The sequence below is a fragment of the Chiroxiphia lanceolata genome, chromosome 1 (genome assembly GCF_009829145.1).
Source record: "Chiroxiphia lanceolata isolate bChiLan1 chromosome 1, bChiLan1.pri, whole genome shotgun sequence".
Classification (NCBI taxonomy): Eukaryota; Metazoa; Chordata; class Aves; order Passeriformes; family Pipridae; genus Chiroxiphia; species Chiroxiphia lanceolata.
The window spans coordinates 112,249,023-112,314,408 of record NC_045637.1 but is presented as its reverse complement, the minus strand read 5'-3'; the positions used below and the strand labels follow the sequence as shown (position 1 = coordinate 112,314,408).

The window sequence follows — 65,386 nt, the reverse complement described above, 5'->3', positions numbered from 1 at the left end:
CACTCAGGACTCGGGTTTATTTCAAAAACTTCAGAAGGAATGAAATCAGCATGTAAAAGTTGAAGAAATCTAATTGGAGTACTTCAGTAGGTAGGAGAAAACTATGTGATCACATTTATTTGCACTGGGAGAGATGGAATTTTAAGTTGCCACAAGAAAGTTTATATTCCTTTTCTTAGTATATACAAATGGAAGAGGGAAAATATCCCCAAATCAGAGTGTTGCAGGAAGATGCTGTATGCAACATGGTTATAGACTATAGGTGTAAAAGAGATGTTGCTTCAAAATCTTCATTCTTTTGACAGTGTGCTTAAGAAGTGTATTAATATTCGATGGTGCATTTTGTTCTTGCAGTAAAAATCTACAGAATTACTTTTTTTACCTGCCTAAAACATTGAAGCAGCTGAAGATAAAATTGGTACAGTTGATTAAAAAGAAAAACAAAATATAGTGGCAAGTAATCTTTGTAAAGCAATTAAAGAACTCAGGAATACTGTTGATCTTATTCTTCCTTTGAGATTTATATACATATTGCCGGATCTCTGGGAACAAATAAGGAAAAATGCTGGCGGTAAAATGGACTTCAAAATATGTGTGTTTTCTTAGGGCTTTCAATAACTTTCATACTGTTGTCTCCTAAATAAAATTCAAGTGGAAAGATGTCTTAGATTTTTGAGAATTACATCTTAGCACCTTACGTAGATTATACTTATATGTATTTATATAAACAACTATAGGTATGCATATTTAAGTACCTTATGCTAGAACCTTGTATATTCAGTTTTGCCTTCAAATAAGTTTTAGAATTAAGATATTACTAGTGTAATATGCAGAATTGGGAATACTCTGTAACAGTGCATGTTTGCTAAGTGAGTTTATTTAGGCTTTTGGCCCATAATATCTATGAACTGTATGACACAAATTTTCCATTAAATTACGTCTTTCGTTTTACATTAGCAAGTAATGAGAAATGCACATAGAAAGCCTAAAGTACTTCTGTTTATGCAGCTTGGTTTTTTATGCAGCTTGTAATTCATGATTGGAATTCCTATGTGAAGATAAGGCAAAATAAATAAATGGTACAAGTAGGAATATTAGTGTGCAAGCCTTTTTAAATTGCAGTGTTCCTATGTATTAAAAAGGCTGCCTGATCTCAGTTGGGGCTAATGAAAGGATAAAACAAAGGGCAAGTAAGAAATATGTTCCCATCTGCACTCACTGTTTAGGAAGAGTGAAAGAGATTTTGCTAGTGTAGGGTATATGACCCAATGAGCAGGGAACGTTCTTGAGTCATGAGGCTGGAAGAAGCTGAAGGAGGAAAATAGACTGACAGCTGTTAGGAGGTATGGAAATAGTTGCATAACTGAACAGTCACTGATTATTTTGTATACTATAATAGTAAGAGCTAGATTTTGGTATGAAATTTCAATGTTTACATAATTGAGGGAAGTCTAGCCCCTTGCTAAAGCTCCAGCTGCATTTTGCTTAACTGACTGTGGGCAGCCACACGGAAGCTTGGTCATATTGATACCATTGAGATTTTCACAAAATGAATATTCTAGAGCGAAACACTAATTAGAGGCTTTGTAAATACTCACAGCAGTTTACTTATCTGCCCTTGAATATGTACATATCTAGCTGGGTCTGTAGATCTGTGTGCAATTTATTAAAACCAAAGAGTTCAAGATGTGAATGCTCCTGTGGCACAATAACTGTGTTATCAAAATAGGTATTGTGTAATACAGTAATAGAAGTTATAAGCTGCTTTTTTTTTTTTTTTTGCATACCAAAAAATATTTAATTGTCCCTCAGTAAAAGTTTTAGCTTAATAAGGTCTAAAACAGAGGCTCCATGTAATGAGGCTAGAGGAGTGAAAATAGATAACTAGGATCAAGGAGAGCTCTTAAGAGAGTCATTAACTCTCAGTAATATATACAGAAAAATTAATTAAATCCCAGAAAAATTTAATCATGAAGAGGCATATAAGATGCTTACAAAAGGTTTTTATGTGCTGTGTTTTCATGCATGACAAACTGCAGTTTCCCTTATGTTAGAGGTGCTTATTAAAGAAAACTGTGATGCCCAGAGGGATGAGAAAGTTTCTTCAATGCACCAACCCCAACATTTGTTTTTGTTAAGGACCACATAATACTTGGAACCTCTTGTTGCATAAGGACCTCAGTTAGACCTAGCATCTCTGTGTTACTGCAGTGCTAATAACAGTAAAGATTGCCCATATCTGATAAATGTCTTGAAATATAGGAAATGTGGCTTTATTGTCCCCACAGGAAAAGGTTCCAAAGAACACTTCAAGAGCTACAATGGAGCTTGGTGTGGTGATACTTGGAAATTAAGTTTTGCTCTTGCCTGAGGGTAGAATATAGATTCAAGCAGATGATTTCTATTCATTCCTTTCCGTTATTTACAAGATGTAGGGTAATATTACACACACTGTTACCGTAAGAACCTGGAACTGAACCCTACGCTGTAATGTTAGACTAGCTGTAGCCTTTCTACTAAATTGTCTTTGCAGATCTGAGATACAGTATAAGATAATGAGTTGTTAACAGTGCCATTAAGTTTATGTGTGTCCTAGAACTGGAAGTTATTCGTAACTGGTTTGTTCTCATTTGTTTAGTGTACTTAAACGCAACATGGCTTAATTTTGTACTTTCCAGCTGAGAGATTTTGATTCCCATTTCCCACAGCACTGAGCTTTGTCACTTTTATCTGGCAAATGTCTTTATTACTGCCCAACTGGCATATTTAATTTGTAAATGAATGCTTGTTCTTGCCTATGTGTATTGTGTACAGATACCATTACCAAATTTTCCTTTCAAATTGATGTGTGGGTAGGGAATTACAAGGCTAGAAGGGAATTTTAGAGGCATAACTACCATTAATCTTACACTGTGAATATCTGCTTTTAGTTGAATTTAGATCATGTAAATATAGCTGTTTGAATCAGAACAAAGCATGTTTGTGAAAGCAGAGCAGTAAACAGTTCATTTTGGTTATATGCTGTACATCAGTGTCAAAGTCTAACAGCTTTGTGTTCAAAGCCTGCATGTTAAAAGCTAACGGGAAAAAAATATGAATTTAAAGTGCTACTTTAAATTGCATACAGTTAGAAAGCCTTCATGTTGTAAATAAAATGCACTTACCCATTCCTCCACAATTAGAAACCTTTTTTTGAGGAAATTATGCTCTGTATTTCTCACTGTCTTTGGTTTGATTTTTTTTTTCTAGGAAGGTTTTCAAAATGGATGGCTGGAAACCTCTCTTCTTCTTCTCTGTGTTTTCCACCTGCTCTATAGATGCACAGGAGACTGGTAATACATTAAAGAAACGAATCTTCAAGTTGATAACAAAATTTTTTTTTTTACATTTATGCCCAATGTCAGAGAGATGTGATGAATTGATGAAATGTATTATAACTAGGGATAATGTGCTATGGTTTTATGAAACTTATATTTGTAACTACAATAGGAGAGTTGTCATAAAATGCAAAATTAAATGGAAACAGCTCATTAAATCTGGTTTTGTTCATGAATGCTGAGATTTCACTATTTTCCAAAGCAACAAAAACCCTTTAGCAGTAGGCTGCTAAAAGCAAGATAAGTCACAGGATTTAGCAGTTCCATTTTGGTAGTCAGGTCTTCTGGAAGATGTGTTTAAGAAAGTGTTCTGTTCAGTTGCAGGACATTTTCTGCATGACTGTTGGTTGAGGAAATAACAAGTGTTTCATCCATGCTGTACTAATGTCATATGCTTCTGGAAGGTGTGGAAAACACATGAGTTTAACATTCACTACAAGGAAATGTGGTTAGTACTCTTCAAATTGATGTGACCTTGTTTTTTTGCCCCTCAGAAAACAAATATTTATAATAGTAATGTATGTGTGCACAGTGGAGTTCAAAGTGCATGAGTAAGGTTTCCTTTGCTCGCTTGACAGCAGGCAAACACATTCTTATGGTTGTGTTTCACATAAAGAAGTGTGTAATATGCATTTACTACAGACAAGTTCTGAGCAGGCTGTGAATGGAAATTGTGTTGTGGATTTCAGCACCTCTCCTTTTCCTGAGAATGGTGTTGCAGAAGGACGTGGTTTCTGACCCTCTGTATGATAAACAGAGGAAAATAAGGAAGTAGACGTTGCTGAGAATTTAGTTGAAAAGGTTTTTTTGTAAAAGGCCAATAGATCTTGGATTCTGAAAAGCAAATAGGATTCAAAATTGCTCTTCTATTAGATTATGCAACCTTTAGGAGAAGAGGAAAGTTACAACATACTTCTTCAGTCTGTAAAAAAACTTCTGTGACAGACAACATCTTCCTGGTGGATGAATTCTGGACTGCAGGGATAAAGAACTTCAAGATCATTCAAGATATCTTTTACACAATGGTCAATGGCTTTGATATTGGGCAAGACAAAATCTGTGTTGGTATAATTCAGTACAGTGATGTGACATACACTGAATTCTTGTTGAATATTTTCTGTAACAAGAATGATTCTTTACAGAAGATACAGAAATTATGTTACAAAGGAGGCACCAAAACTGGGCAGAGCCTCCATTTTATGCTAGAGAATCACTCTGTAGCAAGTGTTGATAGCCAAAAGGATGAAAGGGTTCCTCAAATTTATCTGGTGATTACAAGAAAAAGAGGCTGAAAATAATGTTCAAAACCCAGCCACAGCATTCAAAGATGCTGGCATCATGTACACCACAGGTCTGAAAGGATCTGCTTTGTCTGGGCTTCTAGAAATAGCTAGTGAGCCAGCTGATAAGCATGCCTATGAAGTGGAAGAATCTGCTTCTCTGCAAGGACTCTCTCACAGTAAATCTACAGATGCTTTGTACTGTGTTAGAGGAGATAACTGGACTAGCCACCCAGGTTGCCCATGATATGGCCTGAAAGAGCTGTTGTCTTCCCAGGTTTATTTTTCTCTATCCATAGACTAAGTACATGCTCCTGAACAAAGCCAGAGAAGGAGCTATAGTAATGAATTCTTCTATCTGCCTTTTCTTGGGCAGTTAGCAGGAAAACCATGTTGGCAGATGTTGTCTCTTTAGTGGATACCTCAAGATCAGTGTTTACAAAGCCATAGTGTTGTCTACTCTCTTGTATGGTTCCGAATCATGGGTCATCTACCGCCACCACCTGCGTCTCCTAGAACGCTTCCATCAGCGCTGCCTCCGTACAATCTTAAACATCCACTGGTCAGATTATGTGACCAATACATCTGTTCTTGAGCAAGCAGCAGTCACAAGTGTAGAGGCCATGCTGATGAGAACCCAGCTGCGTTGGGCAGGGCACGTCTCAAGGATGAAGGACCACCGCCTCCCTAAGATCTTGCTCTATGGTGAACTTGCCACTGGCTGCCGCAAGAGAGGAGCCCCGAAGAAAAGATACAAGGACTCCCTGAAACAACATCTCAGCCTTGGCCATATTGATCACCATAATTGGTCCACTCTGGCCTCAAATCGGGAGGCTTGGAGACACAGCATCTATAACGCTGCGGAAGCCTTTGAGAACACACGCAGGATCTCTCTCGAGGAGAAAAGGCAACGCAGGAAGAACCGTGTCTTGCTGAATACTTCATCTAAGGAGTCTTTCTGTTGTGCTTTTTGCAACCGGATATGTCTGTCACGTATTGGCCTCATAAGTCACCAACGTGCCTGTAACAAATGTGGATAAAGCCTTCCCAAATCTTCGTTCGCGAAGCCCAGCCATGAGTGGATACCTCAACGAGTATTGATCAGGAAAACTTTAACAAGGTGAAGAACTCCTCTCCACCTTGGTTTCAAGTTTTGATGTTGGCCTTGTTGCAAGGCCAAGTTGGACTGGCACAATACAGTGATGAGACTTAACAAGAACTCTTGCTGAATCAATATTTGAAAAGTGATGTTTTGGAGCAGATTCATAATTTACCGTAAAGGAGTGGAAAAACTTATGTAGGGAAAGCTCTGGGTTTTTTAACCCAGTGTATTTCACTCAACCTACAGAAAGCAAGGCTAAGGGCTTTGTTACACAGCTAGTGATTCTAATCACTGGTGGAGAATCCAGTCGTGAAGTTGAATTGCCTGTCAGGAAACTGAGGAACATTGGAAGCATTCTCCTCTATGTTGTTGGAACTGGTGTGCAGAATACAGCTCATCTTCAGCAAAGAGCCAGCAAACCTTTTGGTAGGTATCTGTGTAGTGCTGGTAGTTTTGATGACCTTCCAGATCTCTCCACAAGACTCTGGGGAAGCTTTTTCTTTGGTGCTGGTTTTGCTGTCATTTACATCACTGTTCTTGTCATGTAACACGACTGAAAACAATAGGGCTAATTTTGAGTTAGGTTGCAGTTCAGGCTGACCTCCCTTTTTATCACATTTCAATGCCTGCACTGAAGTCAGAGAGGTTTAACTGTTAAAAGAGGAAGGCAAGCTTGTGCTCAGTGCTCTCTGAAGCTGAGCCTTAATGTACTGTAAAGAAAATCAGGGTCAGATTCACAGATTCTGTGGTGTATATTTGGCTCCTCATTCAACATGTTTCTTTTAGAGTGATGCAGGGGAAAGGAAAAAAAAATTCCCCCTTGGTTTTTTTAGAACAAGTAAACCTATGACAATATTTGGCTTCATCTCATTTTTAGAAAATGTATGTAATTGAACAGTTGAACAGGGAATTTTTTCTTGATTAAGCTATGCTTTTGGTAACTTTTAATTCCTCCAAAAACCTAGTTCATAAATTGGACATTCTAGGAGTTACAAAAATGAAGGGAAGTACTATTTTTCTGTTCAATACATTTGCTGAACAGCAAATTTGCAGAACATGTATTTTCCCTGTTTCTTTAAGGACTGTTATTGTGGAATGGTGAAAGGGGGAGGGATATAAAAAGAGGTGAGAAATAAAAACTAAAATCAGAACACAAAAATGGTGTTCAAATAATAATGAATGTTTAAAAGGTAACGTAGTTACAATTTTAAATTTTTACCTTTTTTCTGGTTTTACAGAGTTCAGTGTGGGTACCTCCACTAGTTTTTCCTCAATGAAAAGAAAAGTTAGGGGTTAGATGCTGTACTGGTAGTTGGTCACCTTTTTGCCACTGCTTTTACCCTAAGTTTGCAGCAGTGTTGTGGCAGATCTTGTATTCCTGATGAAAGGATCAGAAAGCATATAAAAAACTTTTCTGTCACAAAGACCTTCATGATGGAAGTTGTGACAACTTTGTTATTTCTAGGGACAAAGTAGTTGTTGGAGTAGTCCAGCACAGCCCAGAGCCCCACAAAGAATTTCCTTTAATGAGTTCTACAGTGACACCACAATAAAGGAACGATCAACAGAATAAGCAATTGCAGTCTGTTGTGGTTTATGGCAAAGGCCTGAGGCTTGTCCAGAGCCTTTTTCAGTGACTACTCTGCTGAGAGGGTAGAGGATGCAGCAATGGCTTTGAGTAGCAATGAGATCCATGTCTTTGAAGTGGCATAGGGATTATAAATTCCCTTTGAGCTGCTTTTAATAGCTGATGATGCAAGGGGAATGTTCACAGTGGAAAGCCTTGACGCACTGAAACCCATCGAAAGGAATATTGTCAATCAGGTCTGTCAGTCCAAATGTCTCCCTGGCCAAGGTGAGTAAAAAACATTTTGTTGGGTGTATAATGGCTTTGTGCAGTCCCTGGTAAAAGTATCTGAGCTGGATGGACAGCAATCCAACTGTTTAACCAAAGAATACTTCCCATGTTACTCCGTTTGCAACTCACAACTTGCACCTTGCTTCATTCAAGAGCCACTACACTCTTTGCTATGGTAAATAGCTTCTGAGGTAAGACAGTACTTCACAACTAGCTTTCATATTCGTGGCTGCTCAGTGTCTGAGAGGAGCCCAAAGCAGACATCCCCAGTGGGTATCTTAATCAAAAGAGGGAAACAGACAGTTCAGTGATATTTAAAGAAGAGCCTTCCAGAAACCTAACTTTGTCATCTACAGCTGACCATACTGCTTCATTGGGACTGTCAGCAGCAACTGTTGACAAAACTGAAGTCTTGCAGAGGCACTATGGAGAGGGGGCGTGAGGAAATCCATCCTTGGATATGTGGGAGGTATTGGCAAGATGTGAACAGCAAACCCACAGTAATGCTGAGATGCTACCCAAAAGCTTTTCCTAGATAAGAAACAGAAAGTGATATCTCTTACTACACCTTCTTGATGGCAAGAATGGCTTGGCTGCCACACAGCCTGAGAGGCTGCCACCCCCAAGGAAATAAAGGTTCAGTATTGCCTTTGATTAAAATAACAACTTCTATCAGATGTCAGATGCTGGGTTTTTATCTGAGTTTATTCTGACATGGTGCTGCAGTATCAGTTGCCAGTACTGTGTATGGCCAGTCTTCGCGAACGAAGATTTGGGAAAGGTCTTTTACCCTTCGAGCCTGCGCAGTGGATTTTTTAGGTGAGACACAGTGTGCGCTGAGCTGAGCCCACCCTTTAATCCTGAGGTTCATCTGCCGGGGCCGAGCAAGCTTGGACAGTGGCAGTGAGGTCCTCAGGACATAGGTTTGTTTAGAGTGACCTTCTCTTAGATGGATGGCCTTACAGGGCTGACGAGCTCCATCTGCCCGGGGGACTCCTCTGACCGGGAACCGAACCCGGGTCACGGCAGTGAAAGCGCCGCATCCTAACCACTAGACCACCAGAGGGCCAGTTATGTAGTTAGATAACACTGTAGATGCATTTAAGTAGCAAAAAGAAAAATGGAGTGAATGACAGATCAAAAAAGCTGGTCTCTTCCTCTGCTGATGGTGAGGGGGACCTGCTGTGGTGTAAGTGCGTGGCATTGATTGGACATAGCAGGAAGAGACTTCTGGAGTGTTTTTTCTCTCTGTACTCGTGCTTACAGGGACTGTGACTGTCTTTTAAAGTTCCTTGTCTTCCCTGTGTTTTCACCGTGTAGGTGATATTTTACATGTATTGGATGTGTGCTTTTCATTCTCTTTGTTATGCCATAAAGCTGATCCAACCCCGTTCTCCAGGTTTCATTCCCCTAGTGACCAGAAACTTACTGTGAGAAAGGAGTGCTGGGATGACCACTCTGCTTGTCTAAGGCTTTTTGTAAGAACAGCTGAGCCTCTCCTGTACCCTAAGCTAGTAAGATCTTAAACATTGCAAAACTGGCTAGTGTTTGCTGGAGTGCTGGGGGGCCAAAATGAAAGGCTGAGCCTTCCTTCCTAAAGACAGAAGTGACTCTGTGTGAATTATGTCTGCTCAGGTGGTTTGCAGAGAGGAGGGCAGCCAGACCTGATTCAGTATGAGCTCTGCACCCCCACTCACCCTTTTTCCCATCAAGAGCTGAGCAGACCCCAGATGAAAAGGCATCCCTCATTTCCTGAAAGTAGAGAGAGGGAGAGAGCTACTGTGGAAATGGAGTGCACTACAATGAAAAAGCCTGACCGTGGCTGATGCAGGAGCACCTCCTGGTGTTTCACAGCCAGAGAACAGAGAGATTTAACAGGAGATACAGCAGTAAAGTTTATGTATATACAGGCACACTTGTTTAGAGAGAGAGAGAGAAGTTGAGGACAGCATATTGGCTTTGATCTCAGTGATGCGTGTATTTATTACTAAGTTCTGCATAAATTTGTCTCATAGAACAAAGATCAACTTTCTGTGAAGACTGTTTTATCTTGTACTCTCATCTGTATTCTTATGTTCACTGACCTTGCCTGAAATAAAACTATTAAGTCTCCATTCTCCAGTCACATTCCCATAAAATGACAGATTTTTCAATTTAAAAAAAAAACACATTTGAGGTACAGCATGTCAACACGGGAAAAAGATACCTTGCAGCAGTAAGACGGAGAAGTTTAACAATATGGATGTTTGTAGGAGAACAGGTGATTAGAAAAAGAGGTTGGCGACCCAGAGGTGTTTACTCCTGAAAACAAATCGAGATTATCAAGAGAGTATAGAGCACATACCAGAAGCTGTTTTACACATTCTCGTCCATGTTTGTATGTATAGATATATTTAACTGTTTGTCTTGTTTTGGACTAAACAGATAAGGGATAGCTTTTTGATGTTGCTCTGAGGCCTGAATGTCAGATATTTTAGCCATAAAGACTCATTCAGTGTGACCTTTTGCATTTAAAATTCTCATGCTGCTTTCCAGCAGATCATGCCCTCTAGGGGGCACTTTGTACCACAGGTGAAATACTGAAATGTAACGATGGTCACTTTGAGGTGAAATTATTTCTAGATGTATTTGGTTAAAGAACTGAACACATTCATCTTTTTCATGAGAGAGGGAAAACTCAGAAAACTTGGAATAATGGTCTGTAGGAACTAGCCCAGACTAGCAAACCAATACTGAAAACAACCTTGTGATTGCTAAGTGTTTCAGAGGCAATGAGTGAAGAAGGAAAAAAATTAGGTTAGAGTGCTGTTTTACAGCTAAAATTGCTCGCCTCTGACTTCCTTGCAGAAGTACAACAATGAATATTAATGCATCTAGGAGCACAGCATAAAAAACAACATGAGAAATGAATAATCAAGAAGAAAAAAGCCATGTAGTTTAGCTGTTTAGTGAGGGCAAGGTGACTCGGGAGAGGGAAGGAATAAACCACATCACAGTATTTACTGTTATTATAAGGAGCTATACAAGCAATTCCTCACCTTACAGCAGCTGTTTTTCACAGTGGTTATATAACATTGCATGTAGGCAATGCTGCCTCTTTCTCTCATGTTTTTTTTTGGTATGTTGTTCTACATTTGTATGTATCACCTGGTCTTGTGACAAAGTGACAGACCACAGTCAGCCATCAAGCTTCCTATTGCAATTGGAATATATATTGCATGTTCTCGGTAGCAAAGCTCACAGGAACATTTTCAAGATTAGGCCTTTTGATGATATTTGACAGAACAATGACATGTTTTGCAGTTTGAGTATGTGCAGATGTCCAATAATGTGGTTCTTACTATTTTCAAGTTCACATGGTCCACTGAAACCTGTGGGATGATGGTATTTTATGATTATGGAAAACCTATCTCACTGATTCTGACTTCTGGTTTTAAATCTACCATATTGAATTTTGTTCCACTGCCATGATTCTGGAAAAAAACCCCCAAGATCACAAATAGTGTATGTTTGTAGTTTCCTGTTTCTTATATATTTTTTTTTCAGATTGCAACATAGATCTTTCTATAGCAGTTGATGCTTCAAGGCGCATGCAACCAGAACCCACAGTGCTCCTGAAACAGAGATTGCAAGCATTCCTCCCCAGACTTTTACTCCAGATGAAATCATTACCAAATACCAGCTGTAAAGCTCCAGTCAACATTAGATTCAAGTTTCAAGTATTGACACAGACCAAACAATTAATCTTTGACTCTGGTTTTGAAGACTACAATGAAGAGATCATCCAGAAGTTCTTAGATGCACAGGCCACTGTGGATACCTACCTGAATACAGATTTCTTGCAGGCACTTGAGGAGAAGTTCTTTAATGTGACCTCTGCTGAAGTTAAGGTAACTTAATGGTATGAGCATATATGTTGGAAAGAAGTTACACAGTTTGATGTTTACAGTTCCTGATGCTGAGTACTCCAGGGAGACAAAAATGTTGTTCGAGAATATGTGAATTTAATAAACAGAATCACAGAATGGTAGAGATTAGAAGGAACCTCTGGAAGTCACCTTGTCCAACCTCCCTGCTCAAGAAGGATCAGCTAGAACAGGCTGCCCAGGACCATGTCCAGATGGCTTTTGTGTATCTCCAAGAATGGAGACTCCTCAACCTCTCCAGGCAACCTGTGCCAGTGCTCAGTCACCCACGTAATAAAAAGTCTTTTCTTATTTTTGTATAGAACCTCCTGTTTTTCACTGACCTGATATAAATACGTATTTTAATTCCAGCTTCCTAGGCGCTCCTGCAGTGAGATGGTACCCAGAACATTTGTCTTAATACATATGATGACAACTATTTGTACAGATAACCTTCTTATATCTACCATGTTTGTACTTTGTACTTTGAGTAGTGGAAAGTTGTTATCTTTTAGGAATTCCTAATCCTGATGCTATATCTCTGTCCAGAACAGCGACAGCTCTAAGCAGAAGTCACAGAAAAAGGTCATCCGAGAAATTTGTTTACAGAGGTTTATTCATGTCATTAACTTATCAAATAATTTCCAGTAACAAAGCCGAGTTCTACTTAAGGGTAACTGATGATAAGGAAAATCTGCATAGATGCAGTTTATTCATCCATCTTGAAGTGAAGAGAAAAGTATAAAGCTTCATTTAATCTCTTCTGACATGAGTGGGGAGTCTTTCAACTTGGGTTCAAGAAATTTAGCTCTCATTGCAGTGTTTCAGGGTCAGTGCCCTGACAATTTATTCTTAATAAGGCTCTAACGCAGTAAAGCACTGAGCATGTCCTGTAGTAGCTGTTGAATATTATCACTTACTAAGGTCTTCATGCAATAGGACCTTCCTACTGAAGAAGGACCTTGCAAAATACATAAGGGGTTTCCTCTTTCAGCCTTATTTTAACTTTTATAAAATGTTAATTTTAATATCATGTGGAATGAGAAAGCCAAATTACAGATTTCCCTCCTTTCAGATGAAAGTGGTATTCCATTTTTTACAGCATTTGCATAGGTGTGGCTTATCAGTTTAGGTTGTAATTTGCTGCATATTTAATAGCATTTTTTTCCAAAGATCTCTTAAAATGTCTGAATGGGGAAGATGACCACATAAGATTTTGCTTCTTATGAGCCTCGAGAGAGAACTTGTTTGACATACCAGTAAAAAGCAGTGCTTTTTTCCTCCTAATTGCCAATTATGAACGTTAGAGTCAAACAAGGCTTCTTCTGCTTATGCATTATTACTAGAAATAAAAATGCTGCATATCTCAGGACTTTACCAATGGATTAATATTTCTTTCTGATACTGTTTATGTGCAAATTGAAAAAAGAAGACTTTAGAATGCAAATCAAATCACAATTTAATTTCCCTAGGATCCTGAGCAATAACATGCTTGTTCTGTAATGATTATTAGTTATAAACCTCATCGGGGACAGGAATTTGCTGTTGTTTGCATTTCTTCTTTTCTTTATTATTTGTTTGTTTTGCACCAAAAGAGTTGGATATGATTCCAGCATTTTTTGACAAAACAATAATAACACCACAATAAAGAAAATAAAACAAAACAATAAAGAAAAGCTTTGTAAACATATGTTTACATATACTTACATATAATGGGTGCACTGACACCCCATATTCCCTGCTCCCCAAGTTTTTAAAATGAAAAGATTATAGAAAAAAAATCATCAAGCCCAGGCCTACAGTGTCGTTCCTGACAGTCTGTGATTGTTTAACCCTCCATGGTCCAGCTCTCCTATTTATCACAATTTGCTTGAGCAGATGTAGAGTCAATATCAGTGCCTCCATATGGGATGTTTGGGAACACCATCAAAACCAGTGAGCTCTGCCTGTTCTTAAATTCTTGTCTCCTTGCTGCTTTAGCACAGAATTGGAATGTTTGGTGTGGTAGTCACTTTCTTTGTCTCTGTCACCTGCAGAAAAATTTATCTTAACAGGAGCAAAAGGCTTTGCATTGGTCAAAGCTGTGTCTTGTATAGGGAATGTAAAATATGAAGAATAGGAGGGAAGAAGCTCTAGCTGTGCTTGTCCATTTGTTGGTCAGAGAGTATAGGAGGACTTGAAGTCATTACCACTGGGGACAGGAGACAGTTTATCTGTGCAGCTTCTTTCTGGGAAAACTAATTGACTGGATGAGTGGGTCCTGAGAAGACTTCTGCTCGTTAGAAGAGGGAAGGGGAGGAGAAAAATAGGAAGAGACTGGTAGCTCAGAGGAGAATTGTAGAAAACTATGCTATCCTCCATTATAGAAGAGGTTTAACTATAGGTCTTTGGCCTGAAAAGGTGGAAATGTAGCCAGTACAAATGATTAGCATCCGTAGGTGAGCCAAGCCTTATGCCTTAACAAGATAAAATATGGCAGAGAGTGGAGCAGGATGATGTACTGCCTTTGTGGAAAGGGCAAGGCAACATAAGCATCTGTGGGGTGGAAGGATTGGACCTAGAGAGGAAGGATTGGACCTACACTTCCTGGTGTGGCTCAGTGACAGCCAGCTGGAGCTACTCTTGCAGAAAGGGGAAAATTTGTTTGCTCTAAGTTCTTTTCCACATTCACATAATGGAGAACTCTTCAGACATCAGAAAAAGTTTTCAGCGGATAAGTCACAGCAGCATTGGCCTTCCTGGCATGCTAAAAACATGACAGACATAATAGCCATGCTACGAACTGTTCACCAAGACAAATCCCTCAACTTCAAGTGCTGTCAGGGAGAACAGACTTTTGTGTTCTGTTCTCCTTGCTCCTCAGCACTTTTTTCCCCCCCACATTTCAGATTTACGCAGTGAAGTGGAATTTGACCACCTCGTAGCCAGTTTTCAATGCAAACTGTACTTTTTACAATGACTGAACTTTCAGTCCCTTCACAATTGACTTGGCATTACTCCCTTTCCTGACAGGTTCTATTAGTATTTTCAGATGGGCTGGATGATTCGCTGGAAGATCTCAGGAAAGCATCTGACTCACTTCGCTTTAAAGGTATTACAGTATGATGATGTTAATGCTCCAGCCTCCTACTACCCAAGGCCCAGTGCATTGCTCCCCCACTGCAAATTTTCCACATAATGTTGCCTCTCCACTCTAACATGGCATTCCTCAGGAGTCCCTGAGAGAGTGTTTGCTTCTCCATGTGAACGAAGGTACATGACTTGTCACTGTTAGTCAGATGAGGGCAGAAAAACACACATGGGTGTGCTGAGGTTCTAGTTTCTGGGATCCAGCTTCAACAGCTGATGTGACTCAGGACAACCCCCTCTCACTGATGAGTACAGCACCAGAGATTAGGCATAACTCAGACTTCTGCAGTGCAAAACACTAATGTTTGGGCACTGAGTAGCAATCTGGTCTGACAACTGGGGAGAGAAGTTAATTGGAAAATTACTGGTCTGGATTTTTCTTTTACACATTGTTCTCAATAAGTTGATTTCTTTGAACATACTCTGTTGAAGCCGTGAAGTGTAAGTCTTCTAGAGAATTGCTGTTACTTAAAAATATATTGGTGGTTAAATAGTATATTTCAGGCATTCATTAATTAAGATCTGTGCTTATATTGAAGGTCTTGATGCACTCCTATTAGTTGGCCTGGACAATACACAGAACTTGACTGAATTTTGGGAGATAGAGTTTGGCAGAGGGTTTGGATACAACGAACCTCTGAGTGTTGGGTTTGCAGAGATTGCAAGCATCTTGCAGAGAAACCTTGTAAGTCCTTCTGTGATAAAAACAAATGGGAGAGAAAAATCAGTCTTTGCTTTATGATTAATATACATAAATGAAATGTTTCCTGTCGTTTTCAGGATACTGTTGCAGAAAGGAAATGTTGTAAGGTTATTTGTAAATGCCTTGGAGAAAATGGTGATCATGGTGTCCGGGGAAGTCCAGGAAGGAAGGTAGAAGGTCTAACATAGACATTACAGAAGAATTGCTTTATTTTTCAAAGTGCTTCTGTTTTTTGCAATATTTCTGAGCATGCATGCTTGTGCCCATGACCTTAACTGTTAGGATAGTGTGCTTGGAGGACAATGCTACTTATCTTTTAAATTCTTATTTTTTCAGGGAAATACGGGTTACAGAGGATCTCCTGGCCATCCTGGTGAGGAAGGTGGGGTTGTAAGTAAACATATTTCTTCCTGCTGTTATGCTGACAGTTGGTGCCTGAGCCTGTCTGCGCTTACTCACTGAGAATTCACCAGTGCTAACCTAAAATGTGTTTAAGCAACATGTATCTGCAGGTAATATACAGATTTGATTCTCTGTGCTTCTGCACATCACGATAGTTAGTAATTGAGTTAAAACAACAACCCATCAAAAGTGAGTTAGTTATTCAGTTAAAAAAAACTACCTTCAAGTACAAGGATTTCTGTCGGAGGTTGGTATCACAGTCTGAAACATGGCATGATAGCGAGAGCACAGAACCAGGTGCAACTCAAATTAGTGATTGACTGCTCTTTTATGGTCACTATGAAAATTTCCAGGTCACTTGCACTTGTGTCCTTAGCACAGTGAATGGTGATAGAATTCTGTCTTGCTTTAGTCTTATGTGATGAATTAACAGGTAACCATCACTGTATGGATGAGACTGAACGTTTTGTTTTGTTTCTCAGGGGGAGAGAGGCCCAGCTGGTTTCACTGGGACTCAAGGAGACAGGGGTTGTCCAGGTGCTAGAGGCCATAAGGCAAGTATGTGACTGTGAAATATTTCCTAATTTTGTGTCCCACAAACCTGTTTTCTGTACTGGGGACAAATCCAGGGGCTGTCTTACTGAAGCATGGGTAGAGAGCAAGACCCAGCTGTAAGAATGGCAGACAGTGTTTGCTGTCTCATTTTGAGAGGTATTTTGAGTAATTGAAGCATGGTCAAACAGCTAAGGATGTTGCTGTCTAAGCAACTTGATAGTGACTTTTTCACCAACTGCTCCAGACTGGCCTTTGTTAAAGTTATAAAGCTTTATGGAACAAGAATGAAAATGAGGGCTGTACTGTCTCCCCACAGGAAAGGGGTAAATCCCATAAGCGGCAGTAGAGGGTTTAGGGTAGGAACTTACTGATATGGAGCCCAGAATGCCCATGCACAGCAACCTATGGTGCCCTGCTTTTCAAGTTCAATAAAAGTACTTTCACCAAATTTCATCTGTGTTTATTTTTAATTTAAGGGGGGCAGAGGCTACAGAGGAAATCAGGTAAGTGTGTTCATGTGTGATCAATTTTCTTTGAGAACAGTGTTCTGCTACCTTTAAAGTTCATGTTACCTTGTAAGAAAATATCAGCAAAGAAGGAAAACAGTGTAAAAGCTTCAGAGCATTTAATGTACTTTTGCTATGGTTGTCTAAGTATGAATTTAAGATACCTATCACATTGATCAAATAAGCAGTCATAATTTTATTTTTATATGGTTGCAGTCGTAGTTGATTTATTCTAATTGACGGGGATTTATTTACTGATTAATTTGATAATCTGTTAGGGTAGTAATTCTGGTCAGGTGAATCTCATATTCTAATTGTTGAGGAAGCAGAATAGAGGGGGAAAAAAGATTGTGAATAATATTTATTGTGGGTTTGGACAGCATTTTCACTAGATCATTGTTGATACTATTGACATTATTCAATATCCAGACTTCTCTTCATGCTGTTCTTGTCATCCACTATTATTGCAAGTCTCTTGTTTAACCTTTTAAACATACCTGTTCATCAAGAGATATTGTCACAAGTTCATTAATAAAATGTGAAGCCTGGAAGACAGTGATTATAATGGCAATATTAGTTACCAAGCTACAGTAATTGAAATGGCATTAACTTGAATTGAATGCTTTTACACAAAGCCACTTTCTAAAAAAGGCTTGGGAGCCTCAAAGACTCAGAAGATATTTGTCTCCAAAACTGAGGTGAGAAAGTTGAGTGTGTTTCTGATACCTCAGCTCTATTTAAAGTACTGCTCCGTATTAACTTTTTAGTCTTCTCACGTGTTTCTCTTTCCTTTTCCATTTTCTTCTCTGTTCTCTGAAGTAATTTATCTCCTTTAAATATCTGAAACAACTGAGTATAGAAGAGGGAGAGTGCTTGCTGATGATTTTGATTTGTCCAAGTTGAATAGTGGAGTAGAAATTACCAGGTTGCACAAACCCTACTGAAATCCAATATGTGACATTGTGTCATTATATCCACTAATTTGATTTTAACTAAAAATATGAATCTTTCAACATGTAAAAAATTCTGCCAACTTAGTAAGGTTGAAGCAGTTTATCGAAGTCTGCAAGGCATTTTAGCATAGCTATTTGGAGAAAAAAGGCAATACTGAGTATTTAATACTTTGAAGTTTGGCTCAGGTTTTCTGAGGTAGAAAATGAGTGATGAAAAAATAACACAAATAAAATCATGATTGCTGACTTAGTGCTCATAATTTTTCCGGAATACTTATTTAGAAATTCTTGTTTGTGACATATTAGTCTAATCAAAATGTACAGCCAGCTGTTTTTTCTTGTTGTACATACAGAATTGTTAAAAGAAATTCTCTCTCATGAACTTCAACTAGGTGGTTTTGCAAAGTCAATTTAGCATCAAAACCTATGAAGCAATTGTATCTGTGGTCTCTCTCACAGTGAGAGTCCTGATGGTTTTAGCTTGTGCCAATTCCAGTGATTGGTTGAATGTCATTTCAGCTTTCAGAGTAGTGGTCTCTGCTAATTTAATTTACATCGGGTTAATTCCTTCATTTTTATCCTAGTAAAGAAAGATGGAAGAAGCTTATTTGGTCAGGTCTGAAACATTGTGAAGCATGCATAAACAAATAAGGTTATCACAGTTATAAGTCTGTTTAGATGCCTCACGCAAGTTAACGTTGCAAATTCCTTAAAGAAGGAATGGATGCTTTGTGGGAAAATGTCTTCCATAAACAGTTGCAATATGGGGAATCATTTTTGCAGACAAAGGCAGAAGACAAGCAATGTGTGTTTGAAAAGGAAGATGACTGCTATTTTTGTAGCAAGCACCACAATGCTGAAAGAGTTATGAAGTTTAACAACTCCTAAAGTCTAAGATCAGTCTTCAGTAATTTTTTTAATCATGCTTATTCTTTCTGGCTTTTCAATACACTGTTCACAGTATAAAGCTATGTAAAAAAAAAGCACAATACAAACACATGATGTTTGACATCAAAATTAAAAAGTTATCAGCATGATAGATCAAATACTAGTAGTTACAGTTTGAAAAATATTGAAGTATTGAAGATGCTGCAGTTGAAAAAAGATTTGAAAATAAAAGAAGGAAAAGCAGAATTTAAATACTGATAAAAATCTATAGTTTAATAACTGTTGTTCTTATAAACTGTTCTTAACAAATAATTGTTTAAGATGTTCTTAATTTGTCAAAATATTAATTGTTAATTCCAATTTATAATTATTATTCCTAATTATTCTTGCTAACCATTGAAACAACTAACCTTATTCAAGTTTAAAAGGTAGGCTGAACCTTGCTCAGAGACAAGTGGACTGACGCTGAAAGGAGGTTTTTTGCTTATTGCTACAGGGTGAATATGGTGAGAGTGGATTTGATGGCACTGATGGAGAGCAGGTAATCATTACATGTGCAGTGTTACTAAAGACACCTACCTCAGGGTTCAAAAGTACAAGTTTTATGGCTTTAATCCTGAACAGAAATTCCATTGTTACGTGTTTAGAATTGCATATCTGATTGAAGTGGGATTCTGCCAGATAAACCCTGATAACCACATTTATCAGAAAGAACAAACATTATTTTTTTCTTCTTTTTTCCACTTTTTTGAGTCTAGGGAGAATGGGGATTTCCTGGACCTTCTGGAGAGAAAGGCAACAGAGGAAAATGGGTGAAGTACCCTTTACAGTAATGTTTGGATTTTATGGAAACATCTTTCCAAAGCGTAATGCTGTCTGTAATTCCTGTGAGTTGTGTTTCATAGCTGCGTAATATGATGTGACTCCTGCTGTAAATCAGTGTAGCTCCACTGACTTCAACAAATCTGTATTCTCTTATCTGGGTTCCTCTATGACAGATACTATTTATACTTGTACCTGAATTGTTTATGCTCTTTTATGAATTTAGGGCAGAAAAGGCCCTAGAGGAGAACCAGGTGAACGAGGAGAATCTGGTCTAAGAGGAGATTATGTAAGTGTATTCCTTTTTTTTTGTTGTGTTGCACTGATTTGTGCCTGGATTTTGTGATGGTGACGTCTGAAATTTATATGATTTGAAGAGCTTTTCACAGTGCTAGATAAGCAGTACTCTGCAAGAAGCATGGCATATTCCCGGAGTCCTAAACTCTTTAGATGTAGATGGACTGATGTGTTTGATATGTTGCTTGGAAGCAGGTGTTTAAACCTCAGGTCTCCTGCTTGTTCCTTGCATTTTGGTTTGTTTGTTGGTTTGTTTGTTACTGTGGACAACATAACTTCTTTTGGAGCTACTTATCACAGAATCATAGAATGGTTTTGGTTGAAAGGAATCTTAAAGATCATCTAGTTCCACAACCCCTGCCATGGGCAGGGACACTTCCCACTAGACCAGAAGGTTTAATGAAAAGACCAAGTGGACTAGACCGGTCTTCCTGGTGGTTCCCATCCTAAAGAGGAATTTGAGATCACTTGAAAACCCTGAGCACTAACTCTTGGTTAGCAGTTTATAATGATGCAAAGGTAAGTTACTTCTTCATGCTCACATTTTTTCCTTGCATGCTCCAGAGCTCTATATGAACACACTTCCTGAGGACTGAAATTTCAGTGGAGACACAACACTTCTTGTATCACAGCTTTGTCTTCTCACATATATTTCGAAGATTTTGTTCCAAACATTCAAATATAGTGTTGACTCCTGACTTCTAATGATTATATTAAAAGAAAACTAAAATCCAGGTGTCATGGTAATTTGCCTCTTTGAGAGATCAGGATTTCACCTGTGTCTAGCATTAAGTGGCTAAATGGAATTCCACTGTAGTGTAACCCCCCATCTGAAACTCACAGACAAGATATGATCTTAATTAACTATACCAAATCAACCAGAACAGCTTCACATTTTCAAGGTTTAATTTCTTGCCCATTAGTAATTTTGCCTTTAATCTCTTCGGAAAACAACTTTGTGGACTTTGCAGAGCTTCCTATGTAGTGTTCTTACAAGCATCTTCATTTAAAAAAGCCTTTTCATTTCTAGTTGTCTGCAACACAAATCTAATTAATATTATTTGTGTATCCTGCCTCTATAATCAAAGCAATAAAGGTGGCATCGCTGAAAATGCTGAGCTTTCCATTTAACTTTTCCAGGGAGATCCTGGGGCTGACAATAGTGTTAGTGGTCCTAAAGGTGAAAAAGGAAGCCTAGCACCGCAGGTAAGCAAGTAGTTCTATAATTATGGAGAGAGGATTTGCATAATTGCTAAATTGTATTGGCTGTCCAGTGACCAAGAAGCTCTTTTTTTGTCGTGTGTGTGTGTGTGTGTGTGTTTTTTTGTTTGTTTGCTTTGTATTTTGCCTCTAGTGTTTGTCTGCAGCATAGAAATCTTTGAGAAGTGTGTGATACAGTATAAAAGAAAAAAATAATTAAAAAGGTTTACAAAGACTGTGGAAATATTCTCATAATATAGACCTGAGGGAAGATATGGACTAGAATATATTATTCTACCACAAATTTACATCAGCCACCTGAGAGGCTTCTAGTAATGGGTTATAAGGATACTGTTAAAAATCATGCTGGTAAAAATGCATTGGGTATCAACAGACTATATGCATTTTGCTATGGAACTGCTATTTCTCAGGATGGTGGGTAAACACCATTTTGACCTGTATCAAGAATATAAGAGCTGGATTATGTGCTTATGTAGCAATGTCTGAGTTTTTAAGAGGTCTTTGAAGAATACTGAAGAAAAGAAACATAACAGAAAAGCACAGCCCATTTCTCTATTGCACTTTATTGGAAAGAATAAGCAAAGATGATAAGTAGTTGGACAGTAGTATATAAATGATGGTGGATGAAAGCTTAAGAGGGTGAGAACTAGCAACATGTGAGAAAAATCCACTATTTTAGAAGATTAATCCTATCAGAATAAGTAGGGTTTTGTGCATGTGCTTGGACATGTGTGTGCATATGTCTATGTAGAGTGTGATGGAAGCAGTAGAAAAACTGTGAGGGTTAATTTTTGGAGAATAATTGGGTTTTGATGACTTGTTTAAAGCAGATCTCATCAAACTTTCTCATCTCAAGTCCAACCGAAAAGCTGAAGTCAACAAAAATTATTTCATTCAAGAAGCCTTGACGGAGTATCAGCTGTTAATAACTGATGGATTGGAAGTCCAAAGCAAGCATGATCTGTCTGGTTTATAATTTTGATTGCAAATTATTTGCAGAAAGCAGGGGTCAATATTTAGCATGACACAACTGATTGCGATGAAAATACTTAAAAGAAGAAACAAAGAAGTAATGTATGAAGAAGAATGTGCAAGTACAAGAAGAGGCAAGGATGTTTAAAGAGCTTGGTCATATTTTGTTTTTCAGGGAGATCCAGGCCCACGTGGACTCCAAGGAGAGCAGGGTGATGCTGGCCCTGATGTAAGAATAGTAACAAATATGGGGTGAAGTTACTGTTAAAAAAAGATACAATGGGATTCCTTTGAGAAAACCCCTTTTTTCTCTTCTTCCTGTTATCCCACACTTCAAACTCCTGCAAGGAGAGGGAACAAAAATCTTCTAATATTTTCCTAGTGAAACATACTTGGCTTAAAATTTAGTAGCTTGTGTTCATTGAAATGTTTTGTATTCTTTAAGATCAGGAATTTGCTGTCCTGTGAATTTTAGGTCTGATTCCTGCGAAGTCACAAGCCTTAAACTCAATGCAACCTTTTCTATGAGCCTTAATTGCTTTTTAATTTCACTGTAGGTAAATCTACCTCTTCTTCCTCCCCATGACTACAAGTTTGTATGCCTGTTCAAGCATATATATAAATACACTGGCAGCTAAGCTGCTCTTTTTTGTTCACTGGAGACTGGAAATTATGAGGGCACCTCTTCTTGTCTGTCAGAATGGTGCTTGATGCTAAAGTCTGGAATGATGATCACTCCTCAGTCAGGCTACAGAAACATCCTAAAGGCTTCTGGTGATAGGAGGTTGAACAGTAACATTCACTAGTGCTGCTGAGCAATGTGCAGCAGAAAGTGGTGCAAACCTCTTAGCTCAGAGGGAGAGAAGAGGGCTTTTGTTCCATTGATTTTAGCCAAAGGGCAGCTGACTGGGAAGATGTTTTCCAGAATTTTGTTGAAATGTCTTCCCTCTGCACTCACTAAGGATCTAAAGCCTTCTTTCTTTTTTGTAAGGCTTACTAGCATAATAATTTCTGTCCCAAACCCACTCTTTTTTTACCTTAAATCTTTCTTTTGGAATAATCTCTGCTTTCTATAAGCTGCCTTTGATTTGACAGTATATATAATGTACTTTATTATAAGCCATTGTTTCACATGTTGCTCAGTGTTCTGAATGTAATCTCTCATGCTACTCCTTCCTAGGGTGCAGCAGGTCGAAGAGGCCCTCCAGGTATAAAGGTGAGTGGTTGATGCTGCTGCTACCCATTTGTATGCAGCTACATGTCCAGCCTCAGTGTTTGCTCCTCTTAAAGGAAAAGCTTCATTGTGATCCAAGACACAAGTGCTTAAAATCAAAAGTCTATCTCAAGCCAGGGCAGCCTTTGGATCTCAGGTGGATGTACTAGAGGCCATCCTGACTTGACGGATTTAGAATTGGAAAAGAGTTTTCATCAAAATAAAAGGACAGCTACTGTTGTTATTAGGGCAGATGTGGGAAAGTAAGTAGAGAAGAGACTCACTAAAGATGACAGGAATATGTGGTCAGGCTGCAAAGTCTGACAGTTTATTCCTCCTTTGCTGCATGCACACAGATATATGCATGATGCACACACGCAGCACAGATAAAATTAAGGCAATGATGCTTTGCTAAAAATAGATGTAACAGTGTTAGCTGGAGCTCTGAAAATTGACTCAAAGCATATAAACTGATCAAGGTTTTGGAAAGAATTTAATTTCCAAAGCCAATATCTAAAAGAACGTAGTGTAGTTTGAATGCTGGTTTGGGATGTAAGGAATAGGTCAAGCCCAGTGCATGCTGATTGATCGTTCCAGGACGATCCTCTGGTGGAAAATGTCCATCATTGTTAGATGGTAGCCCTGGTTTTCCTAGATCTATACCCCACAGAGTCTGGATCTCAATAAACTTTACGGAAATGTACTTGGTAAAGACATCACTGCCATTCTCTTAAGCGATGATTCAGGTAGTGTTCTTGGAAAAGAAACCTTGTTTGTCTCTGGGTATAAATTACAAAATGCAGTTATCAAAGCACATCTAAAATCAGCTATATTCAAGAGTGGGTTAGTGCAAGTAAAAATTCTAGGAATTCTCAAGTATAGGTTATATGATCATTTCAGGAAACATTGCTTTAGCACAAGTGATTCCCATTTGACTCAGTCTCTCTGAAGTTTCGAGATAAGGGAGACAGTATATGCCTTGGTATAGCATTTCCCTTCTATCTTAGTGCATATAAACCCAGGGAAACATTACAATTTCATGTATGACACTGTCAGACCAGCAGGATGGAATATGTCTCGAAGTCCTGCCTTGTGTTGGAGTCTAGGGAATGGGCAGAATTGTAGGTTCTGAATAAATGTGCAAACTAGCATTTTGAGTAGAGTTTGTTCTATGCAACTCTTCACTCACAAACATGGTCAGGGCAAAATTTGGACCAGCTTTCCCCATCTTCTTTCCAAGTCATACTCATACAATACCAGTGCAGTCATAGTATCAAAGAGGAGACAGGATGAAGTGCAAACACCCAAGCAGCAATTCTTTCCAAGTCCTTGCCAAAGCCCTGTTTCCTTTATCCAGGTTCGCAATATGAAGTGTTTGGCCTGTACAAAACATGCTGTTAGAGGACAGCCAGTAAAAGTTTGATAAGTTTGCTCAATTTCTCAGGTTTTTAATTGTTGATGCAGTATGTAAATTGAAGTTCTTCCTGTGTTCTTAATTTGGCAAAAGGTTAATGATTTTTCATGAAGCTTCTGCGTGAATTGAGTGGGGGTTTTTTTGCATCAGCAACAAGCATTTAAAGTGAAGACGAAGTGTGAAATGTTAATAAATAATACTGAGAATAACCAGAGCGATGCAATATAGAACATAAATTTCAGCAAAGGAAAAAGCCTACTGGGAGGGCACAGTGACTTTTATGGCAGGAATATTTCTTCAGCAGCACAGTGTTTGATTTGCCTCTGATTTCTGGGCTTCCTGTCCCTCTCCTGTCGGGAGGAGCAGTTTTGCTGTACCTTTATTACTCTCTTCCTATGTGCTGCAGCCAGGTAACACAGGGTTTTTACATTTAAAGTGGTTCAAATTAATATTTCACTGGGAAATGACAATCAGAAGTGTGAGTCCTGTAAGTTCCCTAAACTACAGTCCTGTCACATCCCAGCTTTTTTAATATACATGCATGCCTTGTGCCAAAACCCTTGTCCCCACCTGGTTTCTCAAAGTCATGATTTAGATTTCACTTTGAGAATCCAGAATTTTCACTGTCTGAGGTATTGCAGGTAGGAATAGACTGGAATATTCTGATACTGTCTGCCAGTAACAGAGAAAGCACCAAGCTTTGGCTACAGGGATCAGAGTAACTTGAAAGAATATGAGCATTTTATAGTTCCTGTTTCCTATTTCTATCTCAGAAATTATTTATAGGGTTTATGAAGACATTTTAGATTAAAATATTGAAGAATATTCATCAAACCTGCCTCTTAATTATTCCAATTCTTGCCTAAACACTCAGAAATCCATTTCTTAGGTAATTATGAAACTTCGTGCACTTTCTCCCCCCCTTTTGATTGCTGCTTAACTCTAAAAATATTTGTTTGTGTTTTTCTGTCAGGTACCAGCAGAAAAAAATAGTCCAAGTAACAGGATTACTGAGGGTAACAGGACAAAACTGGAGTCTCTGAAAATGGAATTGTGCCTTGTTGTTGTTGCACTAAAGCACAAGAATGCTGATGAGGTTAGAAAATAAAATGTTCAGCTTGTTTAGTAAAATCACAGAGTGCAGAATTCATTGAACCTTTAGAGCCAACCCTCGTCATCTCCCTGGGAGCCCCCTCACCCAGTGATGAGGCCACCCTTTTGTGATGTGGTGCCGAACAAGAGAAATGACTGAACCTCACAGCAACAAGAAACCGCCAAACTGTTTTCATTTAAGTACCTGATGATCAGCTTTGACTTCTAAAAGTATAACAAAAACCACATTTGTATGGGTAGGTAGGCATTGAAAAGCTAGGCACCAACTCATAGTTAGAACACAGCTTCTGTAAATATCCTTCATTGAAGAGGTGTAAAAGATGAATGGCAGAGAGAATTGCACACTTCTGTCTTCCACGTCTCCCTGAGAAACTAGAAGGAACAGTAGACCCTGCAATATGACAGTGGCATCCATAAGAGTGGTATTTGTCACAGACAAGAAGAACATGCTGTCTGTGTGCTGAAAACAACAAAATATTGAAGATAGAAGGGAGAATAAACTAAAGGAAGGTATGAAAGAGTGGAAAAGTTGGGGGGAAGAAAACAGAACGAGCACTTTTCTGGGTTTGATTCAAAGTAAATTTAAGTAGGTGAAAACTTTCTATTTGTTTTGGATTCTAGTAGAGTATGTCTAAGAAATGTATCCATCTTCATTAGAGTCAAAACAATTTTTGTGGAAATCTTTTCCTATTTAATTTTTTTACATCTGGCAATAACGTATACTTACTGATGTTCTGTTTTACATTATGGTTACTCTGGCTATAAATTAATTTTGTTCTTTGTTTTTTGCTTTTTCTTTTTTTTTCCCCTGTTGTTATCTTTCATTTCATTCATGGGATGGAGAAAGGAAGTTCAGCCTTTTAAATGCAGTTTTACTCAGGAGATTCTTTCCAGAACCATCTGGTTCCCAAGAATCTTCAGACATATATTTATGATTTCTTCAGTGAAAGGGGATCTGCAAGGCCTGGAATATCTTGGTGCTAGTTGTCACCATTTTACTCAATCCAGCAGAGAGTGAATATTTCTTATGGATGTCAGCTAAACTGACTCATCCTCAGATGGCAGGTTTATATGGAGATGGGAGCTGAAAAAGTTTTTTATCCATGATGTGGTATTTGACTTGCCTCACTGAATAACCAAGGTGAAAGATGTGGAGTATAAAAACCTCTAATTCTAGTACAATAATGAAGTTGTGGTTTCCCCTCAGAGTCGTTCTTCGTGGGTAAGGGGGAAGAGGACCTGCCCTTGTGGTCCTGGCTTTATAACTTCTCATGGTTTTTACAGGGGACAAGGGTAATACAGGAGTAGTGCTGAGACCTGGTGTAAAATGTATTCAGGAAAATACAAAGCAAATAGAACTGACCTCTTGTACTGCAACTTTTATAATCATCACACACCCTAAACAACAAGAAAAAAAGCTACTGAAGTCTTTTACTTCTACTTTCTTCAACAGGAATCTGAAGCTGCTTGAAAGCTGTTTGGGAGCATTGAAAAACATTCTATCAACTATGTACAGATATGAAATTATTATCTTTTGATGTACAGATGACAGGTGCTAATTTGTTTGGGTTTGTTGTTGTTTTCTTGGGTTTTGTTCTGGCAGGGTGAGCAAGGAGATCTGGGAGAAGCAGGTTACCTGGGCGAGACTGGAATTCCAGGCCCACAGGTAACTAATACAACTTCTGTTTTTATTTTAGCTGTGAAGAAGATGAATTGTCAGTCTTGATATTTTGTTTTTCTTTTGGAAAACTTGGTTAACTTCAACTTATGAATCTTATGAGTAAGAAATCTTCCTTGGCAAATTTCTTCTGTAACCCTGAAGAATTAAATGTGGCAAGTTATGTGGATGCAGCTTCTAGTGAAATTAAAAGAAGAAAATGAATAGCAAAATTAAGTAATTTAGCCAACACATCTACAACTTAAAGGATATTATCAAGCATATAGCTTCAAAATTAATTCATTAGAAATTGTATAAAATCTGTTGCATTGACAAAACCAACGTGAAAAGCTTTGTGTGTTAAAAATTTGCTAGGTGGAGTAATTTTGAAGAGAATTTTCATGGTAGACTGTTTATAGTAGCTTCCAGTTTTAAGATGCTCTTAGATCCTCTAAAGATGCTTTTAACTTTATGTTTTAGGATCTGGAGAAAGTGTGCCTAGTTCATAGTGGGCTGCTTATGGCTCCCTTGATATCTTAGACACCTCAGTGAATCTCTGAATCAGACTGTTGGGCAGTGACCATCTCAGCTGCTTCACACAGGAAAATCCCGACAACCAGACAGCCAGAAGTTTCACCTGTACATTAAGGCTCACAAAACAGGCACTTGTATTCTGATCATTGCAGGAATCTGATCTTCATTGAAAGACTGTCAACAGTCTTGAACTGACTTTTTTTTCAATGGCTTTTTTACATCAGGGCCCAACAGGACCACAAGGGACCAGAGGACCTCCAGGACCACAAGGCATGCCAGGCCCTCTGGTTAGCTTTAAATAATATATTCCTACTGTACACATTAGGGCTTTTCATTCTCAGTGTTGATATTATTCTTATAAAGAGTTTTTAAAAAGCTTATAGAAAGTAGAAACTGAGGGGTTTTTGATGTAAATGATCTTTTGTAACCGATTTGCAGCTTCATATGATAAAATAACAGCCTTGAAAATAAGTTTAGGTGGGTGAATAGGAAGTGAATGTCAGTGTTACTAAGCTTTTGCATAATTGTACTGAGGAACCTTATCTTTAGATTCTACTCTCAGTTATCTAGTATGAGGACTAAGAGCATGGCTTGCAGCATGTTTAAATACAGATGTACAGTGGTGTAGTTGAGGTCAAAGTTATATGATGATCAGTAGTTTCACTATGGCCTGTGAGATTTACTGCTGAAGTATGATCAGGTTGTAACATTTGAGCACTGTCTCCTGATCTCCTCTCCTGTGTGATGCTCTTGATTTTGGAGGTTCTTGTTCTGGAATTACATCAGTGTAAATGAGGACTGGAATGTCCTACACTGTCAGCCTTGGTCATCTGCTTCAGTCAAGTAATAATGTTCATGATTATACACCCAATTATATGTGTGCATTCATGGTTTTGTGCACATGTGCATGTATAGACTAGGTATCTATGTAGGCAGAAACCAACATTTATTTCATACTTAAAAGCATTTTGAGGTTTATACAGCAGTTGTACAGAAGACAGGAAAGAAATGGAACGATAGCTTGACCAGTTACTCTTGCTGTGGTCCTTGAAATCTTGTAAATGCACTATTATTTATACTGACTCTGTAGTAATTTCAAGTGGGAATTAAACCTTGAGTGCAGTGAGCCCTCAATTTCTTCACTGTACACCTTTTAACTGATACTTCTTATTACAGGGTAGTCTGGGACCCCCAGGTTCACCTGGCTCTGTTGGAAAGTTAGGTGCAAGAGGAGCAAAGGTAAAGATTTTTAAGGTATCTAATTGCAGCAATCTAACAGTATCAGTCATTCAAGAATCTGACCGAAGAAGTATGTTCTAACACTGTTAGTCCTATGAAACATGCGTAGAATATTAAGATCTATAGACATTTTTAGACTACATGGGAAGACAAGTGATATGTTCAAGGTAATCTTACAGGTGTCAGAGAGATAATAAGAAGTTTTTAGTTTTACCATGACCACTAGTGTAATTGCTGTTGTGGTAGTGGTTCTCAGTGGGGCCTGGTTTCTCACAAAATGCAAGAGTGCTGACCTGACCCTGAAGCTCATTTTAGGATTCCTAGAATCTGTCCAATCCGTTGAAAATACATTCCAGTTAATTACAGAATATCACAAGTTGGGAGGGACTGATGAGGATCATCAGGTCCAATTCCCCGCTCCTCACAGAGTGAGTAAACTGTGTGACAAAGTGCATCATCTAGACACTTCTTGAACTCTGACAGGCTTGGTTCCATGACCACTTCCCTGAGAAACCTGTTCCAGTGACCAACCACCCTCTTTGTGAAGAACTTATTCCTAATGTCTGATCTGACCTTACCAGTTCAAAAAAAGTGTAGTTGCTTATTTTCACCTTGTTTTTCTAAAAATTCCTAACAGATCCAAGGAACCTTGACTATTACGATGTCTATCATAGAGGAATGAGTATGTTGAGAACAATTAAATCAACATGAAATTTAACAGAAAGACTTATGCCAATAGATGGTCTACATTACAGTTCATTTATAATAAATGTTATCCCTTACTTTCCTTTCATTTATGTTAATACGGGAGACTAACTTTATTCAATAAAAATAACTCAGTTGTTGTTGAATCTTTGAATGTAAAAGTCGTAAGTCATACCAGTTAGCTAAGCCTCTCAGTCTCTTTGAAGGTTTGTTACATTCAGTGACAGAGAGGTATCAGGAGGTCGAAGTCTTACTATAAAAATAGTCACTATGTGAAAACATGCAGTGGAACAGTGACAAAAATTGGAAGAATACTTAGGAATTTTCATCATACCTTCTATTTTCTGTGTCTGATTTTGTGCTGTTTAATACTGGGGTCCTTGTTAGAAGAAAGTTCGATTGGAAAGCAGAAACAAAAAAGGAACTGAAGAAAAGAAATGCTGTGAGTGTATTAAGAGCTCACTGCAGACTGCCTGCCTGAGAAATATCATCTGCCATCAGCAGGTGGTTCAGGCTGGTAGAATTCGAGCATATATCCTGCTAGTACTATATTATAAACTTTTCCAAACCCCACTTTTTTCACTGATAAATAATACTGTATAACGATGGAAGTTTTATTGAATAAAGGCCTTTGGAGTTTAGCTGCATGAATACTCAGCATATTCTGATTTGCCTAGTCCTTTCCAGTTCCACCATAAGGAACATTCCATGACACATGGTCTGTAGCAGAATGCTTTTGCCCAGCATCAACTAGTCTATAAAATGTGTAGGTACACTTCAGTCTAACAGACAACTTCACATTCTCCTGAATGAGTCCAACTAACAGTTTCCGTGTTTCAATCATAACAGGGTGAGCCTGGTGACCCTGGAGAGAAGGGCCCAGTCGGACCACCTGGACAGAGAGGCATGCCTGTGAGTCTTTCTCCCCTAATTCAGAGCCCCTGTAGTTTAATACCAATCCAGCTGAAATACTACAGTTCATTCCTTTCTATTTTCTCTGATATGATTAAAATTATTTCACATTTGGTTCCCAATTTCCTTATGGACATCAGATTCCTTGTGGGCTAGAGAGAATATCTTTCACATCAATTTCTCTAGAGGAAAGAATATGCTAAAGGTAGGGCACACAAGGAAAGAAAGTGTGGCCTTAATCCTTATTTTCTTTCTATGGCTTTTACCACCATTTGCTGCTGGTTTTAGATCGTATAGTGAGAGCTTGCCCTAATTCATTAATCTTAACAGCCTGAGCACCTCACTGTAATGGGACATCTTTATTTCAAAGTCAAACTGGACATAAATCTAATCCTCTATTAAAATATAACTCATGCTATGTTCAACCTATGCAGGGCATGGATGGCAGAGATGCCTATGGTCCTGAAGGAAGCAAAGGAGCAAAGGTGAGTGCTTCAAGTCAGAATGTCTCTCTCTCAGTCTTCTGCAGTATCAAATGGAACATCCATATTATATTAAAAAGGAATGTAAGACATGGCCACAGTAAGGGATTCAGGATTCCCAGAGTCCTTGTGAGAAATTCTTCAATAAGATATTCTTTTGAGGACCCCTCTCTTACTCTTTCCCTTGATGGGTGTATATGGATATGAAGGATTGTACTTCTTGGAGTACGCAGTGCTTTCTGCCCACTTCAGTCTGCTTGACTAACCACTCTTCTTGGCAAATATTGGTAGTCCAGCCACGTGGGGCTCTTCTCATTTTTCTTCTTTCAGTGGAGGGATTCCTTGCCTACCAAGGAATACTGAGACAGTAAGGATATTGTTTTAATGTGAAATATTCTTCCTTATGCTCCTACGGTCAGCAATAAGATCTGGGGATCAACCTCTGAATTGCTAAGAAACTCTTATCATTCTCTTCACAGTGCTGAATAAAAAAAAGCAATAATTTCTCACTTCTTTAAAACCATAAAAGAATCCAGCTAAAATAAAAAGTATACAGAAATGAAGAGAGCAAAATCATGGCACCAGTGGCACCAATGGGTCAGTCTGGGAGCAGAGGGGTCAGGATGCTGGAAAAAGCTGCAGTCCTCCTTTCAAGGAATTCGTGTAGTGTTGCAATACGAGTCCTTTCTTGCTGCTTGTAAAATGGAAGTGGATCTCTGATAGGCCTGTCTCTCACTGTTCCTTTTTGTGGGAGAAGCAGGGTGTTGTAGGAACCTGCAGAAAAGATATGAAAGGCTTCCTGGGAGCCTCTCCAGCTGATGAGCTCCTTTTGCTAAAATGGCTCTTGGTGCTTCTTATTTTCCAATATCTTTTCTCTCCTTCTTAACTCCAACAATTCCTTTTCATAGGAGAGTTTCGTAGGTTATGCATACATTGTATACAAGACTAAATCTTTTAATCTCTTGGAATCTCCCACTTGTTCACTTCAGGGAACATCCTCCATGTTAGAAGAACGGAGGAAAAAAGTTTCTCCTAAATTCTTCTTGTCATTATTCGCTGTTTTAAAGGATTAACTTAAAGCCTTTCTTATACACTGATGTCTTCCCAGGGTTTGGCAGGGCCTGGATTAAAGCAATTAATAAAAATAACCCAGAACCAATTTACTCCAGAATAGTGATTCAGAAAGAATGATTTTCCCCTGATAGCTAAGAGAATAACCTTTAGTATAAATTTTACTTAAGGTTGCTATTAAGGTTCACAGTCACATTACGCTCTCTTACATGAAATAGGGGGTGTATGTGCATGTAATTTGCTGAAAATTGTTGGATAAAGTCATATGACATTTTACAATCATGTCCACTTCCATGGGAGGGAACTCTTAAAACAATGGCATACGTAAGTAGTGTGAATTCTGATGTTAAGGAAAGAGATACTTCGCTTCTGATTGGTTTATGCGAGAGTTTCCATATTTCTCGTATACGAGCAAAGAACACACCAGAAACTGAAGTAACTGAAAACAATTAATGAATTGACTTCTGATATGCCAACAAAATATCATGGAATCATTGTTTAGTATGGAGGGTACAACATTTTGAAACTACATTCAAACACTGAGTTCTGAATGTTACCGTTTACTCATAGTCATTATACGTGAATTCCACTGTATATTACTAGGATGCATAAATAAGTTTTGATAAGACACGTATTTGAGAAACTGAGAATGCTTGAAAATCCAGAAACTGCTGGAAATTTTTAAAATGCTCTTCCTTTAGATGAGCAAAGTGTTCATATGAAATGGTGTCATTTGAGACCAGAGTAGTAGCCACGGTTACTTGAATGGGCTGGAATGCTAAGAATAATTTTTAAATTGTTTTTGGTTTAAAGGCGTCAAACACTAAGCAGATCATAAAGTTCTAGATTCTTGTGAAGTCTTTGTCCTTTCTTTTTGTAGGGAGAATCTGGATTCATAGGATATCCTGGCCCAGAGGTATGATTAAATGGCATATTTCCTTTCCTTATGTCTTGTTTTTGCATTTTTCTATTTGGAAGTTTTCTATCTGTCTTCTCCTTTCCTATAAAGTTCTGAATTTCATTGATTTTCAGGGAGAAGATGGAGACCCAGGCATTCCAGGAGCTGAAGGACCCAAAGGAACTAGGGGTAGAAGAGTAAGAATGACAAATTTGCTAACTCTGTGAAGAGTTCTATAAATAAAGCCCTTATGTCCTAGGTGTTTTCTCACCAAAAAAAAAAGTTAAATTGGTTCCCACCCTGATCTTTTATTGCCGTATCTTGTGCAACAGGTCTTGAGAGAATGCAGGTCGGAGTCTTCAGAGATGCTGGTTGCTAATAATTCTTAATAGTGGTAATCTATGTAAATGCAGGATCCAACTCACAATGTGGTTATTGAGGTGTTTTTTCCCCTTATGAAATTTGACACCTATGTGTGCAATTATAAAGAATGAAACTTGTATTCCTATTTTTAGGGTAATGCTGGCACACCAGGTTCCCTGGGAGATCCAGGAGATCAAGGGCCATCAGGACCTATGGTAACGTATTTTTATTTTTAAAAAAATCACTCTTAGATTGATCTTAGACTTACTATTAGAATAACAGAATATTTAATTATGTTTCATATGCTTAGTTGCCTGGAGGTTGTATAGAGTTATGTCTTGCCTGTGGATATGTGTGTACAGGAGCACCTGCTGTTGAAATGGAACTGCAGCAAATAGTGCAGGACAGAATTTCTTCCACAGTATTTGGTATTGTCTTTAAGCTGGGTAAATATCTAATTAAATAAGCAGAGAGTACTAAAATATAGAACTGGATTGATCTGCTGAAAGCCAATGTATTTTTTTCATTTCAAAAGAAAAGCCATTTAAAATCAGACTTGCAGTTAAAGGCATGCACTTGAAGCTTATATTGATTGTAGCATGTTAATCCTTATGTACAAGTAGATGTCCTGATGTACTTTTCCAGTGTCTGTGTTCTGCATTTTGTACAACAAAATGTTTTATTCTATGTCTAAGCAGATGAAAGGATTGTGTATTTCAATAGGATTTAGGACTAACCTTGTAGGTAGCTAGGAAAATCCCTGTATGTGTCTACCTTTATCCTGCAGCAATGCTGAAAATCAGCTCCATAGTGACCAGAAACAATCTCTACTGTTACTGATTTTCATGTTAAACTTTCTTAGGCCTACTCTTAGTTTAAATGTGGAACATTATTGGTAGCAGTATCTTTACCTGTAAAACATGGCCCATGGGATGTGTCAGCTTAGAAAACTTTTTTTCCTTCTCATTACACTGTGCTGGTCAATGAATGTACCCGTCCCACTTTATTTTATGATGCTGGACACAAGAATGGCTAAGAATGCATTGCCTTCCCAGCTGCTTGGCCACTCACATGTTACAGGTAGACTAATCTTGTGAGCTGATGAGCCACAGCCGTTGGCCTTGCCAGTCCATGGTCCAAGAAGTCTTCAGAGGGATTTCAAGCTCAAGATCTCCTCCTCAAATGTAGAAATGAGAGTAGAGCTTGGGATATATGGGCTTGGTGGGATTATTACAGTAGCTGTGCATTAGTGAAATGAGAAAGTGGGAAGTCTGTGGGAAGTGGAAGTGATAGGGAATGCAGGAAGAGGCACAGGTAGTAGGCAGGGACAGCCAAAACGGGCCTGTCTTACCCATCCTTCCTTCTTGGTGACATGATTGTATGTGTCGAGTCTGCACAGCTCAGTCACCACCACTGAGCTGCTGCAAGTAGCATTAGGGCTCAGACAATTCACAGTTAACTCTTGCTGAACAGTACCAAAGAAGAACATTGACCTACTGGGAAACATGAGAAGAAAAAAGCGTGGAATGGCTGCGATGGTGCTAGCAGCAAGACAGCAGGGGAGGTGAAGAGCATAGCTCAGGCATAAGATGGAGGAATGGAAGATTAATTGGAAGGGGAAGGAACAAATAAGGAGATGGGGTTGTAATCTGGGGATGTAAAGAAGTATATAATTTCTGTGAACTGAAGTGTTATGGTAGAGAGAGGGTAAGGTAAAAGCTGTGGGATGTGGAGTTGAAATTTTTCTGGTGTATCTCACTGCAGCTTCCTGCAAGTAAGTGAGAATTTTCAGTAGTATTCCTACACATCTGAATGCACACATGATGAGAACTCTTAAGCTCCTTTGAAAAAAAAAAATTCCTTTGCCTCTATTTTATTCCCATTATGAAGATTAAAAAATACTTTAATTTTGAAAAAAGGTGCTTGAGGTGCTAGCATTTTTCCACAGCTCCCAAGGAGAAGGATGCAGAGTAGGTTGAGCTGTCATGATGTGTGTGTGTTCTGCAGGGTCTTTTGAGGTAGAACTGTAGGGATTTTACCCTGCAAGAGTAGAGGGCAAGCTTGTCACACATCGGGTGTTGGAAAGTACAGAAAGTCCAAATAACTGAACATAGCGCAGCAACTGCTGTTTATAAAGGAAATCCAGTTCTGAACTATGCTGGTTCTCAAGGGCAACAAGTATTGAACATTTTAAAACCATTAATGAAAATGGACTGAGAAATAAGTCTGAGAAGTGGTTTGTAACTCTGGAATGGGTCCACAAAAATCTATGCTGGGAACTGATGTCTCCTCATATTTCAAATTCATAAGTGCTTGTTGGGAAACACTATATGCCTGCATTTTCTTTGGGCTACAGAGTACTAGATGGAAATACAGTATCAGGGTCTGACTTTTTGGACCTGTGTTTATTTTGTTTCAGGGTGCCAAGGGACAAATGGGCACCATTTTAATGGAAGTAAGTAACAACCTTACAGCTAACCGTACACTGCATGGAATTATCTGTTTTAGTCTTCCATTTATAAGCACTTACAGCAGTGCACACAATTAGCTGTTATAAAACAATATCCTTTTCATGTTCTTGTCAGAGTGCAGTGGGTTCATCTGTTCTGCAAACGATCAAGGAATGAGAAACAATTATGCCTGTGGATTAACACCATGTCCAAAGTTTTACAAATCGTTGGACCATTAATATTCATTTACCTGTTTCTTTACTCACATCAGCTTACACACTAGCTCACGTTTAGGGGTACTTTTTCCCCTCTTGTAAAGGAAGGCATTTCTTCAGCAACAGTTATTTTCACTGGGAATAGAAGTACAGGATTTCTTCAGAATCGTAATCCCATATAAAATGAGCACTTCTGAGCAAAGGTTCCATCTAACCCTTGTATGGATGACTGCCTACAGGCAATACTATTGCAGGTGTGTTCTGGGTCCAGAGGAGGTCTTCTCCCCCTTCATGGACCTCTCTTCCTATGTGAGTCGCTATCGAAATGTCCATTCTTTTATGGAAGTGCCATTGAGTGGTGACATCCTAGATCAGTTTATTAGCACAAAATAAAGAATGGATAAATGGTTTCTTGGTACTCCAGAACATCATAAATGCCAACAGAACAGGTCTAGAAAAATATGCCTAGTTTCTGCAGCAAGCGAGAGTGTCCCTGTACTATTTGAAATAAAGAGGAACTGGATTGTGTGAATCTGGATTTACTGTAATGAGAGTTAGTTCAGGAACTGGGATATGACCTTCAGCTCAAACACCAGCAAGATTCCCAATCTGGGATGGTCTGGGATTTGCCATTAATTCCTTTTTTATTTTGAACCTGCAGCCTTGTGAACTTGTGAATTTTACAAGAAAAAACTGCCGTAAGTAGGGAGCATCTTATTTTACCTCTGATTTTACATCTTATTTTACCTAAGAAGTCACTCTTCTTAAATGGAATAGCCTCCACTGGAAACCCTGTAAACTGATAGTTTGTATCTGGATTCCGTTTGACTGGTAGTTGTTAATTGTGAGGGGTTTTCAGCAGGTGTATGAAGCAGACTTGCTCTTTTTGCTCCTTTTCTAATCTGTTAATTACAAAACCCGTAACAAATATCTCTTTATCTCATTAAAGATTAAAATAATTATTTGGCATTGTGCCAACACCCTTTGGGGAGTTCTCTGAGAGAAGGCAATACTGTCCTCCAAATTAGGTGTGTTCGTTCCCTTCAGACATATGTGCGCAGCAGAACCCAGAACAATTTTTTTGCTTCTCATCCAGTAAAAGTGCACTATTTTGAGTATTTGATTATGGAAGAAGAGTGTTGTCTTGCACTGGCAGGTTCTATCAGTTGTCTGAGCTTTGAATCAGGCTTTTTATTGAAAGCAAGTGAATATGTCACTGTATTAATGAATATGAGCCCAAAATCATTTATTTGCTCTCCCTCTCTTCCTTGCAGCTTGCTCATCAGGTAAGTCCATCTGGCCTCTGCATATCCATTCTTTTATAGACTTGAAGAAAAAACTAACAATGCTTGAGTTGTGGAAAGGTTCTCACATAAATTTTCTGCTTCAATATACAGACACATGTCCAGCTTACCCAACTGAAGTGGTGTTTGCCTTCGATATGTCTGATGATGTTACACCAGCTGCATTTGAAAGGATGAGAAACATTGTCATGTTGTTGCTGAGGACCATTAGGATCAGTGAAAGCAATTGCCCAACAGGCGCTCGTGTCTCCATTGTTTCTTTCAACACCAATATGCGCTATCTCATCCGATTCTCAGAATTCCAAAAAAGCAACTTGCTGCAACAAGCAGTCCAGAGAATACCTCTGGAGAGATCCACTGGAAAGCGAAATATTGGGGCAGCCATGAGATTTGTTGCAAGAAATGTCTTCAAACGTGTTCGTCATGGCATCCTCACAAGAAAAGTAGCCCTATTTTTTGCCAATGGTCCATCGCAGGATGATGTTGCCATCAGCACAGCTGTGCTTGAGTTGAGTGCCTTGGATATCACTCCAGTGGTTATTGCCTTCAGCGAAGTGCCAAATGTCAGACGTGCCTTCTCAGTAAGTAGATAGATGATAGAAAATTGAGTCACCCATTTGCTCAGTGTCTGCTATTGTTTGAGTAAATCCTGCTCTCAGTCCAGTAAGTTCTAGGAACTGTCTAATCCTTTAGTAGAAAGAGGTACATTAAAGAATATTACTTCAACGAAGAAACGGTGATTCACTTGACCATAATGATCATCATCTGACCTCTTTCTGCACATGAATTATTAATGGCTTGTGCTTTTAGGCCAAATCACAGAATTTCCATAACATTGTGTTAATTTCACTTAGTTACCTTTGCCATTACTCTTCTGAAGATGTGACATGTACTGACCATTTAACTAAGAAACTGTGGCCCTAGTTTCTAGAAAAAGTAATAGAAGTCTTCAAGTACACCATGTTTTTTTCAAAGGAAAATGAAATTAAGCAAAACCACTTTTGATATCTGTATTGCCATTCACTCAGGAGAAAATTATGAAATTTTGTTTTATGACTTCATATAAAAGATAGTAAACGAAAATAAACAGTCCATTTTACAAGGTAGCAGAGGAAACAATTCTAAATTTATTTAAGATTTCATAACATAGATTCCACGGTCTCCATCTTTCCAATTTGTTTTGGTATTGTCTGTTCTCAGTTTGAACTTTTTCAAAATAAAATTCTTTCGAGCTGCTGTTTCTTCGTAATTGTCCTTCCAAAAGGAAACATGTTCACTTACACATGACAAAAGGTGCAAAACTTGGAGTCTGTTCTGATCTAGTAGCCATTTAATCTTCTTATTATATTTATTCTCATGCAGCCTCATATCTGTTAGTCAATTCATGTATTTTTCTGGCTGGATGTTAATTTAGCAGAATGAAATAATTCTGCTAACATATGAGAAGGAAGCTTATAGTTTGTTGACTGGGTTGTTCCACAGCATAAACAGGAGCAAGCATCAGTATTTTGTTTACTTAGTATAAGCAGGTTACAAATCTGAATCCGTGTGATGATGTCTGGTATTTACAAAAGTGCCAACTATCCATAAATCAGTCTTCAGAGCAGAAAAGTTTAAAAGAGCTGCTTAGCAGGGGGAAAGGTAAAAAATTCATGGCAGCAGCTCTCCTTTATGTTTACAATGATGGGAAGGCAACCAACCTCACCACCACCCCTGAGTAAATCCAACCTCCCTTTTTCTTTCAGATGGACTTCTACCCTTGCAGTTGAGAGATGGTTTAATCTTTATGATCCTGCCAGCCTGTAGCCACAGATACTTAGTGCCTTTGGTTACTTTGTTTTAGGAGTTTCAGTTTAGAGATCATTCAAACCTTGCCAATTCTAATTCCTTTGAAGAGTTCAATCTATAACATTCTTGACAGACATTAATCAGAATTTAATTGTATAGTTTAAGCTAAAGTTTAATGCAAAGAAGTAATTATTTCTTTACTCATCATTATAGTATAATGTACAGCCATTTTTATTAATCTTAGTCCACAAGGAAATGCATTTTCCCTTGAATCACATTTGGATGGGGTTGGGTGGTCAGTGAAATTATAGGTTGTTGTTGGAGCTTCTTCAGAGTTCCTCAAGCATTTCTGTGGTCAGATCTTACTGGGGAAGATTGTCTTTCTTCAGCTGATCACAGGCAACACATACGTTGTTCTAATGCTAAAATCTTCTCTCCCAAGAAAACATCTTCACTCTTTATCCTGGATATAAGAGATCCTACCCTTTTCTCTGTAGAAAAATACACCCTATTAAGAAAAGAAAAAAGAAAAACTGTAATATATTTTACCTGTCTTTTAAATGTTACTTTTGTGTCTGCTTTAAAACATAGATTGATGACACTAGAAGATTTCGATTATTTGTTTGGGAAAGACAACAGGATGAAAATTTGGAGGGCATCACATATTGTACACTTTGCTTTGGTAAGACATTTTACAAATTCCATCTGTTATAATGGTCTATTTAGCCTTTCAATAACACATTCTATCGTATTTATTTTGCAGTGTGGTGTTGGGGAATTTTTATGGTACACCTTTAAACGTGTTTGTGCTTAAATATAAAAGAAAAATATGAATAAACAATGCGCTGGGCAGAATCCTACTGCCATAAATGGTTCTACAAGGAGTTTGCAAAAATGTAAGAGCTGATTCGTTATGTATGCTTGCACCAGCACCAATCCCATGAGTGGTTGCATGGAGCAACTCAGCTCAGCTCGGCTGCCCATAGGTGGCCCTGAGTGCTCCCATTCCAGGGTGGCTACAAGACAGTGCTGCAGCTGTTTCTTGTCATCACCAAGAGAAACTTCACTCCCTGACAGGGATTTTTTCTGTATCTGACATTCCTGTTTCCAGCCAACTTAACCCCTTCTGCAAATGGGCCTTCTTGCCCCCTGTGACAGATCATTTCTTGGTTACAGTTATCAGTGCTGAGGAGTTATAATTTTAATTTCCTCTTCGGTGGATGGTAAGAATTAGACTGTCAAAACCACAAAAGCTTTTAATTAGTTTCTGTCTCAGCCATGTGAAATGAATTACTGTGTTTAGCATTTCCTTTTTAACAGAAATGAACTTAAAATAGCATTATGATTCTGGGAAACCAGGCTCATCTGCTGTGGATTCTACACTGTGAGGGGAGGAGATGCTACTAAATGATAATATTTCACAATGTTGAATAGTGATCTGAGATGAAAAATAGGGTTTGTTTCTGTGTCCTTTACAATGTTTAGATTTCAACAGAAGAAAATTTCTCAAGGGAACTCTTATCTATGAAGTTTTACCTTATGAACGTTTTTTTACTCTCATGCCTGAATAATTTCCCATGGTATCTCAAAACCTCCTTCAGCAAGACTCGTCTGCTGTTCGTTACTAGAACAAAAAAGATTTCAAGTTCCCAGATTATTTTTTTAATCAAAATTTAAGAAAAATAAAATAAATGTGTAGGTCTGTGTGAAGTTTTTTCCAAACTCTTACTTTTGTTGTATTGCTAAATAGTTTGCTGTTTGCTCTTCCTCTCTAGATAAATGCAAACCAAGAACCAACTGCGAGGTGCCCATTTTTCCCCCAGTTGTGATGGATATGGATATCACTTACATCATGGACAGCTCTCACAGTGTCAGCAGTGAAGAGTTTCAGAGAGCCAAAGACTTTGTGAACAACATGCTAGATCAGTTTGTTGTTTCCTTACAGCCAAACGAATCATACGGAGGCATCAGAGTGGCACTGGTGCAGCAAGCTCCTAGGGGCTTCCTGCCTGGCAGAAACCAGACACCTGTGGCCTTGGAGTTTGATCTAGTTACATACAGCAGCAAAGATTTGATGAAGAAACACATCCAAGAGTCTGTTCATCAACTGGAAGGACCATCAGCCATTGCTTCTGCTCTACAGTGGACAGTTGAAAATGTATTCTTTAAAGCCCCCAGACAAAGGAAACACAGGGTCATATTTACAATAGTTGGAAGCAAAACAAGCACGTGGGACAGAGAGAGGCTGAAAGAGATTTCACTCGGAGCCAAGTGCCAAGGATTCACTTTGTTCACTCTTGCGCTTGGCAGTGATGTGAGTGACAGTGAGCTGATGGAGCTGCCAAGTTCCCCCACAGAGCAGCACTTACTGACACTGGGCAGGGTTTCGACAGCGGAGATGGTGTACGCTCAGAGGTTTAGCCGGGCATTTCTAAATCTTCTACAGCGTAAGTATCACGCAATGGCATTTGCTTAAGGTACGGAAAGAAAGAGAAATACTGTTTAGAAAAAGGTAGTGAGTATATATGTGCTATCATTCCTAGTCATAACTGCCAGTCTTTCACCTTTAGTTTGCCTCAGATGCTGGACATTAATGGAAGTGCCAGCAATGACGGAACAGCATTATATTCTAGTCTTAAGCAGGTATTTTCCCTGAAGTTTTTATTTAATGTGTGGCTTCGTGAACTCCACTTTCATTAAAGATAGACTATTCTCAGCTAAGAGAACACAGTTCTGATTCCTGATTAGGTCCACATTTCTCCTCAGACCATTGGCAGATCCAGATTTACTGAGCTGTTTATGCTTATTTGGGCTTTGGAACAGGTAAATATTTAGCACATTTTCTCTTTATTGCAGTTATTCCTCCTCTGCAGAGCAGAAAAAGGACTTCTTCACTTTTCAAGTCATATTCATGCAGATTAGCAGATCTTAGGTGCTTTGAAATACAAACAAGAAGATATCAAGAAGGAAATTGTCACTGATTTAAAATCCTGTATGTACTTAGAGACTTGAAAGTTTCTTTGGAGGCTAAATAGGTTATTACAGAGCAAGACAAAAGTATGAAAGGTTGGTTCAGGAGTCATTCTCACCTAGCTAACCTCTATCATAATTTTCATTTTCCTGGACATAGTCCAGTCACTCTGGATATGGTGTGTTAACTTACCGAAAGATGCAAACTTCAGTTCACAACAAAAAACTCACATAGTGCTTTTTACTAAACATACTGGGGTTTGGAGGACTTTAAAACTCAACTGTGGTATCTGGGCTTTCCCCACAGAAGAAATGAACAGTTATCCTTCACCTGAACTTCAAGAAGAGTGTGAAAACTTAGATCGGGGAGACATACAACAGCAAGTGTCTATAACTGAAAGGTTTGGAATTGCCTATTTAGCTCTTTGGGTGTGTATCTCTGAATATAAGATTTTTGCCTTTGTGTCAGTACTTGTATTTAAAGTACCTTTAATAGAAATGGGACCAGGATGCATTTTTCAAGGTCATACTGGTGGTTAAATAATTTTTCTCTTCCCCCTCTTCTTGGAAGGATGCCTTTTCCTGGAATGGCTGAACTTGGTTCCAGCTATGGTTTGGAAGACACTGAAAAAACTGAAAGTAGAGTCATGAAGAGTATTAAAGAGAACACCAAAGAACTTGTATACACAATGCCAGAAATGAGATATGATTATGAGGAGAAGAATGAATATGTCACAGAGGGAGCTGCTGCGGGAGAAAAGCCACAAGAGTGTGGAGAAGCTCAGGAGGAGAACAAGGAAAACTTAGATGCAACAGTAGAAACTAGAACTGCCTGTAATGATTATGGTATGGTTTTAGAATATGAAAATCCTTTTTTAATTCAGTAAAAAAGCTCTAAATTGTAAAGGGCTCAGTTGAATATTTACACACGATGAAGAATTTCCATTAATTACACTTTTCCAAAGCATTTGGTCATCATATGTTTGCATTCAGTCCAAATTTATACAGTAAGAGTCTGTAACTGAAGATTGAACTATACGTGTCATTGTGACTTTAATTTTGATTTGTAACTTTTTGTGATAATATCATAAAAAGTTCTAATCCCCCTTACTAAAACAGATGATCATTTTAAATTCCAAGTTGCACTGTAATTCCTGAGTTACTCCTGCTGATAACTTAGCTCAGCGTGGAGGAACTAAATATATCTCTGATACAGTCTGTTCCTGTAGGAAGAACAGGATCCCTCAGTAGAAGTCTCAAAATATATATTCTTCATGTTTTTAACTTTTATTCCTAATTATGCATTTTTCTTCACAGATTTGACATTTGATACAGGTATGGGAAGCTGATTATGAGATTATTTGTCATCAACATTCTTTTAGCACAGTTGAGTGTTTTTGTTGTTTAAACTACAGTTAAAGAGAATTTATGTGAAAAAAATGAAAAGGTGTCTGCATAGTTTTGGGTGTGGTAGCTCATTGTTGTAGCTGTCATCCCTTTGTTTTTTATCCTTCTCCACTCAAATATGATTCCAGGGTGTCTGGTAGCCACATCCCTCATGAGAGAGTACCAATGCCTTTGCAATACTGTTTTAATATTGGATCTTTAATTAAGAGCTAGTGTACCACTGTGAACGCCACACAACCACAGTGCATGATAGACTTACTCAGCACCATAGGAATTGGTCCTGTTGCCTAACTGCATGAGTACAGTCTTGTTAATCTCTTATTAAACAGTTCATGAACTCTGTGGTCACACAGGAAATCCAGTAATAGGAAGATATATTACTGTTTATACTTTATAAATAAAATATTTCCTTTGAGGAAGTAGTCAGGGTCATTGCACCAATGTAAGAAGTGACCTAGAACACTTAGAGGAGAGGTATGAACTGCCTTTCTCGATCCTGTGTTGTAACTAGTGACCCGACAGTTTACTTCTAAAAACATGTAACCCAGTTCCAGAACTTGTCTTTTGAGAGGTATACTTTGTATTGATCTGTTGCTTGAGATTATTGCTTTTCAGTTGATTAGGAGAAGGTTGTGTCATTTTAAATCTTTAAGCAGGGTAGTTTTATCATGATTTTGCTTTACTTCTCAGTTCTTCCCCTTCAATGTTGTACAGGCACCAATGTCTAGAGCTGCCCTTCTGTCTTCTTTTGAGTAACTCTGAATTTACATTACTGAAAGATGATTAGATCTGTTCTTACGGAATGCCAGATTGCTACAATGTATGCTACTCCTCACCTACTTTGCTAATTTATGCAGTTTAAATTTATATTATTATTGGATTTGGCTAAGAGACTATCATGGATAGTTTAACAACCTATGTGTGTTTGTTTATGAAATATTATTGATGGATACTAGTATAACAAGTTGGAATAAAGAAGAGGGAAATTATTAAAAGGTTTATTTACATAGTTTCTGTGGACCACATATAGTCATTTTACAATCATTTTAATAAAAAGTCTATGTTAGAAGACTAAAAACCTTTTAGCATTCCTTCTATTTATGCCGCTCAAAATCTCATCATTTCAGACATTCTTTCTGGTTAAAGCAATCATAAGAAGAGAGTCTTCAGACCATGCTGACACTGTGGGTTTTTAGATGAATACTTAGTAAATCTTTGTAAAATCTTGAACACTGGCTACTTATTTTGTCTGACAGTTTGCACTGAATGTTAGTTTTCCCTGAATTTAACAGTGCTAAGAAGGGTTGAACTTTCTTTCATTAAATCTGTCTCTTATTTCCCTTTTCCAGATGTATGTGACCTTGTTCAAGATAGTGGAGAATGTCAGAATTACATTTTGAAGTGGTACTACGACAAAGAGCAGAAAATGTGTGGTCAGTTCTGGTATGGGGGCTGTGGAGGCAATAGAAATAGATTTGAAACACAAGAAGAATGTGGATTCTTGTGTATAGAGTCTTCCTAGTGCAGAGACACTTAAGTTACTTTAATTCTTCAGTTAGACTATCAGGGTGATGCGGAAAAGGGATTCAAAGAGAAGGCTTTACACAGCCACTTGGCTCCCATGTTTCAGTTGAAAGACATACTTGATTATAACGTTATTACCTGGTAACTTAATTGTGAAAATTAAAATTTAAGCTATTACTCCATTGATCTCATATAACATGCTGAGTACGGAGAAATTTGTTAGCCAACAATGTATTGTTTAAAAGGCATGAAAGTATTGAATTTTGACTTTCTTCCATAAATACCAAAATGTGCACTTTCCAAATATACTCCATAAAATAAAACAATACCTCAGAGATTTTCCTGAAATAACTTTGGACGCAAGACACTAATGTCAGAATGTTTTGATGTGTTTGCTTACATTTATCCTGTTTATAGAAAATACCAAAAAGCATTTAGATCTCAAATGACAGACTTCCTAGGACTTATTTCACTCTGATTTAAAGGATTTTCTACCACAGAGTCATTCTTGGTTTCTTAATTATTTTTTTCCTGAATAATCCAACATGCGAATAAAATCAATAATTCTGAAATATTATACTTCTGCTCCTAGTTCCTGAAACAGGTATAACTGTATTCTCACTGTGTGGCATCTCATTTGTAAATAAGCATTGGTCCCCTTTCCTTGTTACCCGATGTTAGACAAATGCATTTATTTTAGAACATTAGATTTTCGTGGTTGCTCCTGAGTGGAAGAAAAGATCCTGAGGACATCATCTGATTAAAGATAATAAATACAATGCTGTGCAGGCAGGTGGAACTTATATGAACTTTCACACTCCGTTGACTTATCCAAACTTTACTGTTGCCCATTTTATGTCTGTAGAAGTCATGGTGCATTTAACTTCACCTTGGTCCACTCTGCAGAGGTGGCTGTACTCACCTGGAATTTTGTTCTTCTCTGTATTCATCTACACAAGATGATACAAGATTACATCTAGTGGCAGTTTTCCTTATGGTTCTTTGGGAAAAAAAAGAAGAAAAATATTAAACCGGAAGAAGAGCTGTAAAAATGATACAGAAAATGTTTCCTACTGGTGAAATAAAGTGAAAAAAATTATATATATTTTATATCTGAGTATGGATACCATTGGATATAGAGCAATATATGTCAGGCCCCCTTAAATAAAATTTAAAATTTCCCTTTAAAAATACAGGCTTTGCTCTGATTCAAAGGAATCACACACACAATAGTGAGCCCTTCCTAGCACAAGAGCTCCTCCTGGCACCCCAGTCACCCTTGTTGGGTTGGCTGTTTCAAGGGAGGGTCTCCTCTACACACCATACAACTGATGCTGCATGGTGTAAGTGGGTCACACTGATCACACAACGAGCTTGGATAGGAAACTCCAGTCATCCAGGAATCTTAGAAGTGCTCATGGACTGGCCAGAAGGCAAAGATTTTGGAATGTCACCAGAGGAGGAAGTAACACGTGCTGAAGAGGCCCCACTATACAATGAGTTACCAGAAAGTGAAAAGCAATTGCCTTGTTTACTGATGAATCCTGCCATCTTGTGGAAAAACATCCGAGATGGAAAGGAACTACCACAAGTTACAGAAACTGATGAAGGATAAGGTGAATTGAGTCAGTTTGCAGAGGTGAAAGCCATCCAGTTGGCCTTTGACAATGAAGAACATCAGAACAACCAACAAGTGGATCAGGATGCTAGGATTGAAGTGGCTCAGGTGGTTTTGAATTGGCAACATAAGGGTGAATTATTTCTAGCTTGGTGAGCCCATGATGTTGGGCCGTCAAGGAAGAGGTGCAAAATACAGGTGGGCTTGTGATTGAGGAGTGGAGTTAACCATAGACACTGTCACACAAGTTATCCATGGATGTGAAACATGCACTGCAATTAAGCAAACCAAGTGGATAAATCCCCTCTGGTATGGAGGACAATGGCTGAAATAAAAGTATGGAGAGACGTGGGAGATTGACTATATCACACTCCCTCAAACCCATGACGGCAAGTGCCACATGCTTGCAATGCTTACAGTGGTGGAAGCAACCACCAGAGGTCTGGAAACATATCCTGTGCCCCATGCCATGGCCTGGAATACTGTCCTGGGCATTGAAAAGCGAGTCTTACAGCAACATGGTACTCCAACAAGAAAGAACAGAGCTCATTTCCAGAACAACCTCATAGACATTTGGGCCACAGAACATGGCATTTGAGTGGGTATATCACATTCCCTGTCATGCATCAGCCTCTGGAAAGATCGAACAATGTAACAGGCTGTTAAAGACTACACCAAGAGCAATGGGTGGTGGGACCCTCAAACATTGGGATACACATTTAGCAAAGACCACATGGTTAGTCAGCACTAGGGAATCTGCCAGTCAGACTGACCCTGACAAATCAAAACTTTTACATACTATAGAGGGGGATAGAATTCCTGTAGTGTATATTGAAAACGTGCTGGGAAAAGCTGAGTGGGTTATTCCTACCTCAGGCAAAGGCAAACCCATTCTATGCTAGCCCCAGCAGCTGGAAAGGACTGTTGTGGTTTAACCTCAACCAGCAACTAAGCCCCACACAGCTGGAGAAGAGAATAGGAAGAGTAAAAGGGAGAAAACTCAAGCCTTGAGGCAAAGACATTTTAATAGATAAAGCAAAAGCCATGCACACAAGGAAAGCAAAACAAGGAATTAATTCAACATGTTCCACTGGCAGGCACGTATTCAGCCATCCCCAGGAAAACAGGGCTACATCACATGTAATGTTTACTTGGGAAGATAAACATCACTCTGAACATTTACCCCTTCATTCCTCCCCAGGTTTAGATGCTGAGCATGATGCCATGCAGTATGGAGTAACCCTTGAGTCAGTGGGAGTGAGCTGTCCCATCTGTGCCCTCCCACCTTGTGCCCCTCCAGCCTTCTTGATGGTGGGTGGGGTGAGAGATAGAAAAGGCCTTGACTCTGTGCAAGCACTGCTCAGCAATAATGAAAACATTCCTGAATTTTTGACACTGTTTCCAGCACAAACCCCAGATAAACCTCTGTTCCAGCCATTGAAAAGAAAATTACACTCTACCCCAGCCAACTCCAACTCCAACTCCAGCACATTCTCCACCCCTACAGGCAGTGGGTTGACCATGGCTGGATACCAGGTGCCCACCAAAGCCACTCTATCACTTCCCTCCTCAGCTGGACATGGGAGAGAAAATAAAAGGAAAGGCTCATGGATCGAAATAAGGACGGGGAGAGATCACTCAGTAATTATTGTCACAGGCAAAACTGTCTCTATTTGAGGAAAGTAATTGGATTTATTGCCAGCCAAATCAGAGTAGGACAATGAGAAGTAAAACCATCTCTTAAAACACTCTTCCCTCACCCTTTCCTCCTTTCCAGGCTTAACTTTGTTCTTGAGTTCTCTATCTCCTCCTCCCCCTGAGCAGGATAGTGGGATGGGGAATGGCAGTTTTGGTCAATTCATCACACACTGTCTCTGCTGCTCCTTCCTTCTCAGGGGAAGGACTTGTACTCTTTCCCTGCTCCAGTGTGGATTCCCTTGCACAGGGCGCAGTCCTTTGGGAACAGGCTGCTTCAGCATGGGTTCTCTAGAGTTGCAAGTCCTGCCAGCAAACCTTCTTCAGCATGGACTCCTCTCTCCAAGGGGGCCACAGGTCCTGCCAGGAGCCTGCTCCAGCATGAGCTTCCCACAGAGTTACAGCTTCCCTGGGGTATCCACATGCTCCAGTGGGCAGTACTCCAGAGGCTGCAAATTTTAATTGCTATGATACAGTTGTCATCTGTATCATACAGCCAATCTTGCCCGTCTCTCCCCCTCAGCTAGGCCAAATCTCTGAGCAAAGCTTGTGTTATTGTAAGAATCTGGTAGCAGTCTGTGATAGTTCTGTAAAGGCTGATAATTTCATGCTTGGATAATCATAGTCCAGATCTTGGTCAGGCCTGTCAGGTGAAGGCACTGTCCAAGCCCCTGAAGATTGTGCTAATGTTGTATCAGGCTGTCCATCAATGACAAATCCAAGAGTTTTCATGAACTGAGAAGCTGATTTGATAGAGTCAAAGGGGGTTTCTCTGCAGATTCAAGTTCATCCAGGTGTCACCTTCTGTTCATTGGTATCACCTTTACTTTGTGCAAGGTCAGTGTTCCCTAACTGTTTTACCTTCCCAGGCTGACCTTTGTGCTCTTTTCTACATGGTAAGCTCTCCACTCTAGGGACCTGCTCTTTCTCATGAGACAGAAGAAGAGAGAAGGAAGAGTCAAAACAGTCTCTGAACCGTACAGCAAGTTTTTTGGCAGCCCCGTAGCAGTGCTCATCTCCATCAACTCTGTAGGACAGTCTGTTAGCGGGTGAACATCACTGTGTCTCTCACTTGAAGCCAAAGGAAAGATCTCAATGACTTTAGAGGCAGCTAGCCTAAGTCCAACTCCCATCAAACCTCAATGCACCTGCTGGATAATAGACACCTTTGTCATCCGCATCCACTGTTTTCTGGGGTCAAGTAGTGCAGTGAAGCATTTTGCATGAACCATTTCTACCCAAACTGCTTTCTTTCTGTGTGAAATGCATGTTTCATGCTCCAGGAATGTCTGTCAGCAGTTTTTAAGATCTTAAGGAAAATCTAGGATTACTTACTTCCAAATCCCATTCCCTGCTTTTTGATAAATAAATAAATTAAAAAAAAATCTTATTGCTAGCTCTAAAGTGTGTCTAATGGAAGATCATTTCAGTTTCATTTGAAAAATTCAGTGTTTGATTGTGAAAAACAGGGACAGTTTGATGTCTTTTCTTGAATTAAAACATTTGTTAGATAGAAGCTGTATATTAAACCTTTCCAGATGTTTATTGCTAGCTTGTACAAATAGCTGAGAACACATGAAAAACTAATTAACTTAGATCTGCAGCAAGGGAGGACAAGGGTTTACTGTAACAGTGACGTGGAGGAAAACACCAAGTGTTCTCTAGAGGAATCTAAGGAAGAGATACGATGAAATTCCTCTTCTTTTATTTGTTTTTTTTGGCTGATTTAATCCACAGCATTAAATTCTGAGATTCTCTTATCTTTACACTTTCAGTGACAAGAAGTGCCTTGGTTGCCACGGAATTCCTAAGGCAAGGCAGAGCTAGCAGCCATGGCTCCAAGAAAGGGTGTGTCTGAAGGGCTATTGAGAGCTAACTCTCTAGAATATTGACATTCAGGACTGCCAGCACTGGTAAAGATGTTCTAGTAGTGGAAGACCCTGTTGCAATTATCCTAGCACTGTTTTAGTCCTGCCTCCCTATCTTAGCTGTGCCTAAATTAAGCCTCAGCATCTCTAGTGGAGTGCAGTAGACTCTGCCAGAGTGCTTAGATCAGCAGAGCCTGAGCTCAAAAGGAATTTAAGTACTTGGCTGTAGTTTTGCTGGAGTACTTTGTACTTTGCTGGAGTTTTAAAAGAGTTACTTATGGTTTTATGCCCAGAAATATTGCATTGCAGTAGTTTACACTGACAATTATTTCCTAATCACTTGTGTTTTTATACATAACATGTTTAGTAAATAACATACTAACAATCCTGAAAAAGAAATGGATTGTTGCAGCAAGTATTCCGTCATTAGTTGACTTATAGGAACAGATTCTGCTTCTCAGCTAAAATAAGTTCAGATAAATCAAACCTCAGAATGAAGTCTTGCTCCCACTAAAATTGGTGGAACTTGAATCATCTCTTAATATTTTGTAAAATTTTTTTCACCACAGATCACTTTAAAAAATAATATGAAAACCTTTTATGGAAGATATTGGTATATCAATATAAGATACCTAGCCTTCCTGAAATCACAAACATGCCCATTCATTAAAGGTTAATAGCTGTTCAAAACACATTTTTAAAAACAGTTACCATTTGATTAATAGATAGCTAGTTAAGTGCTTTCCACTGTCCCCCAAACAGAACAAAAAAAAAGCAGAATGCATCTGTACTTCAATAGAGCTGAGTCTTCCTGATACACATGCATGGTTAAAAACCAGCTTCTTCAACTTTCTGACTGTGGCCATTTTCACCTCCCTCAGAGAGGATGCTCAGAGGACTCTACCTTGAGTTGAAGATATGACAGGCTTTGTTCTTCATCTTCTTCAAGCCACACATGTCTGTTCTCTGAATACTGATATTTTATTGTCTCTTTATAATGCAATTCTTGATGGGAAAAAAGATCTCAGCTCACCATTTTTGCACTAAGTAGTGACTGGTAGCTTGAGAGATCAAAGAAAATTTTATACAGCATAGCTGAAGCTGAGTTTGGAATGGCAACAGGACAAGTTTGAGGTGTGAGACTTGTTGTGGGCAGTCATGAGATGCAATACTCCAAAACTAGACCTGCAATTGTGTAATGACATAATCATGTTGTATTTGCTTTACTTTCTATGCAAGCAGAAATTTTTCATGGACCTCCTGTAAACCAGACACACAAATGTTTGTTCTCCTCTGTGAGATTTTCATAGTTGTATGTAGTTTCAAATGTAAGATGCACTAGTATAGTGACATTTTTTCACAGGAGACAGATTTGTCAAAATTGTAGCTGTAGACTTTGGATTGTAATAACATGAATATTAACAGAACAATACGTACAGGTAAAAAAATTTCAAGATGATAGTAGGAGAGCTTTAAAATATTTTTACATTTACTGAGATGCTGCTGATATATTTGATCTTTCAATGGGACATTAGTGAATTCTGACGATCTTGTGGTTACACATTTCCCTACTGCATGCACAGTCAACCTTTATGCACAGTCAACCACAGACTTTACTTGAACCACAGTTCTTGAGAAGAAGATTTTCTGGGACTACAGGACCAGATCTCTCTGACAGATAAATTACCTTCCATATTGTGTAAACATCATAAATTTAAACAACCGGATTCGTCTTTTCTCTCTTTCAGAGCCCAAGAGGACCACCTGGACCGTAAGGAAGACAAGGTAACATGGGATGTCCAGGTAAAAAAGGTTTAAAGATTAAAGAAAAAATCTGAAAATGCGGTTTAATTGTGATTTAGAATAATTCTTCAACGTTTTTATTACATGTTTTTCTAACTTTTGCTGTATTTTTTCTTTTCAGGGGTTTCAAGGATTTATTGGGAAAAGGATTTCTTGGTATAGTATTACTCTATACAGTCTGAATTTGTGAATGCAGTATTATTTAGGGCTTTGTCATTGAATAAATGAAGATTTTGAGAGTTTTTCAGAAATGTCAGTGAGTGTTAAGTCAATGCTACTTTTTTTAGGCTGCATTGCCAATGTGTGCTGCAGTGCCCAGTTTGTGGTTGTGCCTAGGGAACATACAAGAAATTGAATTTCAAGCATTAATTCCCGTGTTTAGGGTTTTTTGTTGTTTGTGTTTTCCTTCTGGTTTTTGCTTTTTTTTTTTTTTTTCCTGGTTGGCTGGTTGTTTATGTGAAAAATTCATGTGCATTTTTATTATTTCAGGGAATAATGGGGAAGATGGGAGGGATGGAATTAGAGGAGAAGAGGTACCTTATTTTCTTTCTTTTGCCTTCTTGACCTCAAAGTTACTGAGTGATAAAAATTAAATAATATACAATATTTTGTCTTTAAGAGATTTCCTGGAGCTCCTGGAAAGAAAGGAGAAAAGGGTGACATTGGGTGTTGGTAACATTTTGTCATCTTTTATTGACCAGAGTTTGAATTTAAGAACAATAGTATGGCTATTCCATGAAACTGTCCCTATGAGAAATGTCTTTAATAAACTCTCAAGCACAAGGTATAGCCCTTGTACCACAAAATTATTTGCACTTTTTTTAATTTGAATTCCTATCAGGAGAGATATTATAGGACTGACAATATTTTTACTCTTCTGAAAAACAGCAAACTACTGATGAATAGCCAGTGGGTATTTCTGACAATAGGGTATATACCCAGGAAATAGCTGCCTGTATGATGTATCTATTGAAAAGAAATAATTAGATTTTTATCATACCATTTTCTAGGTGGGCATTTTCTCAGATTTATTGAGGTATTAATTAATTTCTGCATATGACTAATTTTTATTTGGTTAAAGATAGATATGAAGCTTCCTAACTCCATAGTACCCTAGCAGGGTTGCATGTAAGAGACAAGAGGGCTTTTTAGTTGTCTGTGTTGCCAACATCAGAAAAGCTTTTATGAAGTGTGGAGCAGCTCTGTGAGCAGGTGATCAGTAACAGTTTAGCCTCCACAGTTCAATGCCTGCTATTAGGGATGGCAGGCTGGTGAGTAGCCACCACACACATCTGTGTGTGAACAATTTGAGCTTTCAGGAGCAGCAACTGGATACCTGTTTCAAGTGTGGAAAACAATACTCCCAAATAACTCCTTGGCACCTCACTTCCAGAGAAAACTATCTTACCCCATCTACCCTTATACAGGTGCCCAAGGAGGCTCAGAGCTGATTGCTACTCAGAAAACTCTGGTCATTCATAGATAAGGCACTATTACATTCAAAACATGAAAAGTGTGCTAACATATGCCTTTCAATGGTATAGCCTACCAGCCAAGTTCTTTGATATTTGGAATATTTTCTGTTTCGTTGCAGTAGGCATTTTGAATTTATTCTTTAGTAAAAAACAAACAAACCAACATCAACAACAACAAAAAATCCCATGGAACAAAACATAGAGCACAGTGCCTGTTTCTGTATTGCTCCCTGTCCAAGAACCCCCAAGTTTCTGGTTTTCTTTAGAGACAAATTGGGAAACAAACTTTTATGTGTATGCTTCATGTGGTTACATTGACCACCTGCAGGAGTGTGTTCCAAACATGGCATGGATAAAACTACAAATTTTAGGTAGTTATAGCTTGTGTAAAAGTATTGTTAGATATATAAAATTTCTTTTTTCATTTGTATCAGTTTCCACCACTAGGCCTAGTGCTCAGCAAGCCTTTCCCAGTGACTATGGTATTAAATGATTTTTAGTGCCAATACACAAGATTTTATTTCAAGAATATTGCCACTGTATGGTTTCAGGAGTACTGTCTTTGAATTGTTTTTGCTGTGCTGATTGCAAGTTCATTCTGACTGGTTAGATAGATCCTCTGGAATCTTCATTGACATCTGTAAATGCAAGAAAATATGTTATACATCGCAGGAAGATGTAAAGAAAAAAACAGACCTTTTCAATACAATGAATCTCAACATGTTACTCTTTTTTAGGTCATCAGGATGTAAGGGTATACTGAAAGCATACCATATTGTTTAGTTGTAAGGTACTGGATATGTAACCAACAGAGGATTGAAGTCTGAATGTTTTTCATAACACTGTTTTTCAAGTTTCTTATCAGTACATGGTTTTGACCAGAAAATTATATACATGTTGCTAAGAGACAAAAGAAATTAAAAAAAAATCTGTAAAACTTATTTATTACAAATAAAATATTAGATTTCTAATAATTCCTCCTTTCTTAAACTAATGCAGAAAAAAAGTGATAGTGTAAGGCACTTCTCTTGCATCAATATTTTTTACAAGCTATGATAAATTCTGCAATTATACCTAATACATTGCTGTTGTTATCTATAACAAGCTATTAGAAAGGACTTGACAGTTTTATTGTAGTAAGCTAAGACAGAAAACAAGAAGAAAGGTCACAGATTTGGTCATGCAGAAACTTTTAAGTATGAATTAATGTTATTAATCTAAGAATTATCATAATTTTACTTCCTAGGAGTTCTAGTTGTTTCATCAGCGAAAACCTGTCTTAGAGAGGTTTTCTGCCTTTGCTCCTTAGTCTCCTTTCTGGGTGTAACTCTTGTTCCAAGTGCTGTAGCACAGGGGGTTTTGTAAGGTCTTACTTTCAAGAGCGGTGATGGTATGGATGTTTTGTTAGGTGTGTATTAACCTTTTTCTTGTTTGTGCTCACACTTCATACAACCTCCTATGCATTGTCAGCTCTTCTGTATAACTCTAACTCTTTAATTCAAAAGCAGAGTAGACTGATTTTCACAATCCAGTGGAATAATTTGGCCAGACAAAAGATTGAAAGTTTTTTCCATGCTGAATTTGAGGTTGGTGCCTCAACCAGTTCTGAAAACAATGAAAATTGCATAAATAGGACTGAGCTGTGAAATTAGTATTACACTTGAGGCTTCAGTGAATAAGGCTGCTTAACATCTGTATTCTCTGTGGGTGCAGAGCTATTGCCACATGAAGAGCAGAGTCACTCTGCTGAACATCACAGCATGGAGATCCTGTGGACAGGTTTTGTGCCAAATCTCTGACCCAAAGCTTTCTGGTAAATTGTTGTTTGTATATGGAGTACGGAAGAGCAAGTGGTGTCTCATGTTCCTGAGTAATGAAGAGTAAGGAGTACCTCGTGTTCCTGTAGTTTGCTGACTGATATACATTCCCTCACAGACGTAGAAAATCTGACAGAGGCTCATTCTTGTTGATATCGATGGATATTTTCAATGTTCTGCGCATAGAAATCGCCTGTTAATATTTTCTCCCATATTTTTACTTACACAGCAATTACGGAGCAATGAGAAGTTTTTAAAATAAATTGAACTGCCAGCTCTCCACTGTTCTCATGGGAAATCGGTGTGTGCTTCAGTAAACAAGTAGATAAATCACATTTTGGAAGTGACACGCTTCTGTCATAGAAGGTATTGCTTGGAGAGAATACACCGCAGTCAACAGTATATTTTTGGCAGATGAGAAGGAGAAATGCTTTCACTTGTGTGAAACAAGATGTTGCATACCTTTTGTTACCTTATGATGCTGTGTTAAGGTAACAGTTGCATCTCATTTTATCTTTCCCCCAGTAAAAAAAATTCTGGGCTGATCATTGTGTAGATTTGGTTAGGTTTTTTTGCATGACTCCATGGCTATTTTTTTGTGTTTCATAGCCCTCTGTTTCAGGGGGAAAATGCTATCATAATTTCTTGAGAATTTTGCATTTTCATCAGAAGAGCCTCTTGTCACATTTTAATTGCATGTTTTTCCAATTAACTAGGAGACAAGCTGGAGACAAGGGAATTGCAGGGGAACATGGACAAACAAGATATGACAAGTACATCATCACTGATATTTTTTAATGGACTTTTTTATAGGATCCTTCTTGATGTGCTGATTGCACACTTGTATTGATTGTTAGATGTTATGTCTCTCATTTTCAAAGGCTGCTAATGGTGACTGTGCTCTGTCCCCATGTATGTCACACTAAACAGAAGCAATGACCATCTCTGAATATCCTACCTGCTGGTCCAGTTCACTTTCCATTTGTGCCTTTTAGATAAAAAGGTACTGCAGAAGAAATTAGCTGGTTTAAGGGCAGTGTGATGATCCCATTTATTCCCCATTAACTTCTTTGTCCTGATTTTTCTGAATTCTTGTATGTTTCTTTCTCCCTTTTCCTCTTAAGCTTTTCTATGGCTGAATAGTAACTTCAGATGTCCTTTGCTGTGATAGGGGCTGACAAGGGCTAGCTTATCCCTGCCAAAGTGTCTGCTAATTTTTTTTTAGGAATTGTATTTTTAAACCAACTCTGAACATATTTTATGAATATCACAGTTAACAAAAATGAGCTTAACTACTGGAGGAAAACTGTTGCTTTGATGCTATCCATCCAAGTTATTAATCTCTTAAAAGTAAAAATGGTGTCAGACTTGATGTTCTTCTTTCATACTTCTCATTTACAATTCATAGAATAATAGAATATGCTGAGTTGGAAGGGATCCACAAGGATCGTGAAGTCCAACTCCTGGCCCTGTGCAGGTCACCCCAAGAATCACACCTTGTGCTTGAGAGTGTTGTCCAGATGCTTTTTGAGCTCTGTCAGGCTTGGCGCTGACCACTTCCCTGGGGAGCCAATTAAATCACTCGAACTTAAGTATGGAGCAAATAAAGGAAGACGGAAGGAAGTCTATTGGTTTCCAATAGAAAATAAAAATGTTATGTCACCTCTATATTTTCTTTGAATACCACATATATAACATGCTACTCTTCATGGGGCTATTCCAGAACCTGCTGGCCTTGAAGACTGTTCGGATGAGAGGGGATCTCCAGGATGCAGGGCAAGACCTAGACTCCTTATATTTTGCCATTACTGGAAAATACATCTGCTCTTTTTAAGGGAAAATAAGGAATGAAACAGAATATTTTCTTCCTGTTCTGGTGGTGTGGGATGGCTATATATGCGATGTTCTGATGACTGACAATGATGTGTTGTGCATATATTTTAAATTGCATGATTGCATTACACTGTGAACTTCGAGATTTTTTTAAATAAGAAGATTGTGAATCCATCTGTATCTAAACACAAACCCGGTACTTCTGCAAATGGCTAACTATATCCCTATAAACATAATTTTCAGAAGACATAGTCTAAATGTATAATTTGTGCATGTTTGAAAAGTGTACCTGACTCATACTTTGAGCATTTCCTTTTAGCTAATGCAAAGAAGAATTCTTACTGTACTTTTTGGTTGTCAGTAGCACAGTAAATTTTGCAGTTATGTGTTCCTAACAAGCTCTTTGGAAGTACCATTGTGGGAGTGCAGTGGTATGTATCTTAAGTCTCAAATGAAGTATTTATTTCCTCTTTGATTTTCAGATTTACAAGTTCAACACGGTATAAAAGACAGATTGGATTTTTCTCTCATTGATTGTTACCACTGGTAAGAAGTCTGCAGCTCATGCTAGGCTGGTATTTTCCCTGTATGTCTTTGTCAGATATGAAATTATATACTCTGAATTTCTTACAGCTTCAAAATAGGATTACAGCTGAAATGAAATGCAGTAACCATGTTCAGAAATTCCTCGAAGTACTAATGGTCTGTCCTGCCAAACAAAAATAGTTATATTTTAATATAACTATTTGTATTTTTAATAGTTATATTTTCTCACCCTAAATGGAATAAAATGTACACAGATAGTGGAACCTCTGTTCTACTAGAGAATTTCAATATCTAATCATGGTAGACTTGAAATAAATTATATAAAAATCTGTAATGCAATCACCCCTTTTGATAAATTTTTGTTCTGGTGAGTAAAATATCTGAGCAATCAAGTGAAATGAAGAGAACATGACTGTAATCTTTTTCTTTTTATTTTTGTTTTAGGGGAATAAATGACTTAGTGGGCAGGGCTTATTTTCTGTACGTATCTCAAGCAAAGTCCATGTTAAAAGCACACACAATGTACCATCTCACAAAGTAGTCATGTGCTCATGTACGCCTTTTTTGCTCTGGTCCACAGCTATGTGAACTCATTAACTACATCTGCAAACGCAGCCATAGACCCCCAGTCTTGTTTTGATATTGTAAGCCTGAGTATCACCACTTGCTTTCATCCCTGATTTATTAATATCACACTAGTTCTGTGTTAAGCATGCATGTGAATTTATGGTCTTAGTGGGCAGGTGCCTGAAAAATGATGTTAGGGCTTAGAATGAAAAAATTTTTTTCTTGTTGTTTAGATTAATTTATTTTGCCAAACTTACTGCAACACAATTTATTAGAAATGGCAAGTGCCTTAGTATCCACTGGTTCCAGTTACCATGAAGTAAGTTTGCATTATTTTTTCCTAGTCTGTCTATCCTAATTCCTTAGAAAGTGATTGTGCCAAATAGTGTGAGTTTCTACAGTTAATAGTATATTTGGAAGACAATAATGCATCTTAAGCCACTGAAGGTCTTAAAATCTGTAGAATTAGGGAAACTAAATTCAGTGTATGTTCCAACAGTGATTTCAGCTTTTATTTCAAAAACTTTCCAGATCCAACATTTTTCGATTAACTTTCTTTTACTTATTCTTTACCTTTCTGGGATGGCCAATACTGCTTACTCCTATGTTGCTGTTAATAATGGTATTGTTCATTTTTCAAACTGACCTAGCAGAGATCTCATAAGCTGTGAACTCTTTACCTATGTAGTATTAGGCTCCACTCAAACATTCCGAGTTGTGTGTTCCCTTCACAGGGGTTAAATCCTGCACTGAGTCAGGTGTTTACTGAACTGGAGCTTCAGTTTGCAAATCCATGAGTAGGTAGGAGAAACTGAACTGAAAAAGAGCTTTTAAAATTAAATGTAGATTCTTCAAATGTTTTACATATCACAAATTTCTATTTACAATAAAGGTTCACAGGTCTTCTTAGAGCCTTGTCTCATTTGGTTTCAGTGGTACTGGATTTAACTGTGTTGGTAAGAGTATTGTTGGCAATATCAAAATAGTCTGAGTTCCTCTGTTGTACTTTCCCCCTATTCTCTATGTTCTTGTGCATATTATTTTTTGTTATTTCTTTCTACCCTGAGAGATCCAGCTAGCACTATCCTTCTCTGACCTTTCATAATTCTAGTTGTCTTGTAGCTTCTGCACTGCAGATTGCCTTCCTTGTCCCTTCTCTGACCTTCTTTTTTGTTTTAACTTTGCTCCCACCAGTTCCTCCACTGCTTTACATTGAGCTGCCAAATAATTTTATCACACCTATTAATTTAAAACTTTCTCCTCTTTACTTGTTCTGATTGCAATATTGCTCTCCTTTGTTTTGCTGTGAGGTTTTGGGGTTTTTTATTTATTTCTTACTATCATCAGTACTTGGTGCGTTCTATGCCCAAATGTGTCTGAGACTAGTTATGTATAGAAAATTATAAAGGAACTTGTGTCCTACACTGAATTTGGCTGGAATGGTGAGTCAGTAATCTCCTCCCTTCATGAGTGCTAGATAAATGATCCTATTATTACTGTAGTTATGGTACCCACTATAGCCTCTGATTTTTTAAATTACATTTTTCTTCATGATGCAGCAAATTATTTTCTTCAACATAATTTCTGATTTTAGATATAATAATGGCTGGAGTAATTACAAGATGAGATGTGTTTTACTACAGAAATGTCACATGCATTTTAAAATCTAAACAATTCTCCTAGTAATAATGTAATAATAACAGCATCAAATCAGTATCTGAGCCACATAGCAGTACCTGAATTAGCGTGGGCCCACACTGTGCCCCAGAGGAGCTTTAAAAGGGAATACTGTGTGCTGAAATTACAGGGTACTTCTATTCAACCCAATGCAGACTGCTGCAAGCTCGCTCTAAGGTCAGCAGTGTAGGTTCTACCTCTGCAGGCACACCCAGCAAAGGGGGTACAGACTGCAGCAGGCTTGCATCCCACAGGTTCAGAGCGCAAGTGAATGTGGAGCCTGTCAGAATTTTGACAAAACCCAAGACTGTTTCTGCTCCTGGCCCTGTTGTTGTCCTGTGCTTGGGTGATGCTGGAAAAGCCACTTTCACTCAGTGCTACAGCTTCTCCATCTGTTATATAGTCCTAGGGTAATTTAACACCATTTTTCAAATATTTTTGCAGAACTTCGTGATAAAAACAAGCAATTTTTACTCTTCAATGCCTCACTTCAGTATACACTGGGCAGATTTTTGTCTAGCTTTCCATTTTTCTTTGTACTTGTCTGAAGTGCAGGATGAAGTTTAGCATTGTGTCATATGGCTTTTATGTGCATTACTCTCCATGACTGAGATGCAAGAGAACAAAATCATTTGGGGCTGTATTTTGTTTTCTGCAACTCGGTTACCGCTATCTCATCTACTTCTCAGAGTTTCACAACAAGAAAAAGCTACTCAATGCACTAAAAAATATTTCTCACCGTAGATACTCCAGTGAATAGGACACTGGATGTGTGATGAAATTCGTTGCTGAAAAGGTTTTCAAGAGAACTCTACAAGGTCCTAATGTAAGAAAAGAAGCTGCGGCTTTCAACCATGGACCAGCCGCAGATGCATCTTCTGTTAAAGAAGCAGTTATGGAGGTGAGTGCAGTAGAAGTCATTCTAGTAGTTATTGCTTCTGAAAACACACCCCATAACTCCCAAGCTTTCCTGGTAAGAAATTTACTAAACTTTTCTTTATACTGAGTAATGTTAGTTCAAAACAAGAAACTTTGAATGTATAAGTTAGGTTGTGCTTGTTCAATACGTGACGCTCTTGAGCAGAGTCACTCACCTGTATCAAGCTTTGATCCTAATGTTGCACATGAGTCACTGTCAGTTATCTTTAGTGATGTAATTATTTTATTGTCATCCTCATCAACATCATTACTTTCTTCCTTTTCTGTCCCATTAAACTTTTTTATCTCAACCCATGAGTTTTCTCACTGTTACTCTTCTGATTCTTTCCCCCATCCTGCTGTGGGGGAGTGAACCAGCAGCTGGGATTAAACCAGGGCACCAACATTGCACTGTCTTGCTAAAGACCCGTAGGTGGATGTTTAAATAGAGAATGTGTTATCTTCTCATAAGTAGATGTGTCTGTCCTACTTTTACCTATGAGTGAAAGCAGATTCACTTTACAAAATAAGTTCTCAGGAATGTGAGTAGCACTTTGCCACATGATGTGCTTTCTTCTTGTGATCTTATTTCCCTTTCCCTTTCTCTGCCATTTTTTAAAAGAAAGTGGGTGAGAGGCTTCTTCCATCTTGCTTTAGGACCACAGTGGAGAGAAGGTACACTGTGGAAAGGCATCCTGTGAGGAAGTGTGACTGACACAGTTCATGGACTTTTCACAAAGGAGAAACTGTGAAACAGCGTGAGCATAGGAAGTCTTTGGAGTTGGAAGACATGGTCCAGCCTGGTTACTTAGTTGGATGTTGTGGCCCACATTGCAGATCTCTTCTATCCATTTTTGCAAAAACTGCATTATCAAGGTAGATGGTCCTTATCACTGGTGACTTCAAAGGCCATCAAAATGTTTCTCTTGCAAAGTTTGAGGTGAATCAATAGTGCCCACAGAGCAGCTAACGAAAATACAAAACCTGTTCTGAGGTGTTTTCTGCCTTTTTCTTATATTTTAAGTGATAAAGCTCAAACTAGTTAGTAGTTAGGTTGCTCTTAATAGGGTATTTTGTAGAATTACTATAGGTAGACTTAGATTCTAAAGGAAATTGCTATATGCTCTAAGTTCACTAAAGTATGGATTAATTTTTACTATTCTGCCATCTAGTTTCTGAGAGGATGTTATACTTTTGTCACTTGCTGTAAATAAAAAATGATAGAAAGGAGTTGATAACTGTAGTGGTTCATTTAATACTGCCAAGTGGCCCTACAGGGAAATGTGATTTGTATATTATAAGTGTCCTAGAAAATCACATAATTTCGTTTTAGACAAAGACCAAATTTAATTACATATACTTGGCATTAAAGAATGTGTTGTAGAGTGGGGTGTATTTCCATGAAATCATGTAAAAAGGAATATACAATAGCTATAAATTTTATGTTCAGACTAAATTATTTTTCTATCTGATTAGGAGTGAGAGAAAGGATATATGAAAAAAGTATTTGTGAGAAGGACACAGAAGATTTTTACATTAAGAAAATGGAGTTACTGTTTTGGATTCTGTTAATGTTCACCAAAAATAATATGTGACCTTGCAGAAATTATAATACTGCTACATAGGAAGGATTTTATGGATATAAAGGATTTATTTCTTCCTTTCTTCCCTGCCTTATAAAGAAAAACTCTTACTTTAAAATTGATGCAGTTGTGTTTCTTTAACATGCAGTTGAAACTCATGAAGCAATGTCCAAGTTTATTTTAGCCTATTGAGTTTTCATTCTGACTTGCATAATTAAATAATGTTATCTGGTAGAAAAAATTCCTCATCATGCACAGTCTATAAAGAGACTACATTAGGTATGGTGGAACTCATGTGGAAAACCTCAAAGGGGAACTGAGATTAGCTCAGTTGGTTAGAACACAGTATTAATAACACCAAGGTCATAGGTTTGATCCCTGTATGGGCCATTCACTTAAGAGCTGGACTCAATGATCCTTGTGAGTCCCTTCCAACTCAGAATATTCTGTGATTCTCATTAAGACTGAATTATTTAGTCCCATTCTGGTGGTTTCTACTGCAGATGAGTTATTTGAAATGGAAACTCCTTCCTTTTCCTCAAGTGTCATGCTCGGCTTAGAGGTTAACAGATGAGAAACCGAAGCTTGCTGAATATCTCTGTTCTTGTTCATATGCCTCAGGCCTCCTCACGTGAGCAAGTCCAGCAGGATCTGGCCTGCCACTTCTTCCACATTCACTAGATTTTACATATTTCTTAAAGCACTCTTCATACAGAAAGGTGTGACTTGTTTCTAAAACCAATGAATTAAAAAAAAAAATTGTTTTAAAATGCCACTATAAAAGCTTATGTAGTTTGGTTAAGTTTTACTTACTCTGGCATCCAGAACAGTTTTAAATTTCATTCGCCTTGCAAAATCACCACAAGGTGCCAGTGGTTGCTGCTGCTTCCTCTGTGTCATGTCCTAGGCAGATAGGAAGTCTACTTTCTTTCTCTTGTAAGTGAGGAAGTTTGTTCAAGTTGCATCTTTAGAGCAGAGCAAGTGGTGTGAGAGGGCAGACACAGACAGGGAACATAAGAACTAGTTTTGCTGTTTCAGATCTTTCCATAAGGAAAAATAACAGTTGTCTGGAGACAAAGTGCATAAGAAAGGGTGAAAGCTGGTATCAAAAAGCTGGATCAAAAAAGCTGTTACCAAATGACTTGAAATCTTGCCAGGGGTTTTGGCCCAGACAGGTGATATTCTGGTCATTACACTCCCTGTATATATCATAGTGAACTAAAAAGTCCTGCCTTTGTTTATTCAGGAAAGAAGAGGTTTTGGAGTAACTCCTGAGAGTTATTGGCAAAGACAGGTGGGCAGGCAGGAAGGCAGGAAGGAAGGAAGGAAGGAAGGAAGGCAGGCTTTTCCATTGCCTTTAGACTCTGACATCACCCAGACCTCTGCCTTCTAACAGGATAGAAAATCCTCAGTGCAGTTTCTTGAGTGACTTTATTATCATGTACTGTATATTCATCGTATATCTAGAGAGGAAATTCAGACATCATCAGGGTTATTTAAATACAGGTCAGTGGATAATTTAAATGGGGACTGAGTTAAGAATTCATTTTATAATGTGTATATGGAAGTTCTGCTACACTGCTGGGAGTTAGTGGACAAAAATGACAGTGGGGTGAAATGCTCTATATCAGATGAAATATAGACAAGTGACCTGCTCTCATTAAAGATCAACTCCAGCTGACCTTCAGTTGGATCTAAGTGCTTCTGCCTCTTCCCTTGGCTTTGGAAGTCTAACACTTTTGCTACTGTAAAAATATAAAATCTATCTGTCAAATGAAAATGAGAACAGTCTAATGATTGCCTGTATCCTCTACAGCATGTGTTAAATTGTGGATGTAGACCATAAAAAAAGACATTGAGCATTAAGTTATTCATAGACTTTGTTAGTGGCTTTTAGCTAAAGAGTCAGAACACTTTACTGGGGAAATAAATAAGTAAAGTGTAAATATAATCCTCACATTCATGTAAAGTGAAGTTTATTTAGGTCCTTCATTTTTTCTTTCAAGTTTTGCTTATTGATGAATGCAGAATCAGACTGCCATTCATCTCTCTCTCTATAGTTTTTGTTATAAGTGTATAAAATAATGAAGTTACTTATTTTGCAAATATTCTTGGATAAAAAGCAAAACTTTGCCAAAATCTTCTAAATCCCACAAAACTAATGAATTTTATTACTGTCTTCTGAACAGATGAGGACAGCTACACACCGAAAGACCTCAAGCAAGAGTATAAGAGACTCCATATTCAGAACCAAAGACCTGTGTAAGTCCATTAAATAATTATTTAGATATCAGGCATTAATGGTGAATAAGATTTGCTTTCAGAGCACTCTCTTTATTGGGTATTTTCAACAAGCTATTTGTCTGATTAGTTAAATTCTACTGGATTTCTGAAGATAAAGAGTGGAACTGGACCATAATAAACACATTAGAAATTGACATCATAGCATGTTGAAAAAGGTCTAAAGTTGTTGTACATAACCAATTATAGCCCTTGTATTATTTTTGTGTTTTAAACATACCCCCTTGCAGTCACCCAAAACTACTCATTGTGCCCTTCTGAAAATTTCTAATATTTTAATATTAAAATGCTCCTTTTTTTTTCCTTGTCACATGAAGGCCTAAACATAATAAGAAAAGAGTCAAAAAAGTCAAAACTGAGGAAATCAGTGAATGATGGCAGCCAGTTTTGTGATTCTTCCTGCTAAAGGCATTGGTTTATTCTAAAACTGAATTGAAGCAGAAAGGGCTCACTTTA

The 65,386-nt window shown here is 38.2% G+C and overlaps 1 protein-coding gene across 1 annotated transcript; it reads left to right on the top strand.

Annotated features, from left to right (window-relative positions):
* The first annotated feature begins 4,715 nt into the window (after nucleotides 1–4,715).
* Nucleotides 4,716–45,782, top strand: COL6A6 (collagen type VI alpha 6 chain). Its single transcript, XM_032687001.1, has 32 exons — nucleotides 4,716–4,836; nucleotides 6,006–6,185; nucleotides 7,507–7,614; nucleotides 11,164–11,507; nucleotides 14,535–14,613; nucleotides 15,191–15,336; nucleotides 15,432–15,524; nucleotides 15,691–15,744; nucleotides 16,788–16,814; nucleotides 19,155–19,199; nucleotides 19,707–19,769; nucleotides 20,918–20,983; nucleotides 22,146–22,199; nucleotides 23,151–23,186; nucleotides 25,571–25,693; nucleotides 27,314–27,376; nucleotides 28,126–28,188; nucleotides 29,078–29,140; nucleotides 30,695–30,757; nucleotides 31,192–31,242; nucleotides 33,191–33,226; nucleotides 33,343–33,405; nucleotides 33,724–33,786; nucleotides 35,991–36,026; nucleotides 36,898–36,934; nucleotides 37,511–37,530; nucleotides 37,636–38,121; nucleotides 39,920–40,010; nucleotides 41,104–41,775; nucleotides 42,606–42,699; nucleotides 42,870–43,144; nucleotides 45,055–45,782. The coding sequence occupies exons 1-32, from the start codon at nucleotides 4,716–4,718 to the stop codon at nucleotides 45,225–45,227; spliced, it is 3,888 nt and encodes a 1,295-aa protein (XP_032542892.1). The 3' UTR covers nucleotides 45,228–45,782.
* Nucleotides 45,783–65,386: the final 19,604 nt, after the last annotated feature.

Excerpts from the sequence above, each read along its gene's own strand:
- COL6A6 (XM_032687001.1), top strand. The coding sequence starts at position 4,716 with ATGTACACCACAGGTCTGAAAGGATCTGCTTTGTCTGGGCTTCTAGAA. Across the intron at positions 11,508-14,534 it reads TGACCTCTGCTGAAGTTAAG|GTTCTATTAGTATTTTCAGA; the intron begins GTAACTTAATGG and ends CTTTCCTGACAG. Across the intron at positions 29,141-30,694 it reads TAGGTGCAAGAGGAGCAAAG|GGTGAGCCTGGTGACCCTGG; the intron begins GTAAAGATTTTT and ends CAATCATAACAG.